Consider the following 72,089-nt stretch of genomic DNA (forward strand, 5'->3'; position numbering starts at 1 on the left):
TCAGAGTATTGTATTTTTCCCCCAAAGTTACATTGCAAAGTTAGCTCTGGTTAGAGAGGTTAGTTTTAGACGAATCCAAAGAACAAATACTAATTACATTTTATTTCATTTAATAAAAGATATTCTCCCAGGGTAGATACTTGGGCATCTACAGAAGTGAGCATTCACCCTTTGGTATGCTGTTTTGAGTATTGGGCTTTTGTTTATCATGTAATTTGTAAATAAATAGTTTTTTCCTTCGTTTTAAAGATTTGCCTCTTTGTGTTGTTAGCTTTTGAAAAATTAGGTTGATTTGTTTAATTTCTTTGTTATGTGGGAATAAAATATGTAAAACACCTTGGATGGAGTCTTGCATAGGATGTCCTCAGTAAATGTTAGCTATTTCTGTGAAGAACTTGACTTAGTTTGGAGATATTTAACCTGTTTCTGAGTTTAAGAAAGTAGGAGAATTTTGTAATCTTTATCTGAAAGTGAAGAGTCACTACTTTTAATATTTTAGAACAGATGGTTATCAGTTGGGGTTATTCTTGTCATAAAGTCAGTCCTAAAAGAGGCAAGACCCAGGATGGAGGGCATGTAGCTACGATTCTGTTAAAGAACCTAGTCTTTTCCTGTATTCATATCAGTGGGACAGATTTGTCTTTTCCTTACTCAGATATAAGACATAAATTGGAAGACATAAAATGGAGGGAAAAGGAATAATGAATTATGAAGAACGAAGGCAGCTCATTTATTCATGCCCCAGAAGATGCTCACCTAACACTCTTCTGTGCATGAAGACACGAATGCACATATCATTTTCTAAGATGTGAATACTTAGACATTTGCTAAGCTTGTTAACTGCAATAGGAAACACTTCTAAATCTGAAAAATAGTTGATGTTTATAATAATGATACAATTAAAGATGTTTAATATATTCTCTGAAATAACATTAAATACTATATTGAATATAATTTGTATTATTCTTATTTGAAAATTGTATGGGATAGACACTCGTTAGTCAGAACACCACACATCCAGATCATGCCTGATAATTTGAGAATCCATATATTATTCTCTAGACAATAGGTTTTTAGATTATAACGTATTTATCTTAAATATGCTAACAAATGCTACACAAACATTGAAAAGCATGTAAGTCGTGAACCCAGAATCACTGCAGTTGGGGCCTTTTATAGGTACACACTTTTATAGTAGTAGTCTTAGTGTAAAGAGGTTTTAAATTGATGTTCTATAACAAAACTGTAGTGAAGATTTAAGTAAAAAAGTTTTGTCTGAGAGAGCTAGAGTTCCTATGATTATAACTGACCACTATAGCCTCTTGAGTTTGAAAATTATGCTTTATGTAATGATGTTAAAAGTTTGTTTTACTGCCTTTCCCAGCAGTAAGAAAATTCTGTCTTTTTTTTCTTTTTTTTTTTTTCCCCCAGACTTTGTGAGTCCGTAGCCTTTCTAAATTGACTCTGGACCAGCCATCCTGGAGCTTTGATTCCATGACATACATGTATCTACATGAGTTGTGAGTTGACACAGGAACCATAGTTCCATAACTATCTTTGAATTAATTAGTATACTCAATGGGTTTTTTTCTGAGAGATTTATATTAAGCCAATGGTGTGAAACTGATGACATTTTAGGATTATGAAAGTAAGGGTTTCTTCTTTTTTAATCAATAATAAAGTACAGAAATTTGTGAGTGATTGACTCATTACCAAAGTAAATTAAAACGAAATATGTCACTTTAGTCACTTAACAATTAAATATGCTCTCTGGAAGGGGTAGCCCTGTGGCTGGTATGCCATGAATTGTGCCTTAATGCATGTTCTATATGAACTTGGTGTGTGTGCCACGGTGGAAGACAGGTTGAAAAATGTCGATCTACATCTTGTTTTGAGAAGGCAGAGGGTAGAGGTGGCCTCCTCTCGAGGTGCTTCTTTACACATCCATTAAGCAAGGACTCCTGATCGCTCCCTTCTCGGATCACCCCAACTCCCTGCAAAAGGGAGTCCAGGATAAAGAACTGGACATGCAAACCTTTCTCCCCTTTCTGGGGATTTGTAATGCTTGCAGAGAGCCTGTGTTTTATTCTCTTGCCAGACATGGCATAAGCTTTGCGGTGAAAGGCTCTGTGACTCTGCAGGGGGAGCCCTGGAGTTGTGCAGGACTGCCCATTCCTTGGTGAGCAGGTCTGTCTTATTCTGGGTTAGATATTAGGTGGCTCTTACTGGTGCAAACTAAATCTGATATACTGAATCTCCATTTGCCTGGCTTGGCCTCTCAAGTGGCTCAGAAGTCAGGAGGGGGACGGGGAATATTATTTCATGATTCCCTCAAACCTCAACAAAAATTTGTGAAAATTGTATTTCAAAGTAAGCATGAGATAAACACCAAATTGGGATTTTTTTTTTTTCTAATTTTACCTATTTTTCAAGTCATGGAAATTCTGTTGGAAATGGATAATGTCAATCACAAGACAATATGTAAACACTTGTTCAGGTTGTCCAAAGACCTATCCCCTGGGAGTTGTGAAAGACCACAGTATTGACTCTAGATTTACTTAGAAGGAGAAAATGATGAACAAATCATATTCTCTGCCCACCCTGTTAACTTTCTCAAGAGTATAATTTACGTACAGTAAAATGTACCCTATATTGTAAGTTTACAGTTTGAGGAGTTTTAACAAATGTGAAGAACCACACAGTCACTATTACCATCAAGATGTAGAATATTTCCATCACCCCAAAGTTCTCTAATGCCCATTTGCCGTGAGTTCTCCTCCACCCCAACAACCAGCACTGTTCAACCACTGATTCCTTTCTGTGACTATGAATTAGATTTGACTCTTCTAGCATTTCAAATCATACAATATTTACTCTGTGCCTGACACTTTTGCTCGGCATAATACTTCTGAAATCCATCCATGTCGAGATTCATCTGTGCTATTATGTATATCAGCAATGGGTTTTATTTTTATTGCTGAGTATTATTCTGCTATATGGTTAAACCACAATTTATAGCTATTCCTGTATGTTGATGGGCATCTAGGTTGTTGATGAACATCTAAGTTTTGATCTCTCACGAATAAAGCTGCTATGTATATATGTCGCAGGTTTGTGTGTGTGGCAGTGTGTTTTCATTTCTCTTGGTGAAATACCTGGAGGTAGGATGGTTGAGTCTTATGGTTAAGTGTAGGTCTAACTTTCGAGGAAACAAACTTTTCCAAAGTATTTGTGTCATTTTGCATTCTGACAAGCAGTGTATCAGTTGCTCCATATCCTTGTCAATGCTTGATGTTGTCATTGTTTTTCATTTTAACCACTTGGGTGGATGTGTAGTAGATCTCACTGTGGTTTTAATATGCATTTCCCTGATGATGTTAAACATTTTTTCATATGCTTATGTGACATTTGTCTATATTTGGGGAAGTGCCTATTCAAATCTTTGGCCGATTTTTTATTTGGGTTATCTAATTATTGAGCTGTAAGATTTTTTTCTATATTTTGGATAAAAACTCTTTACAAGATATTTGTATTGTGAATATTTTGTCCCCATCTATGGTTTGCCTTTTTTTTTTTTTTTAAGAGTTTATTTATTTATTTGATAGAGGGAACACAAGCAGGGGGATGGGGAGAGGGGGAAGCAGGCTCTTCCCACTGAGCAGGGAGCCCAACTCAGGGCTCCATCCCAGGATCCTGGGATCAGGACCTGAGCCAAAAGCAGACTCTTAACCGACTTAAGCCACCCAGGTGCCCCACCTTTTTATTTCCTTGATGATAACTTCAGAAGAGCAGAATTTTAAAATTTTGATGAAGTTCAATTTATATTTATTTATATTTATATTATATATAAAGTCCAATTTATATATTAAATATTTAAATATTATATGTGTGTACATATATATATATATATATATATATATATATATATATATATATAAATGGTTGTGTCTTTTGTGTGCTGAGAAATCTGTGCTTACTCCAAGATCAGAAAGATTTTCTGTGTTTTCTCTAGAAGTTTTAGACTTTTAGCTTTTATAATTAGGTCTGTGATCCATTTGAAGTTAATTTTTATGTGTTGTACAAGGTAAAGGTCAAGGCTCATTTAAAAAATTATTTATTTATAATCTCTACACCTAACATGGGGCTCAAGCTCCTGACTCCAAGATCAAGATTTGCATGCTTTACTGACTGATTCAGTCTGGTGCCCTGAGGTTAATTTTTTTTTTAAATGTCCAATTAATTATTCAAGTACTATTTATTGAAAAAACTTTCCTGTGGTATACCTTGAAATCTTGAAAATCAGTTTACTGTGTCTTTGCAGGCTTGAGTTGTATATTCTGCTACACTGATCTATGTGTTTATTCTTACACCAATTTCACACTGTCTTAGTTACTGTGGCTTAAAAATTGTAGTCTTAAAAATCAGTGTGGTTTTTCTAATTTTATCCCCCCACCAATTGTGGAGCTAATCTAGTTTCTTTGCTCTTTCTTTTTTTAAAAAATTTTATTTTGTTTGTTTTTTTGCCCTTTTAGAATTTTAGAATTTTGGAATCAACTTGTCTCTATCTGCAAGTCTGCTGGGATTTTGATTTCTACAAATCAGTTTGGGAAAAATTAACGACTATATCATATATTTGAATTCATGATCATGGTATAACTGTCATTGTTTTAGGTATTTCATTTCTCTTAGTGATGCTTCTTGGTTTTCTGTGAATAGGTCTTGCCCATATGTTTGTTGTTTATCCTTAAATATTCCATATTTTTTGATGCTTTTATAGGGAATGTTTTTAAAATTTTATTTTCCAATTTGATACTATTACATAGAAATACAATAAATTTTTTTTTGTATTGAGCTTGTAACCTACCACCTTGATACTTCATTTATTAGTTGAATTAGCTTTTTGTAGATTCCTTACAATATTCTATCTATAATAAGTCTTTGTGCATAAAGACAGTTTTTCTTCCTTTTCATACTGCATGCCTTTTATTTCCATCTCTTGCCTTATTGCGCAGGCTAGAACCTCCAGGACAATGTTAAATAGAAGCGGTGAGAATGGACGTTCTTGCCTCATAATCTTTTGGTCTTTCATCATTAAGTATGATGACACCTGTAGTTTTTTTTATCCATGTCCTTTATTAAATTGAGGAAGTCCCTGGGCAATTAAATTTTGTTAAATGTAAATAAAAATGTATTTTCTGCATCTCTCAGAAGATCTTATAATTTTTCTTTTATCCTATTAATATGATGAATTACGTTTATTTTTTAAATGCCAAATCAGCTGCATTCTTAGATAAACCCTAAAGATCCTTTTAGATCTTTTTAAATTAATTTCATAATATTTTATTAAGGATCTTTAAGTCTATGTTCATGAAGAATATCAGTCTGTAATTCTCTTGTAGTTGTCGAATCAGGATAATGCTGAGTTCATTTGTAAAAATATTGAGTATTTCTACCTACTCTTTTCTCAAAGAGTTTCTGTAGATTTGGTATTTCTTTCAATAATGCTTAATAGAGGTAACAAGTGAAGTCACCTAGGCCTAGTGTTTTCTTTTGGGGAGGGTTTTAAATTAATTATAAGTTCAGTTTTAAAATAGCCACATTGTAGGTCTTGTCAGTTATGTCACATTGAGTAATAGTATGGTTTGCTTAAATCAGGATTCAAAAAAAGTCCATTTCATCTGTTTATATGTCTCTTCATTTTTTATTTTTTAAAAAGATTTTATTTATTTATTTGAGAGAGAGAGAGAACACAGGAGCAGGGTGGGGGGTGAGGGGGTAGAGGGGTAGAGGGAGTGGGAGAAGTGGACTCCTCGATGATCGAGGAGCCTGACATGGGGCTGGATCCCAGGACCCTGAGTTCACAACCTGAGCTGAAGGCAGAAGCTTAACTGACAGCCACCCAGGCGCTCCATGAATTTGATTTCTTATAGATGGATATGATTTAGCTCTCTTACATTCCCCCCAATGTATTTATTCGCCACTTCTGCCTCCATTGCCAATAAAACTGATTATCATTTTGGCTTCAATCTATATTCATTATTTAATAAGATACATAATTATCACACATAGTTAATCTGACCTAGGTTATTATCAGTTTACCTTTTTTTGTACTTTGTTGCATACAGAATCGATAATTACTTTTGTTGTTTTTCTGTAATTTTCCATATGTATATTACTAGTTTTTCCCTTCACTGCCTAATAGAAATGTAATACGACTCTCAATATTGCCAGATGTTAACTAATCTGTTAAATTTTTTTTTTTTAAACCTTAGAGAGATCCTAGAGCCCCTCTCCTGCCTCAGTCTAGATGCACGCCCTCCTGGCCTGCTGCAGGGCTGTTGCCTTGAGCTCTTTCATCATTGTTCTCCAAATTCTCTTTGCTTCTCCCTTGCATGGAATCTTGTTTCACCCCTTCTCAAAAAAAAAAATATTGACCTAATTATTCAGATTTTGTGTGTGGACTTGCCAAGGCAAACGTTTTCTGGACATAGGAATGTTTGGCAGGCTCTTCTGTTGGCTCCCATGCTGTGGAATGCGGTGGGTGACCTAGAAAGGTAAAGATAGGGTAATGAATGAACGGTAGAGACATTGATTTTGATAGAGAATTAGAGGCCCAACCATCTTTCTTTCTTTTTTCCCAAAGTGCTTCCAGCCTGCAGCTAAAGCCCCAGGTATGCCCCAGGACAGCTCCATGCTAAACAGCAGGATGAAATGTGCTCTTTTGCTATGAGTCTCTTTCTCTCTAGTTCCATTTCTTGTGTATCTGGAGAGCCACCTTGGGATCATACTTGTGGCGTCTGAGACTCAGGTTTGGAGGTGCTGGGAAGGGCACGTGGTGGGGAAGGCAGTGGAAGAGAACACACTTTATGGTGTATTTTGTTCTGAAGCGATCACAAGGACAGGTTCACTGCTGTCTGGAAGGAAAGCATTGCTGCTAAAACTTTCATAAGTTGAAATGGTGTGAAGTGAAGAAGCAACGACCATTAATTTATATGGAAAAATTTTTGAGCTTTCTCAAACCCCCAAAATAACCTTAGACTTTTTTGATATCCTAGGACACGTTTTGCCAACAAATGCACAAAAGAGCTCCAGATGGAGCACAGACACTCACAGACACAGTTCAAGCCCTGGCAGCATGGTGCCAGGATGCTGAGCGCCAGCTTGGGGCAGGAAGTTGGGGGGCCTCTGTCGCCGCTCAGGGTTGCGCTGCCTCTGGAATGGCTCGATGCGAAACCAACGCTGAATGCTATTTTTGCTTTTCACCTTTTTTGGTAAAAGCAAAAGTCTTCTTTGGATTTCTTTGGGTTAGTGAAAGCATACTGATGTAGGTCTTTTGTAAGAGCGAAGTGGTGTAATGCAAACCTTGGGAAAGTGGGAAATGCCTGTAGTTTAGGAAAAATGACTGTCTCGTGTCATGTGGCTATTTCTGCATTAAGATTTAAGGCCAAAGGCATAACTAACAGTAAATACTACTGTACCTTGGTTTTCCCATGGGCCTTTGTGTTTGTGACCCCAATAAGAAACCATGGAGAGGGTCCTTTGGGAAAGGACTTTTGTATTCCATGGTCTTCTCATCAAAGTGCCGCTTAATAGCTGTACCAGTATCACCAACTTTCCTAACACACTTGGCGTGTTGGTTAGATTATCTTAAAGATAATGAGATGGAGTTAAGATGATATTTCTGTCCGCTATATCCTGTTGGGACCAGGAAGAGTTTAATACAAGCCAGTTAGACAATCAGAATTTTCTTGCATAGAAAGTTTGAAGCTCTAAATGTTCAGGAACAAGTTTCCCACAAGAAACTATCTTCATATCACATAGCTGTTAAGTTTTATAAATAAATGTGGAATGGATGATGGACAATGCTGAAGTTTTTCTTCCTTGGCTGTTCCTTTAATAAGCCAGACGTAATAATCAAAAGACATTGTCATAGACTGAATTGTATTTCCTTGAAATTCAGATGGTGAAGCCCTCTCCCTGATCCCATGTAGCTGTGTTTGGAGGTAGGGCCTTCAAGCAGATAATTAAGGTCAAACCCAGGTCAGAAGGGTGGGCCCTAATCCAGTATGAGTAGTGTCCTTATAAGAAAAGAGACATCAAGGAAGCAGGTGTCCAGAGAGAAGGCCATGTGACAGCATAGCAAGAAAATGGCCATCTCAAGGCGAAGAGAGAGGCCTTAAGATAAGCCAAGCCTGCTAGAACCTTGACCTTGGGCCTTCAGCCTCCAGACCGTGAGAAAATAAGTTTCTGCTTGAAGCCATGTGGTCTGTGGTATTTTGTTATGGTAGCCCTAGCAAACTAATATGGACATAGAAGCCAATTTAAAAATGTACAAAGGATTCAAATAGACATTTCTCTAGAGAAGATATAAAAAAGGCCAGTAAGCATGTGCAAATGTTCTCAACACCATTAGTCACTAGGGAAATGAAAATCAAAATCACATATCCATTAGGATGGCTAGAACCAAAAAAGACAATAAATACTAATGAGGAAAAAAATATATCGATGAGGATACGGAGAAATTGAGCCTCTTCTACATTGCTGGTGGGAATATAAAATGGTGCAAGCACTTGGGAAAACAGTTTGGCAGTTCCTCAAAAAACTAAACATATAGTTAACATATGACCCAGCAATTTTATTCCCAGCATATAGAGAATTGAAAACAAATGTTCACATAAAAACTTGTATACAAATGCTACTATCAGAAATACAGAAATATTTTTTTTAAAAAGGAAATACAGAAGTATTACACAGCCATAAAAGGGAAATGAAGTACTGATTTGTGCTGCAACATGGATGAACCTTGGAAATATGCTAAGTGAAAAAAGCCTGATATTGAAGGCCACATATTGTATGACTCCATTTATGTCCAGAATAGGAGAATCCATAGATAAAGTGGTTGACAGGTGCAAAGGGAGAGAGGAGAATGGGGGGTGCCTGCAGGTGGGCAGGTTTCTTTTAGGGATGGTAAGTATGTTCAGGGATCAGCAGTGATGGTTGTATTCTGTGAACATACTGAAATATGGGGCAAACTTTATGTGGATTTTATTTTAATTAAAAAAAGAATAAACCAGAATCCGTATTCTGGATGGTGAACCTCTGAAGTGAAGTATGAGTGAGATTATGCTTTGAGTATTAGTAATGCTAATTTGTGAATGAGGCTTTGTTTTTCCTCCATAAACACAGCTGATATATAGTATGGGTGGTATATTATATGTATTTCATTTATATACAAATCTAAAGATTGTCTCATTGTCCATATACATGGGAGAAGAATGAAAGCCTCTCTCACAGGTAAAGTATTCTCTGAAAACATTGTTTCTTAGGTTTCGGTTAGAATGGGGAAAGAGAACATCTCAGGCTTGGGCCAGAAGCTCCTTCTCTAAGCTTCCCTGACATCAGCTGAGAATCACTGTGCCTTCGGGTCTGTGAAGATGTGAGTCCCGACATCATCCAAAAATATCTTTAAAAACTTGCAAATGGCAAGTCACAGCCTCACTTCTGGGGATTACTCCGAGTGTGTCCTTATACTGGTACCATGTGTCAGCTAGGGGCTTTTCAGAAATGTGCACACCCCAGACCTACAGATACTGTTCTCACAAGCTCTCCAGAGGACTCTGATGCATGATCAAGTTTGAGAAGCACTGATTCGGAGAATTTACAAGTCAGGAGGGTCACAAGCTTATGCTGATTTTTTGGTAATAAATATTTGGGTTCTCCACACAGAGTTCTCCATAAGTTAGGCCTAATACCGTCTCCCCTATACTCTCTTCCGCCCCTTTAAGATTTTAAGCCCACCTTACACCGAGATCTTGGTTTCTAAATATCATTCTCCATTAAGTGGATCCAAGGCTTTGTACCATTGTAACTTTTTTCTAAATTTGACATTACTTCAAAATAAAACAATTAAAAAATTCCAATTTAAAAGGATGTAGACGATGACCTGAAACAAACAAAAATCACACAAGTTTTCCAAAACTGAGGATATGGAACTCAGACTGAGTGTATTTATTTATTATCATTCCAAAATAATTTCAGTTGGTACAACTGCTTCTTAAAACCGTATCACTACCAGGCTCAGAATTTAATTACAACCAAGCAATTCACAAAAACACTTTAAGCAACAAAACATGCTTAGTATTTCCTTGAGAAAGGTCCTTCAAATGTGTACAGCATTGCTGGGTGTGACACAGAACCGCTAGAAGGTTACCCTTATGTGTCCCAGTTCTGCCTCCTCATGTTGTTAAACTCTTAAAGCTTCCGGGATACTTCCACATCTCAAAATAAAAGCTTTCATGGGGCAGTCTGCCTTCCTCTTAAATTTTAAAGGATACTCTAGATCGTTCCTTAGGAAAGGAAAACTATGAACACTTTAAGAGGGAAAACAAGTTGCTTAGACTCCTTTTATATTTTTACATTTCAATTATGGGTTCTTTATTCAGACCTTTTAAAATCTGTTATATTTTTAAAAGTATCAGTGGGGACAAAAGTAGAAAATATTTACCAGCAGGTTAGCTTCTTCCGAACTCACAGTTTTCTGGATAAATACATGTAGCATCACTGAAAATTTTTCACTATGTATTATACATAGCTTGGAAAGGACTTTAATATTCTGGACTATAACATTCATGTCTTAAAATAGTATCTTGCTTTATTCCTTTTATAATACTAAACTCTTTCTTTTAAAAATTTATATCTTATTTTATAGCTATGAATCTCAGTGTATTTTCTACACCTTGGCCTGAATTTGTTTATGAAAAAAATCTAACATCTGCAACTTCAGCTGGTTATACTGGGAAGGGGGGGGAGGTTACCATAATTTTATTATACCTTGTATTAACAATAAACCTTCTCACAGAGAAGAAAATAGTTTAAATACCTTAGATCATATTTACAACAATAAAATTCACATTTCATGCTTTAGTGAGACACTTAAATCACAAGATAGTCCTTATAGTTTATTGGAATAGAGCCCTTCAGTACCTGGCCTTCTGCTGTATGCCAGATACAAAGCTCTGGATGTTACGAAAATAGCAAAACTTACGCCATCCTCCTATCAAGTAGAAAAACTGAGGGTAGATCTTCCCAGCCATCAAGTGGTGACAGAAATCCTATGTCATAGTGAAGTGAAAAGCAATGTGCTTCCAACCACAGGTCCCCTATGAATCAACTTGATTGTCTGGAAAGTGTTAAAGAGCCCAGATGTTCTTTAATACACTTCCTTCATGTGTCTATTGCACAGGATTTTATATGCTTCCAGAAATAGTGCTGTATTTCTTTCCTTAGCTACTATATACATTTTTCTGATAAGTTCAGAGTTTCATTGGGAAACGGGACTTGCAGAGAGTTCCCCTTGGGGGCAGGCCCAGACCTGCTGCTCCCATTAACCTCATCCACCAGTAATACACTCTCTGAATCCTGTCCCTGGGAGGAGTCCGAGGTCTCTGATATTCGCAAAGTCCTCAGGGAGGTGGTGTCTGCCTGGGCCAGGCCCACGCCAGTTACACCCGGAAGCAGATTCCTGCCTCCAAGACCATTATCACTGAGGTCCGGCATGTATAGGAGGGTCTGAGATGTGCTGCTGATCTCCTTCAGCTCTCGGGAGAGGAAGGAGCGGGAGTGGCCAGACATGGCGGAAGATGTCCTTCTGCTGTCTGAGCAGTGCTGTCCCGAATGATCTCTGCGGGACCCACCAATGCGGCAGAAGAGGCACTTGATCTTCTCTATTGCTTTGCTGAGCACAGTCTTCCGCAGAAGGATGTAGATCCAGGGGTCCAGGATGGGGTTCACAGCAGCAATTCGGATGGCCTGCAAGTCTGGGTTTTTGCTGATTTCTCGCACCAAACGTGGCTGATACAACTGGTTGATGAACACCCGTACCTGCATAAATGAGATGCTCGTGTTTAGGTGTTGTCACTAATCAGCTGGGGAAATATTTGCATCAGGGTCTAACGTAGTAATATCAGCTAGCAGCCCTCCTTTCTATTAATAAGTACCAAGAAAGAGCAGCTTACATGGTAAGCCTCAGAAAAACGGGTAATTGTGCAATCGCATTTGTTTTGAGTTAGTGTGACTTCAATATTTCTGTAACTATCTTATGAATATCTTCCCTTGATCAAAGAAGGTATACAAAAATGCAATGTATTTACAGGCAACACATGCGTAAAGTGTCCTCGAGAAACATTTTATTAAGTTCCTTTCTGTGAGTGCTTTTAAGTTTTTGCAATTCAGATGAAGTATCTTTTTCCCTCCATAGCCATTGATTTCCCTTATTCCAGTTGCCTTTTAATTTTTTTTATTTTATTAATTTTTTTAAAAAATATTTTATTGATTTGCCAGAGAGCGAGCGGTCACAAGGAGGGGGAGTGGCAGGCAGAGGGAGAAGCAGACTCCCTGCTGAGCAGGGAATCCAATGCAGGACTCCACTCCAGAACCCTGGGATCATGACCTGAGCTGAAGCCAGATGCTTAACTGACTGAGCCACTTAGACACCCCTCCTGTTGCCTTTTTATATATGTAAATGAAACTGAGTTTGTAAGTTAACTAACCATCCAATCATCACAGAAAAGTCCAGAGATTCCTTTATTATAGAGTCTAGTAAGAATACACTGGAAACTTTTAGACCACTATCTGAATCTCATATCATCCAGAATGACCAGAGAATAGTTTCTATTTTCTCTTTAGAGTCTGTTCATACTAATCCTCTGTATTACCAACTCTTCCTTCAAACGCCTTTTCCAATTTTTTCCCTCCCACTGCATTTCTCACCTGGATGATTGCCTCAGCCACCCAAGTGGCTTTCCCACCTCCAATTCCTCTCCTCTCCAATCCATCCTCCAAACTGCCACCAGAAGATTCTGTCTAGAAAGCAGATCTAACTGTGCTGCTCAATTGCAAAACCTTCAGTGGCTCCCTGCTGCTTGTAAACTATAGTTTTGTTCAGCAACTGCAACTCCGCGCATCCTTCCTGGACTCCTGTCGGAATCAGTCCCTTCTGGGGTTCCTGGGTGGCTCAGTAGGTTAAGTGACTGCCTTCAGCTCAGGTCATGATCTCCCCCAGTCCTGGGATCAAGCCCCACATTAGGCAGCCTCTCCCTCTGCCTGCCGCTCCCCCTGCTTGTGCTCCCTCTCTCAATAAAGACAATCTTAAAAAACAAAACAAAACAAAACAAAGAATCCGTCCCTCCTTTGTGTCTGTATAGCATCTGAGGCAGTAAACAGCCTTCCAGACCAGTCAGGAAGACAACTGGTTCTACCACAATTTGAACTGTTTTACGGCAAAATGCACGTCTGCAGCCTGCCATAGGACGGGTAGGCACGAATGACGGGAGCATAAGGAGACCCTGGCAACCTGTTTGCTATTTTGGAGTCTTATTTTTGACAGTTCACAAGTTTACTATAATCACTTACTCATATATTCTTTCATGCATTTAATCATTTAAGAGTAGGCAGCTCTAGTGTGTTAGGCGTTGTGATAAGTCTGGCCACAAAAAGTTGTATTAAATACCACAAACTTCTTGAAGGCAGAGAATAATCTACAAGGCAGAAGACAGGAAGGAAAACCAGCTGTGACTGCAGGGTGATTAAATGAAACGGGAGAAGAACATAGGGGAGCATGACTAATCCACATGGCGGCAGGAGGGTGTCCGAGGAGGCTCCTGCCAGAGGAGGGACCTTGCCTGGGGTTTTTGATGGATGAGGGGGAGTTTGCTAAATTTAGAAGGAAGGATATAGCATTTCAAATAGAGGTAATTCCATGTGTAAAGTCATAGAAGAATGAAATAATATGCCAGCTTCTGGGAACATCAAATGATTTAATTCTGAAAAGAGCATGAATTTATGTAAACTTAAGGATGACTACATTTTATTCTTTAGAGGAAAAAGCACTTGCTGAATGTACACTCTTAAATTTACTCTTAGAGTTTTGTTGTCTAAATCGTCCTTCTAATTCCACTAGGATCTTTTATGTAAAAATCTCACTTCACATAAAGAGTGGTTTTAAGATAACTGACCTCTGTCTTTAGCAATTGTTTAATAATTATTACTTGCCTTTAGTAATTATTTTAACTTAGGGAGAAGGAAGAGGGTAGTCCCAGGCAAGGATGCATAAAAACCATAAAAAAGGAGAAAGAACTCATGAAAGCAGAGCTAGAGCCATTTAACTAGGGGCAAATACCTCTAATGAGAGTTAAGGACAGTGCTGCTTTACCATACCATATAATAATTAATGTTCATGGTGCATTAATCACCATGAATGAAAGAGAAGGGATATTTTAGAAAGATTTATAACAGTGTAGATAAAATAAGTTCAAAATGCTGAAGGAAACAAGTGACATTAATCTGTGAAACTCAACTCATGAGAAACTTGTCTAGATGAAGCTAGATCAGTGAGGTGTAATCATATGTCAATTTCTTCCTTAGCGGGAATTCAGAACTTGATCAGTTACAGGTGCATAGTCCTTTTCTAAGAAATTAGTTTTTCATTTGCAGTTATTTTATTGTTATTCTTTCTTTTTCTTTTCTTTTCTTTTTTTTTTTTTTTTGATTGCAAAACCTGACCTAAACTTATTTTGGCAGTAAAAGCTGAACTGAACTAGACCATTGGGGTATTTATACTTTGTTTTGCCATGAGATATTGTCCCAACTACATATTATACAGTACATTACTAAACTGGTTTTCTAAAAGACAAGAAATTCTGAATTCTAAAACACATCTGGCCCTAAATATTTTAGATAAGGGATTATGGTCCTGTAAATTTCATAGAATAAAATAAAATGGCCAAATGGCTCTCAATAGCATAAAATTAATACCTTGGTCTTTGGAAGATAGCTAAATAAAAAGTGAACTAGAATAAACAGAAGTATATGATGTCGTAATAGACTTTCGGAAACCTGCTTGCACAAGCAATACAAGTCAAAGCAGGACTGATTGTCTATCTTTATAAAAAACTAGAGAAACGAAGCATTTTGGTTTCTTCTTACCATAAACTTTATTGAGGCAATGAGCTGCGTTTGGGCACTGAGAGATGCCTTTTCTCAGATGAAGTGTTACCAAGACCTGAAGGTTCTGAGGAACTTATCAAGCCACTCAGTCGATGGCTGATTCTGGTCTGGGCCCCAAGGTCTCCCAGTGAATTCCATGTTGCTTTTTCTGTTCTACAGGCTGGCTGGCTTTCTGTTTAAGAATTATTTCCTGACAATGGAATCATTGGTACAAAAAGCATGAGGTTTATATATTACTCACATCACCTACTGTGTTCCTAAGGGTCAAAGAAATAATGGACTTAAATTTGTTAGTATCAGACCTTCCCAGTGCACAGCCTTTAGGAAAAAACCCCGAGACGGGTCTGTGAGAACTTGAGACTTGCAGCCTCTAGGTGGCGCTATTGCTCCACCTGGGAGTTTTTGCACTACAGGTTCTCTCTAAATAGTTTTCACAGCCATCTCTAAGACCCTTTTCCAGAATAGAATCTTGGTTAACTCTGAACTTTACATTTCTGAGATTTTTAACATTGAAATCTTTTGTTGCTGGTTGCCTCTCCCACCAGTACCTCAAAGGAAACAGGGTGAGTATGGCAGGGAGAAAAATTTTTGAAAGGTTGAAATGGATATAAAAGGAATGAAATTTGTAGCTATTTACAGGAATGTATTAGGATTTGGCATTTTATTTTAAAATTTCTACGATGTTTTAGAAAAGCCAGAGAGTTGTAAAAAATTAATAATTGGGATTTTATAATCCAAGGTGATGAGAAACATCACAGCAATCTGTGTCTCCCTTCATCCACAGCTGTATTTTATTTTGACTAGTGTCCGAGGGAACGAAGGAAGCCCTACTTTAGTTCCAAGGAGGGGGGGGGGTGCGGCGGTTGTGCAAGCTTACGATATAATATAAGCCACTGAGCCTGGTTATTTCATTTCATTTTAGGAAAGGAGAGCCCACAGGATAGCAATAAAGACCAGGATGAAAAGTAACATTTCAGGTTCAGATCAAAACATTCTCAAAAGGTGGTCAAATCATTTGAAAAAAAGAAAAAAAAAATCAAGACAAACCAGTTTTCCTTTGTAGCACGTTCTCATTGGAGATTGACTTGAGGTGGAGAAAAAGACAAACATGAACAAAAGCTCCATGTTCTCCACAATGTTTGAAAAAGTCTAGCCATCTCTGTCTCGCTTTAAAGGCTACTCTCCCCAAAGCAGGGGAAACTCCAGATTAAGATGGGAATATCCACAGCAGTAGTTCAAAGTTATGTGGGTAGGTGAAAGTGCTTTTCTGGAATTCCTGTCAAAATAAACAGTTTTCAGTGTTGGAAGAGTGTGCTCCTGATAAAACAGAACCTCTGCGTGGGGTGGGGGTAGAGACACCTTAAAACAGTTCACTGGATACAAACAACATGTATACGCTCTTGCAGTTTTAAAAGTGAATCTCTTTTTTAGGAGCCGCAGATTTGTGCATGTGCTTTATCTTTAATATTGGCAGACACTACGATATTCTGAAGCGCTTGAAGATGACCAGAAATTAGGACTCAGTAGCATTGGAACGTAACTTGGAGAAAACATGATAAACCCAAAACAAGGTGGGAGGACAGGAGAGCTGTAGGGAGGCTGTGTGTTGCAGAGGTACAGGCACACGCTGTGACTCAAACTAACCTCTGTTCAAATCCTGGCCCCGTTCCTTCTAATGAACATGCAGGTGATGGCAGGGCTTCGCACAATGCCTGGCACATAACGTACATGTCTGGTGTCCTTGCTTTCTTGGGAGCCCATGCATGTAAGTTTGGCTACTGTGGAATACAGGAATAATTTCAAAACCACAGTTTAGAAGTAACTTTGGGGTATAGTTAAAGGATTTGGTATCAAAAACATGTCCTTCCTATGTAAGAAAAACCTGTTAGCAGGGAATGTCTAATTGAAGAATGTTGAAATTTTGATGAGACTGATTTAGTCATTGACTGTCAAAGTACAAATGCTTTCTAACAAATGACAAGATCCTAGAGTGGGGTTTGTGTGTGCTATGTGTTCTGTTCCAAGAACATAAATGGAATTATCTGTGTGTGCTCAGTTATCTAACTGCCCTGTGAAGAAGCCAAAATTGACACAGCTGTTACTAGAAATTCTTACCACTTTTTTTTTTTAATGACAAAATATATTTAAGTAAAGGATAGTGGAAAGAATTCTTGCCTGTGTGGCAGTGTAAGGAAGCTCCGTTCCCCTTCCCTCTGGGTCACTAAGAAGCCATTTATTGTAGGCAAATTATTTAATTTCTACAGTCAGTCTCTACATTGAAAATACATTTCTGAAGTCACTTTTTTTGTTGTTGTTTGTTCGTTTTGTTTTTTTCTATTCAAGCTTTCAGTATTCTAATGGGAGATTACAAGAATCACTTTGTGTCTTGGGGGGGAAAATCTTAGCAGATATTCATAAAACTGAGCCTTGACAGGTCAGCAAAATGTGGTAAAAATCCAGGAGACTGGGACCCCCCTGCCCCCCACAGCTCCTCAGCAAGTTGCAGAAGGATAGAAATTCTTCAGTGCCCTTGAGAAAACTGAGGAGCAGAGTGCAAATACTGGCTAGCCTTGCTTTCTGCACTATTTGGACGAGATGCTGGATGTGGGAATCCCTTCTTTCCATGTGCTACTCTGCAGTGTCCAGGCTTCTACCACCAACTTGGTCTGCAATTCCAGGGTTATGACTAAAAGACTGCTTTCAGGAACGGCTGTGTTTTTAACTTAGCCAAATTTATTTGAAAAATAATCAAATGGTTCAGGTTCTGCTGTAAGAGTACTCGAATTCATGGTATTCCCCTTACCCCTTTAACTGTGATTCGTACTCATCCGAAATCCCATCAGCTGTCCTGGGACTCCGGTTTGCTTTGCTTTCAGTAAAGTCTATCTATTCCCACCCGTTTCCTCTGCTCTAATAAATCTTTCTTGATCGAATGCTGGTGAAGGCTTTATAGAGACAACGGGCGTATAGGAAACAACCAAATTAACACTCACAAGAAGCTATTTTCCTAAAGATCAATGTTTTCCTTGTCCAAAGCAGAAGACGAGTCAAACTGGCCATTCTACCCCTAAAAGAGATGAATCCTTGTTACTTAGAGTAAGAAGAAAGAAAATAAGAGAAGGAAGTAAGTGGTAAATACGGCCTCGGCCTGCCTGTGCAAGGGGGGATATGCTTTTCAAATCCTACGGCATTAACTGTTTAGTGCTGAGGCAAAATATCTGATTTTAATTGTTATCTCAACATTAGTGACTGCAAAATTGGGCACCAGAAGTTGATCTAGCTACAGTATTTAAAACTGGGACCTTAGGAGGCTGTTGTCTTATTTGCATATTTTGGAAGAAGTCAGTCCCTTTCATTTATCTTAAGTGTAGACTCTTTTTAATTTCTTCAGTTTTTTTTTTGTGTTTAAAAAAAAAACAGAGACTGGTTTTAAATGGAAGAATAGGCCAAATGAGAAGAACCACTTTCCCACCAAATCTTGTCATGTAACGTTCCTTGTTGAATGTACTTATAACACCTTCTCTGTTCATTTATTATGACTCATTTTAGAAAATTTCTCAAGTTTAGCACAGTTTCTTTTATCTACGATTAAGCTCCCAATCTTTCTCAAATTTACATTCCAAGCTCTGTTTACAAGACATGTGTTTTGGATAACAAATTAAAATTTACTTTTTCCTATGTAACTCAGTATCAGGTGCCCTCTAAGAGCCACTGTAATTTTTTTCCCCTTGTGTCCAAAAGACAAAATTTGGCTGCTTATTAAACCTCAAAAACTGTGTCAAGCTTTCTGAAACTCCAAGTAAGATCTGTTTGCTCTCTTAGCCTTTCCAAAGCATTTTAACTGTTTTTGAAGGGTTTGGTTTTCCTCAAATAGGATTAGCAACCAACTTGCTTTGATAAAGGTAAAAAGGGTGCTTCATTACTTTCCTTGGAACTGAAGATAGGTCCGATGGCTTTAAAAGTCAGAGTTCAGAAACTTTAAACTTCAATTGCGATCTGAATATGAGACACATGAAAATACAAGAAAGCTGTAAAAGTAAGCCAAGGAAGACTATAGTTATGGGTAAATTCCCCTTTTAACTCTTTCAGTAACAGGCGAACTGTGGGTGGGTGGGTGGTATAATGACTTCCATGCTTATCATTAATTTACAGCTAAACTGATTCTGAAATTAGACTTTGGTAGCCAGAACTAAAGGCTAAACCCTTAAGTTACTGTTCCTTGATTCCTTATTACTTAGAAAGGCATGTGAGTACTTCACTGTATGATCACTTCTTAGCTGAGCCAGTTTCAATTTACAGAGTAAAATTACATAGTATCTCCTGAACTACTGACTTTATATAATAGTGGGTAGTATGTGTTAGTTAAAATGTGGCTAATTTGCAGTCTACAAGTATAGCTCCTATAGTTTCTTGCCTCTAGCTTCTCAAATAACATCAAAGGCTTTGTGATAAATGGCCCCCATACCACAGGGGCAGGTCCACTTCAGCCCATAAAATGAATGAAGTTTTTTATTTTTCTTTGGATGTTTTAAGAAAACAATTCACCTGTTCCTGTGCAGTCATCAACAGCTTCATATGCTTACCTTCATATTTTAGAAGTATGTGCAACATGTTGCTAAACTAGCTCTGTTTCCTCAGTTAAAGTGGATAGTCTTCTGTATATAACAGCCCCTCACTTTGTCACTTATTGTACTGTAAAACATAAGGCAGCAGCCAGAGAAAGGAGCCCTAGCGGGAGCAGGGTTGTTTCTTCCAAAATCTCACTGTATTCTCAGTTGCCATTACAGACAGTAAAATATATTTATGTGGCTCAAGTGTGACTTAACTTGGTAAATTATACTGAGCCCTGGAATGGTTTAAAAGCCCTTCTGGCCAATCATATATATTTCTGTTTTTTACAAATTGTCAAGAAGCTACTGTGTGCTGGCTCTCAGCCACATCTAAGTTCCTTTTGTTTGCACTCACTTTTATCAGAGATATAATATTTTTATATGAAAGATCCCTGGACTGTATTAAGAGAAAGAAAGGAAGAATAGCTCATTAAATTTATTTTCTCTTGTTCCCAATCAGCAGAAGAAAGAAAAGTCCTCTCTTTTTGAGTTGGTAGTTTAGAATTTTTAGACATGGAGTGTTTTGAGAGATGGAAAACCCAGAACTTGTTGCTTTCAAGAGAAACTCTAGGAAGGTGTTATGCACATGAGCCTATCAGTTTCTGGTGCATTCTGGTTTAATGACAGGCTGAGAAGAGAACTTAGGTGCATTTTCAACCTTTCTGTTAATAACATTTTGAAAGCTAACCCAAAGGCAATTTTAAAGAAGGCGGTGTCCCAAAAGTGAAGTGTGCCAAAACTCAAATGCACACACTGTACGAAGGCCAAACTTAGAAATGTTCTAGGAGTGAGACATGATGTAATATTATGTGAACAGGGTTTGGAGTCAGGTGGGTCTGAGGTTCATCACAAGCTGCAAGGTTTTGGCTTGGCAATAATTAGATCACCACCTCTAAAGCTTCCTTTCTTTAGGATGGCACTGTACCTCTCACAGTTACTGAGAAGGCAAATTCAATAACCCCTGTACATCAGCCTGCCCTTCACAGGCTTGAGAATCCTGGCTTTCCTGGTCCCAAGAAAGAATGAAGGAACCTGACTCTGGGACATGCCCTAGTAGGAACTGGGACCCACACGTGCAATGCACTGCATGGTAAAGGCAGGAAGTCCAGCCTGACGGTAGTTCTGCTAGATTATTTTAAGCAAGTCACGCCCTGTATCATGTGAGGGCGTCAGACTAGACCAAAACACATCCAGTCTCTCTAGCTCTAAACTTCTACATAATCTATCAAAACAAACAAACAAACAAACCAAAAGAAAAAACTTAATGCATAAATCAAAGCACCAAAACCCCACTGCCCTAAGGAATGGTGTATAACAAAGAGATCACCACCCCCGAGGTTTCGGGCTTCTACGGTTCACGGTGGAGGACCTAAGTCACACTACAGAGGTTTCCCCTCCACATCTGACAGTGTCAGGTGTTCCCGGAAGGCTCAAGGCCAATGTCAGGCAGCGAAGGGTAGGGGCTGTCCCGGGAGAGAGAGGAAACCAGGCTTTCGGAGAAAGAAACGGGGGGGCCTAGGAGAGAAGCACCTGCTACATCTCACTGGGGATGCGGTCGAAGAGGAGGTTGGGCCTGCGCTGTGAGAAGTCCAGCGTCGAACCTCCAGACCCGACCTGGAGGGCAAATTCACTGTCAAGGCACAAAGAGGGAAAAGAGGAAGCGGCAGAGGAGGGAAGCGGCAGACAGGGGAGGAAGGTGGATGCGGGGCAAGGACCTCTGAGGGCCCCATTCCCAGCCACTCACCACGAGCGGGATGGAGCAGATGAGCACCACCAAGGAGGTGGCGATGAGTAAGATGACCATCTGGATCTCCGCGCCCGCTATGCCGCGGAAACTCCGGCGGCGGCGAAAGTCGCCGAGGCGCGGCAGGGCGGGGGAGGCGGCGGCCGCGCTGCTCCGGCAGGGGGCCCAGGGCACCGCAAGCGGGCCCGCCGCGTGGTGCTGCTCGGTGCCCAGCGACGTGCGGCGCATGAACTGGCGGTGCATGCGGAGCAGCGCACCGCACACCAGCACGTTGCAGAGCACGGTGGCGAGGATGAGGAAGGAGCTGAAGCCGGCGTACATGTAGGAGAAGGCGGCGTGCGCCGTCACGTTGGTGGTCCAGTCAATGAAGCACCAGGTGTCTGGGTACTGCAGCCGCGAGCTGCCCAGGCCCATGTTGGGCAGCGCGCAGAAGAGCACGTTGGACGCATAGACCGCGACGAGCGTGAGGCCGGCCAGCCGCTTGTCCACGTAGTGGCTGTAGAAGTAGGCGTGGTTGATGGCCAGGTAGCGCTCGATACTCATGGCACAGATGATGCTGAGGCCGGACAGGCTGAAGAAGAGCAGGATGAAGGTGCTGTACTCGCAGAGCGCTTCGCCTCCGGGCCACTGGCCCTTCATGTACGTGGCGATGGTCACCGGACTCACCAGCAACGTGCCCAGCAGGTCGGTGACGGCCAGCCCGCATACCAGCGTATAGAAGGTCGTCTCCTTCTGCTCCTTGCGCGACTTGCACAGCACCACGATCGCCACCAGGTTGCCCACCACCCCGAAGATGAACATCACCGCCGGGATGGTCACTGGGCTGTTCGGACGGTCGGGGGTAGAGGAGGCGGACGCATTGACCCCAGGCGTGGACATGGTGTGGCCCTCGGTACTCCGACTTGGAGTTCGAGGCTGGGTCTGGGGATGGTAGGAGAGACAAAGGCGCGGTGAGCAGAAATTACCCCTTGCCGGGTGTCAGACCAGGGCCCAAGAAACACTATGCTGATGAGACAGGACGAAAGACTGGACCCTGCACGGTGGACTGTAGCCACTTACCAACTTCGGCCACCGAAATCTCCAGGCTCCGGATACGTCCTGCCAGAAGCACCACTCTACTGCCATTAATATTTGTCGGTTGATACTGCCAATCTCTCCTCCTCCCCCAGCCCAACTCTCTCCACCGCCAAGATGAACAAGACCTATCTCTAGGGATAAGTGAGTGGTTCGCGCTTATTCCCGACAGATTCTGAGTCAATAAAATCCTCACTGAAAACAAGTTACGGAAGGCAATTTGGAAAGCGCACTAGCTCCTCCCGGGCCCCGCTGGAGGAGCGCCCGCCCACCGCTCCCGGCCTAGTGCCCCCAAACCCTAGTCCGTCTCACCTGTGGTAGCCGCGGCGGTGGCAGCGGCGTAGGACCCCAGGGTCAAGGCTCAGATATCCACCACACGCCTCTAACCTGCCCTCAGTCTCGCCTGCTCAGTGTGGAGCTTGCCAAGCCTTTGTCTTTGAGAAGAGCCTGGTCTCGGTGGCTGCCAATTTTCCGGAACTGGGGTCAGAATGGCAAGCTTTCAAAAACTTGGGAGAACCAGAAGGGTCGCGGGATGGGTCAACGCAATCTGATCTTGGATTTCTTTCTTTCTTTCTTCTTTCTTCCGTACCTTCAAAGACGGGACCAAACTTCGAGGAGCCCGCCGGTCGGGTCCCCGGGCTGACAGCGCGCAGGTGTGGGGCCGCGCGCGCAGGTGGCACGGAGCCTCGGTCCCGGATTTGGACCACCCTCCTCCTCAGCCCTGGGCAGCACGGGCGGCTATCGGGGCTGGCGGCTGCCACTGAGGCTGCTTCCGACGCCCCGGAGGTGGCTTGACGTCCACTTGGCCTGAGGCTCTGACCTGGGATCTTTCATCTTCTTCCTCTTGGCTGCCGGGTTTCGAGCTCCGCTCTCGCCCTTCCAGCCTCTGTACAAACTTTTCTTCTGCTCCAAGTTTCCCTGGCGGAGGCGGGGACACACAGAGCGCGGCCCGGGCGCCCATTGGCCGGCCGGGGGGGGCGGGGCGTGTTCTCCGTCGCCTGCGCGGCGAGGCAGCGCGCGGGGCTGGGAGGCGGGGCTCCGAGCCGCGCGCAAGGGCCGGCTCCCCGCGGCTTGCTCCGCCTCCTCCGGGCCGGGGTCGCGAAGACAGGGGCGCGCGTCTCAGGCTAGTGTGCAGAGTGCCGCCGGGGGGCGGGGGCCCTGGGAATCCCTGGTGCTCTCCCGGAACCCTCTGAGCTACTCAAGACTCGGCTCCCAGAGGGGGCTAACTCTGAAACCAGCATCTCTTCTCCCCCACTGCCTCCCTCTCCGAGTCAGCTATTTCTCGCACCTCTGCACGTGGACCTCCACACCTGGGTGCTGGGAAGGGAGGTCGACTGCTTTAGAACTCCACCTTAGAGCGGCCCAGCTGTGTGCGCGCGCGCGCGCGGCTCCGGGGAAGGTAGGGTGGAGAGGAGCGGTGCGTGCGCGCGCGTGGCCCGGGGTTCTAAGTCGGGAAAGAGCGCGCACGGGACCGGGAGCGTGGATGGGCGGTCGCGTACCAGGCTTGGGCGGGGGAAACAACGGAGAATCTCTCCTCCAAAAGTAATTACAGTCGGTCCAGGAAAATAGTTGGTTGGCAGTGCCCAGGCTGTGCGCATCGCTCCGTCGGGCATCCCGGGGTTTAAAAAAAAAAAGCGCAAGAGAGACGGGACCGCCGCCTCTCCCGAAACTGGTGGCGGAGTCCTGCGGCTGTGGAGACAGGTGACCCGCAGGTACCACGTGGGACAGTTAGGGTGGGAGGCCGGTGTAACCGCGGAGATCTTTCTCCTCCTCCCGGGAACTACTCCTCCCAGTAAGAACCGCCGTCTGAGCTTCGAACCTTGGCCCTGTTGTATTCACGTTGGGTACTTTCACCACGAAGCCTTTGAACCGCAGGCAGATGGGTGCGATGGGGATTTGAAAGTTTTTCCAGGGAAGGAATTTAACAGTCATTGTCTCCATGATTAACTCTTGGAACCGCCCAATAGCTCTACCTTTTTTCTTTAAATAACAGTTTTACTTACTTGGTGGTGGGAACAGTGTTTTTGTAACAAACTCATTATCCACTTCTTTGTACTCTGGTTCCTAAAATCAAGACTGAAAACAGAAAAGAAACGATTGCAAAACTCCATGGTGTAATTATAACTGCTTCTCCGTTTTTTGTTTTTTTTTTTTTTTTGAACAAAATTAAGAGATTCTGTGGGCCTTTTAAATTCCTAGAAAAATCTGTTTCTAAATGCCGGATACATGCATTTTAACATACTGCATTTCCTCATAGATTAAGCAAATAACTCGATTCTTTTATGTGATAAGCAGGTATTCATTCCTTAAATGTTGTTTCATAAATAAACAGACCCTCTAAGAATTGACCTGGTTCTCCTTTCACTGTCAAATGGCACAGTAAAAAAAAAAAAAAAAAAAAAGAGCAATGGGAGAACCAGAAAGGGCATTCCAGACTTCACCTCATTACAGGACATGAAATACCTGGACTTACTCTTAAAGATACCACATGGATATATTAATATAACATTGTTCTATTGTTTATGCTATTTCCTCATGAATATTGGGGATTTGGAAGGAATCTATAAAAATAATTGCTGGCAGTTGGTCAGTTGCTCAGTCTTCTCTCAATCACCATAATAACCATTTCTGTTTGTCTATGTTTTCTGTGAGCAGTAAACTCTAAGGATGTGTCAGCCCTGAAAACAAGGTAACACTAGAAAAAGGAACCCGCACATTCTACCCCCATTCTTCCCTAATCTGTTGCATCACTATCACCCTGTCAGGTGGCTATCGGTAAATATAGGAAAGAGAGGTGGGAAGTTCTACTTATACTCATGCTAATAAAAATATTTTTTCCATTTTTCTTTCCATTTGAAGTTCCTCAAGTGGAAAACAGGATTGGTACTTGTTAATTTTTTAAAAATCTTATTTATTTATTTATTTATTTATTTATTTACGTATTTACTTGTCAGAGGGAGAGAGAGAGAGAGAGAGAGCACAAGCAGGGGAGCAGCTGGCAGAAGGAGAGGCACACTCCCTGCTGAGCAAGGAGCTAGATGCAGGACTCCATCCCAGGACTGTGGGATCGTGACCTGAGCTGAAGGCAGGTGTTTAACCGACTGAACCACCCAGGCATCCTGACACTCGTTAAATTTTTAAGGTTAAAGAGTATATTAAATGTAATAATAGAGGCACACTGCTGAAATGATTAGTGAGGTTACAAGTTTTAACATGTCATTGATAAGCTGGGCTTGTTATCAATGGAACCATCTTTTTCATACTGTTCTTTTAAATTTTCTTTCCACAGTAGTTCTAGGAAGATGGAAATAAATGAGAAACCAGGATACCAGATGAAAAAAAATTAATGAAGTTTACCTGTATCCTCTTTTGCTGTGTGATTCTTAAAGCTTAAGTTTAGCCTTCAGAAGTTGAATTTGAAGGTTAGGGAAACAACTATTTTATTTTCTTAATTTGGAAAACTGGAACACAGTGGTTCAGTTGCCCTCACATTCTTCCAGGAATCTATACTGCAAAAGGAAATGAAGAATTTTCATGACATTTAGACCATTTTTGTTCTAAAAATTATTTTCTATTCTCCCTTGCAGTTTTTACCTCAATCCTTATTTCTCTGCACTGGAAGACCCGGGTTCAATTCTTGAGAATTGTTTTAAATCCTTTTTGGAAGTTTAAACTAGTGTAAGAGCTGCCTAAGTGATCAGTCTGTTTTAGCTAAATATTTGCCTACTCTTTTGAGTAAACATCCCAAGGTGGGAACCTGTTTAAAAGCTAAGGCTGGGGGCGCCTGGGTGGCTCAGTGGGTTAAGGCCTCTGTCTTCTGCTTGGGTCATGGTCCCAGGGTCCTGGGATGGAGCCCCACATCGGGCTCTCCACTCAGTGGGGAGCCTGCTTCCTTCTCTCTCTCTGCCTGACTCTCTGCTTATTTGTGATCTCTGTCTGTCAAATGAATAAATAAATCTTAAAAAAAAAAAGTCTAAGGCTGCTTGGAGGCTACCAACCACATTTCCTTTGACTAATGTGAATCCTCCTGGAAACAAAGGGGTGGGTAAGGAAGAAGTAATTCCTGCGAAGAATCCCATTCCTGGAATGGGTAATTCCTGGTAATTCCAGCAGGATTAATCAGATCTGGCCTGGATCCCTTCCTAAACCTAATCTGGCCAGATCTTAAAGCACTAACATTCATGTAGCAAATCTGTGCAAATTGTGTTTGCTGTCCGTCTTCCCTGACAGGCCATGTGGATACTAAAAACAGTGAAAAAGGCATCTGTCTGGTGCAAATAACGCAGTGCTCTTGGATACAGTTGTCTTCCATGTGTTCCCCCCCCATTTGGTTCAGCGGATGACAAGTGTGACATTAACCTGAGCTTGGGCATGAGGAGAGGTCCACAGTTGTGGTTGTGGCCCTCCAAGGACTGCCCTCCCTTTTTAGTGGTATATTTCAAATGTGTGGTCCCCAATTATTACCACTTTCTGATGATGAATTTTAGGCTGAGTCTAGTGCCTGAAGTTCGCACGTGTCAGTACTGTGCTTAACTCCCCGGCATCTTCTTATGGAGATAAATTAACTGCAGTGGAGGCCAGTTGCCTCCAACTGACTCCTTTAGGTTGCTTCCTTCTCTAGCGGTTTTACTCCTCAAAGTGTTGGTTTTCTAGCCTTTTTATTGTCCCCCTCTTTGCTCTCAAGTATTTCTACAGCACTCCCATTGTGGATAGGCCAATGGGCAAAGAAAGGATTGATTACTTATTGTTGCCCATTTTTGAAGATCTAGGTGGAGAGGGAAAGCCTTACTAGTTCAGGAGTCTCTTCTGTTGGAAGGCGGACATTCTGATTATACTTGAGTTTCTTGTCACACACCCACCTGTCTCTCTGAGGCATCAGTCTAGGCCAGTTGGAAGGAGGAACCTGTGACTTGAGAGAACACTTGAATGTGTATTCTGCTTACTGAACCCCTGCAAAAGAAGTTCAGAGCTCTTAATTGGGGAGCAGAGGGCGAAATGAAGTAAGATTGCTATCTGTTGGAATTCAAGCCAAAAATTAGTCTCTGGCCTGGCCTACTTCTTGACCTCCCACTTAATAGGTGTAGATCACAAAGCATGCTAAAGTGCTGAGTTGAAACTCTGCTGTAGTTTAAGAAGGTCTGAAGATATGAAAGTCTGAGGCAGGTCACCTCCTTGAAAGCAAAGGAATTAGATGGGCAGCTAATTTTATTGGAAAACTTTATTTTATTTTATTTTATTCTTTAAGAGCTACAGTGTTTGGTTTAACAAGAAATGAGATTAGATTGTTCACATAGAAAAGCAATTTTAAATACGATTTTCTGATGCCAAGTTATTTTGAGTGTCTATTTTCCTGTAATAGATTATATATGATAAAGAGCTATAAAATTTACCTAAAGCATTTTTGCAGAGAGATTCATTCATGGACTCTAATAGAAGAACAACAAGTACATTTTGAGGTCATCTAATGTGAGGGCTGAGCATCAACTATGGATTTTTTTTCTCTCAATCGCGAATTAGTGTAAGGGGTCAATTGTTAAGAAATAAAAAAAAATGTTGAAATTTTAGTAGCTGAGGTACTTCTCAAAATTGTCTTCCTGTGTTAGTGATTTGTCTTCATCTCAATCATATTACATTAGTGCTGCAGTGTTTTTAAAAGAACACTGGCAGTGCATTGTCTAAAGTGCAAGTCACTCTAAACTGTGTTTAATTTTGACTTTTTAAAAAAATGATTTTATTTTTTAAGTAATTTCTATACCCTATGTGGGGCTTGAACTCAAAACCCCAAGATCAAGAGTTGCATGCTCTACAGACTGAGCCAGCCAGGTGCTCCTAATTTAAACTTTGTTAGCGGTTAGTTCTTACCTGAGTATTCTACCTATGGATTAAAATGATTGTTTGCAGCCAAACAAACTATAAAAAGAATTATTTAGTTTTGTCTTCCCTTTTCTGGCTTGTATCTCATCTTTCGTTTTGTGTCCCAAATTGAACACTTTAACCCCCCCCCCCAAAGACACAAAATGTATTTTCCTCTTAAGGAGGAACCTATATGCTAGATAAGGTTTTACCTGGACACCCATAATTTTGGAGACCTCGTTTGCAGACTCCTTTAGTTTCTTACATGCTGTATGGTCACCTGAACTTGAAGGCGTGGTGCTAAAAATGTCCACTTTATGAAGCGTCCATAAATCCTAGGTTGTCAGAGAAAGTCTGGGGATCTCTCTTTTTGGCTTAGGTGATGGACTGTTCAAATTTTAACCCCAAAGCAAGTCTTTTAGCCTTTGCCAAAGGTGAGTCTCAACAGAAGAAAGATTTAAAAATGTATTTCAAAAAAAATTCAGTTATTTGTATTTTTCATTGATTTTCCCTTGATGTTTTTAAGGGTTAGTTTATTTTCCTAGGACATAGAATATGTTTTTGCACTTTTTTTCCCTCCTGCGTTTTTCTTTCTTTCTTTTTTTAAGTTTTATTTAATCTCTACACTCAGTGTGGGGCTCGCACTCAAGACCCCAAGATCCAGAGTCAGCTTTTTCTCCAATTGAGCCAGCGAGGCACCCCCACAATCCCACTGTGTGTTTCTAAGATGAGATCTATACAAGACAGAGGGTTGCATCTGCTGTTTTACTGATTTGCACAAACACCGCTTGTAGGGAAAGTGGCCCAAGAGCTGTAGCTTTAGAAAAACTGTATTTGGGGCACCTGTGTGGCTCAGTGGGTTAAAGCCTCTGCCTTCGGCTCAGGTCATGATCCCAGAGTCCTGGGATCAAGCCCCGCATGGGGGGGGGGGCGGGGGGGGTCTCTGCTCAGTGGGGATCCTGCTTCCTCTCTCTCTGCCTGCCCCTCTGCCTACCTGTGATCTCTGTCTGTCAAATAAATAAATAAAATCTATATGTATAAAAAAAGCTGTATTTATCAGAAATTCCTATTTCAGGAATTTTTCAGTTTTTCCCAAGTAATCCCCTACACTACTGTGTGGTGGTTTGTGGAGCTCTTTTTTATTTTTAGAAATCTGAGGGAATCATTTCTCTTGCAGAGCGAGTATCAGCTCTATAATCCGTGAGCTAATGTGTTAATTGTAGTGGCATTTTAAACCTTGGGCAAATGCTAACATCTCATTTCCCCCTTCCATCCATAATAAAGATAAAAGCTTTCCTATAATTCAAATGAAGGCTCACTATTGAGAGCTTTCCTTTGCACACCCCTCCCTGCTCTGCAACAATGGGTCCCCATCACGCTTCCGAGAATAGCAGCACCTGTTGAGCCTTAAATCCACAAACCCTGTGATCTAGACATCCAGGATTCTAGACACTTTCTGAAAGAAGCCAAGCAGATCTTCCCTCTTTCTTTTTCTCTTTCTTCCTTTCCATTTCCCTATCAACAATATCAATAAGTAGCATTTATTAAGCATTTACTATGTACCACGCAGTATACACAGTGTTTTGGGTGAAATTTTTTTGCCGTATGTAAAAATTAGGATACTTCTTCTTCTTCTTCTTTTTAAGATTTTATTTTTAAGTAATCTGTACACCCAATGTGGAGCTCATACTCACAGCCCCGAGATCAAGTTGTATGCTCCACTGACTGAGCCAGCCAGGCGCCCCAATGTTTCAAGGTCACAGAGCTCATGAGTGCTGTGACAGAGAGTGCAAGTTATTGAGCTCTGAATTACAGAGTCTTCTTCCCCAATATCGAGCAGCGGCCCACTCCTAAACACCTCAGCCCCTCCCTGAAACAAACAACAAACAAGCAAACAAACAAATAAAAAGGCTACCACATTTTGATAAAGGATACAGGTAAAACTTCTCTGAACAATAATGGTATGTTCAGTCTAAACACTGGCCATGCCTGTGCCCCTAGGAAGCGGGTACAAAAAGCAGAAAGTAGAAAACTCAGGGTTTCTGATTTGAGTTTATAGCCGCTGAGTTTAATTTTCTATTGTATATGGAGTAGGTTACCACTTCTGCAACTAGCAAGGGGATCAATAACAATTTCTATGGCATTTAAGTGATCGAATATTTCCTTTTAAAGCTCTGGCTTCCTCTCTTCCCAGACAGTGCCCAAATCAACTTTCCTGCTTAGGTTGAACTTACAGTGGAGAGCGGTGTCCGTAAGCTGGAAGAGCATTGATTGAGTATAAAGTGTAAGCCATATGTTATACTCAGACCCCTATATTTATCTTAAATAAGCGTATGGTGAACCTCCAAGGGAGTCAACATTATTGCTCTTGCAGTTCTATCAGGATGTAAAGTCAGTAAGAAAATCTGCATTCATTTGGTCTCTTTTTTATAGGAGATGGTGTGGGAATGGGTATAACCAAGAAAGATTAGCATAAACTCAGGAATGGGGTTGGGGGGGAGAAATAGATCATCTATCCCTTTTTGTCTTTCTAGATTCATTACAGACATTGCTAATCAATAGCATCACTCTTTCCTTTAAGGGCCCACCACCAGTTTACTAGCAATGGCACAAGAAATGAAACTCATTTGCCATGCTCGATCTAGCATGCAATTTGTAGAGTTGGCTTTAAGAGACCCTAATAGATGGTGGTTTTGTAAACCTGTGATGATACATGTGTGTGGTCCTTTTTGCCTAGATTACGGAAGGGCTATGACGATCTTTTATCGGGATTTTTTGTTTTGGAGGGCAAACTTTGTATGAAGAGAATGTGAAATGGGTATAGAAGGAGAGAGATCATGATCATTAAATATGTAACTAGAAAAAAAACCTCACACAGGATAGAGGATCCTGCAAAACAATTTCACCTAATAGGTACTTCAAGAATATCTGGGATGTATCTAGTAGTGTAATAAATGACTTTATGCAAAATACCCACATTTGCAAGTCAGGGAGTAGCGGAACACAAACTGAAGAGGCAGAAAGAGATTTTGCTTGGGTCAAACTGGCATTTAAGTCTGAATGTTTTCAGCTCTAACTGGATAAATCTTCCAGGACCTCAAATAGAATTTTGGGAGCCAAGTAGGAAGTAAATAATGGGGAGGAGGGGAAAAAAAAGATGACTTAAAACCTGACTTGACTTTATTCAGTAGATATTATGATGTCTAAAAGTACACAAAAATGAGTATTTGGAAAACTGAATTGCTTAAAACCTGTAACAAAGAAGTTTGCTAAAATAATAGAGCCCTTTGGGGAATATTTCCCTAAAGAATCAAACATTTATTAATTATATCTATTTTCTCTTTTGCTGTTGTGTATTTTAACAGTTCTCACTTATATAAAGAATATATTTTTAATTTTATTTATACTAATCAAACTCTTGTTTATCTCCCTTATCAAAAGGGTAAAATGCTATTTGTTTCTTCATTATGATTGCAGTGCAGTGTACAATTTTAGAACCAGAGAGGAGAAAACACCATTTTTAGTCTCAGTTTTTACCTACCTTAAGTTCCACAGGATTAAGTTTATTCAGGCTGATTATGTTACAGTGCATCAGTGTTAAATGTGTCCACTTGCAAGAGCTGAATCATTTTCCTAAATTTTTGCTGACCTCCAGGGTTTGGTGAGGAACCTCAGAAAAATTCAGCTTTCTAGCTAATATTTCTGAGCAAGAGAACAGAACATATTCTATAGAATAAAAATTCACTTGAGGGCCACTTGGGTGGCTCAGTCAATTAAGCATCCAACTGTTGCTTTTGGCTAGGGCTCATCCGCTCAGCGGGGAGTCTGTTTGTTTCCTCTCGAGATGCCCCTCCCCCTGCTCCTGCATGCTTGTGTGCAGGGGCACTCTGTATTTCTCAAATAAATAAGTCTTAAAAAAATTCACCTGATAAGTTGATAACCTCTGTACGGTATGGAGAAAGAATATATTGAAACTTCGGTTAATGGGAAATTGTATTTAAGAGTAATAGACTCAAAATGGTCCGTGAGTTGGTGTATGGTTAGATAAAGAAACACTTTCTTAACACATCAGCATTCTTCTCTACTAACTTAATACTCAACTTCATTAACATGAATACTGAAGAAAGGGTATTAGCATTTTGTTTGCTTTGAGTCGTAGTTCTTAATTTTATTTCAAAGTGCAGTTGAAAGAAATACTCATGCACTTTGGCTTTAAAGCATTCATTAAAAACAAAAAGCAGAATCAAACCTATAAGTACAGAGAACAAATTGATGGTTTGTTCAGAGGGAAGGGTGGTAGGGGGATGGGCAAAACGAGTGAAGGGCAGTGGGAGATACAGGCTTCCAGTTACAGAATAAAAGATAAGGCAGAGGGAAGATAGTCAATGAAATTGCAGCAGCAGGTATGGTGACAGATGGCAGCTACACCTGTGAGCAGAGCGTAACGTGTAGAGAAGCTGAATCACTGTGTTGTCCGCCTGAAACTAACGTAACACTGTCAACTATACTCAGATAAAAAATACTTAAAAAAGCATTAGCTTAGTAACTGGGATATTTTCTCCCTGATAACACCAACACTTAAAGATAAGAATGCCTAAAGAAGACAAAATGTCAGTGTTTTTTAACACTGAAGGGGGGAGTGTGGGAAAAAGGAAAAGAGGTAGAAAGGAGGGGAAGGACCAAGGAGACCAAGGAGAGAGAAAAAGAAAGGGAAAAAAAAGAAGATGACTGGGTGGTAAGTCAGGTACACATTTTCTCAGAGTCACACCCATAGATCAAATCTGATGTTATGGGCATGTTGCTCTTGAAGTTCCATCTACAACCTCTGAAGGCAACAAATACAAACCTGAATGGAAAGCCTGTGTGTCACTAACTACTATTAATAATGTATAAGATTTGGATAACTTGTTAGAAGTTATCTATATTCTTTTAAAATGCCCATTATCATTGCAGGTGTTTCAGGACAAGCTGAGCTACCTTTCCTGAGAGATCAACTCTTTGAGAATGACAAGAGGAAATATTAATGTTTTCCTACCTCTTCGTTTTTACCACTATAAAAGTATTTTGATTATGCTAATAAGGGATAAGTATATATTATTATTTACAATATCTATTTGTATAATTTGTGGCCTCAAAAAGAAAAACTAACTTTTTGACAATTAATACAGCATAGAGCCTGTTTTCAATACCCATCCTGTCTAGAAGAAAGGCTTTCATGGTCAAATACATTTTGGAGATGCTGTACTCTATTCCCTTGTTGGAAAGTCTTGTTGTATATTGTTATAAAAGGTTCTGGGATGTCTGACAATTGAAAAAATTCAAAACTGTTTAATTTTGTTTTAGTCACCTTCCCCCGGGCTTATGTGATCATGCATTCTTTCATTAGTAACACCTGTTAACATGATACAATTTAGAATTCCTTGGAATTCACTCAGGGGATCTTTCCTAATATGCAAAGGATAATTTATTATTTGGGGGAGTGGTTGAGAGACAAACATTGTAATTGCAGTAGATACATTTTCCTTTTAAGGAAAAATTTTTCGTGTTAGGAAAATGCATAGGTCATTCATGATTTTATGGATACTGTTAGTTAGACTGACCCTAAGTAACATATGTGAAAAATGAGTAGATTTAAAGAAAATATATAGTGAATAATGTAGAAATAACATACAGATAGGGCAAAATCATGAGGGTGGTAGGTGGTGAGTATCTGAAGATTGGGGATTAAAAATAGGCTGCAGTAACTTGAATATATACATTCAGACTCATCATCAGGAAACACGGGGAAGAAGGATAGTAGCTCTCTGCTTCTGGCTTAAAATAATTTTATGACCTGGGAAGAGAAGCCTGTTCTGGATGAACCTCAGTTTCCTTATCTGTAAACAGGGAGAGCTGGATTGGAGAATATCTGTGGTTGACTTCAGCTCAACAACATTGATGTGAATGGTAAGTGACAGAGGCAGTCTGATCTGCTAAGTCCCCTCAGGCCCTCTGGAACTCAGGAAAGCTCGTTTATTTTTGGGTAGCAAGAGAATTATAATCCTGTAACTATCTGTACCAGGAAAACAGTGGCCAAATGTTGCACTGACCACACCTTGGTGAACGTTGGCTGGGCTGGCACGCTCTTGCTTTGGTTCCTGGGTGGCAGTAAAGCAGAACACTTCATTCTTTGACGTGCCTTTCTTTGGGATCTCTTTACATCCTTTCCTCAAAGTAGCTGAGCCAGGTTCCTGGATTTGAGCTCTTTGTGTGAATGGAGCTCCTGGCAGTTCTAGCTTCAGGGAATTTCTCTGACCTGTGGAGGAGACTGTCTGGAGGACAAGGCTTACTTTCTTTGGTTATAAGGCTGCACCTTTCCTCCCCTGCGGTTTTTTGTTATCTGGAGAATCAACATGTATATAAACGTAATATTTAATCTAACAGTCTGGTCTTGTTTTAAAATTTCCAAAATATGACTTTCTTTTGTTAGATTTATCCCTAGGGCTCCTTGGCTTTGTTTTGATTTTTTTGATTGTGTTTTTAATGATTCTTGATTTATGAATGGGATCCTGTGATCTATTACATTTCTAATGGCTGATTGTTAGGGCAATATAATAGCATGGTTATGTACAAATACAAACTCTCTTAGGCTCTGTCACTTACTAGCTGTGTGACTTTATGTAAGTTTCTTAACCTGTCTCTTCCTTTGGGTGTTTTAAGTCTTTAAAATCAGGATAAAAAAAAATAAATTAAATCAGGGTAATAATACTAATCTCCCTCAGAATTAAATAGTAAATACATTAAAAAGCACCTAGTACAGTACCTGGTAAATAGCCCTCAGAAACTGTTAGCTGTTATTATTACAGCTGAAGTCTAGGACAATTTTTTTTTTTTTTTTTTTTTTTTTTAAGAAAGAGCATGAGCTGAGGAAGGGGAGGGACACAGGGAGAGGGAGAGAGAATCCTAAGCAGGCTCCACCTCCCCTCCCACCCCTCACCCCCCCGTAGTGGGGCTCAACCTCATGACTGAGATCACAACCTGAGATGAAATCAAGACTCTTAACCGACTGAGCCATCCTGGTGCCCGTAGGACAATTTTTGGTCAGATTACTGAATAGTTACTCATGTCAGTTGATTGTCTTGGAAGTTCTAGGTATGTAATTACATCACATGAAAAGAATATCAGTTTGAATATATTTTCCTTCTCCGTTTTTCTAGAAGAATTCTTTACAGGGATCTTTAGCACAATGTCAAATAGTAGTTGAAATGATTTCTGTGTCTTTGTACTGATGATTCCAACTTTGTTTTGCAGAATCTATCTACTATAATTTATAATCAATTTTATGTCCCTTTTTTTAAAAAAGACTTTTTATTTATTTATTTGACAGAGAGAGGGGGGCGGCGGAGATCACAGGTAGGCAGAGAGGCAGGCAGAGGGAGAGGGGGAAGCAGGCTCCCTGCCAAGCAGAGAGCCTGATGCAGGGCTGGATCCCAGAACCCTGAGACCATGACCTGAGCCAAAAGCAGAGGCTTAACCCATTGAGCCACCCAAGCTCCCCTTTGTCCTTTTATTAACTTACCATTATGACATGAGCATTTTTCATGTTAATAAACTTTTGGTAAACATTATTTGTTCTAGATTATATAAAAAATTACATACTACAAGATATAGCACATAAAAATATACTAAAATATAAAATTATATTTAGTTTAAATAATGATGATAATAATAGGAACATCTGTGTATATGCCAAGCTTAAATAGAATATTAGGAAGCCCTTAGGAGCTCTTTATGCTTTTCCTCATTTGCATCAAGAATTTTTATCCATCATTTCCTTACTTTCCTTTTTAATTTTACCACCAATATATAAATATTGCCAAGTAGATGTATTATAGTTTATTTAATAGTTCCCCTATTGTGATTATTTATATGGGTTTATATTTTGGATGTTGGGAGTTGAGATTTCTCATATTGAAGATTCTTTCCTTGGGATAGATTCTAAGACATGGAATTACTAGGTCAATGGGTGTATGATTATTTAAAAACCTTTGGCCAAATATTGATTGTCAAATTGCTTTCCAAAAGGCCTACATCTATTTATATCCCCCCAAAACAGTATATAAGAATGACCATTAAAGTTCAACAGCCATCAACACTGAAGGTTAATAACTCGAAAGGCAAAAAATAATCATGCTTTTATAAAACTCCTAAAAAGGTTTTATTTTTTAAAAGGTTGATTAATTTTTTTTGAAGGATACTCTGTATATAGAAATGATCACATCTCACAATTGTTTAGCTTGATGAATTTTCACAAAGAGAACACAACTTTGTAACTAACACCTAAATCAAGAAATATATGGATGCCCAGGTATCTTTGTGCTCACTTCCAGTTTAAATTTAAAGACCTTTTTGTGTGCTAGAACCTTTGAAGAGAGAAAATTGACCTTTTTCTGACCGATTTAGTTATAAGAGCCAGCACTAAGTTTTTGAATTATGAAGGAGGGAAGATTTATAAAGGTCTATATGTGTTTAACGCTGTTACTGTCCTTATAAAGTAAAACAGTGAATTTGTAATTCGGACCAAATATCTCTCTTTTGAAGTGGCTTGATGTCATTTGGCTATCAAACCAGATAACTTTGCAATTACTCAATTATGCAAGCCCTCATAGTGTAGCCTGTAATGCAGATATTTAAGTTATAGTGTCCATAAAGATGGATTAGACACAGATTCCTGGGGCCCAGCTAAGACTCACTGAATCAGCATTTGCATTTTTATGAGCACGTGGCTGGTGCTGATGCATACAGTGGCCCTTGGACCACATTTCAGTAATATTTCTCTAGAGGGTAAATGCCACTTTTGAAGAAAGACATTCTGCAAATGTTGGTAATTGAAGCAGTTACCTAAGGCAACCCTTCTATATTGCATGACCTTGGTTTTTGTTTGTTTGTTTTTTTTTTAAGATTTTATTTATTTATTTGACAGACAGAAATCACAAGTAGGCAGAGAGGCAGGCAGAGAGAGGGGGTGAAGCAGACTCCCTGCTGAGCAGAGAGCCCAATGCGGGGCTCCAACCCAGGACCCTGAGATCATGACCTGAGCCGAAAGGCAGAGGCTTTAACCCACTGAGCCACCCAGGCGCCCCATGACCTTGGTTTTTAAAACATGTAATAATATAGGGGTGCCTGGGTGGCTCTGTCGGTTAAGTGTCTGACTTTGGCTCTGGTCATGGTCTTGGAGTCCTGAGATCAAGCCCCTCGTCGGGCTTCCCGCTTAGTGTGGAGTCTGCTTGTCTTTCTTCCTCTGCCCTTCCCTCTGCTTGTACACACTCTTTCTCTTCCAAATAGAGAAACTACATTTTCTGAAAAATGGAATGTTTTTCAGAAAAACAAAAACATGTAGTAAAATATATTTTTCATCCTTCTGTCCTTTCTAGGCTTTCCTTCTGTGGACCTAGACACGGGGTGTTTAACATAGGGGTGGTGCAGTTTGTGTAACCGGAACAGGAAACATCTAGCTGGAGACACACCCCTTGATTGCAAAATCTCTGGAACTGACCTGGTAGAATGGATCTAGCTTTTCAAAGGATCACCTTTAGCTTATTTATCTTGGCAATCTTATGGGTACATGATCTGTGTTATTGTGGTCGCTAGGTGAAACAGTGTAACTTCAGGTTTTACCTGACTGTACATATAGCAATAAAATGGAAACAAACAAATGATTTGCTGGCTCCCAAATGTCTTCTATTTAACCTAAGTTTACCTCTTTGGTGCTGCAGCTTTGCAAGTGGATCATTTTATAAAAATGTTGATAATTCAAATTTTTAGTCAAAAGAAAAGTTTAGAAAATTATCCCTCTGTTTCTTCTCTCTAGACATTGAAGAACACTAAAGTTCATATGTTTTTGCAGAGTCATTTTAGGAAAAGCAGAGTGCTGGGGCGCTTGGATGTCAGTTGGTTGGGCATCCAACTCTTGGTTTCAGCTCAGGTCATCATCTCAGGGTTCTGGGATCAAGACCAAGTGAGGCTCTGTGTTTGGTGTGAAGTTGGCTTGTCCTTCTCCCTCTGCTTCTCCGCCTCCCCCTGCTCATATCCTCTCTCTCCATCTATCTCTAAAGTGAATAAATAAAATCTTGAAAAAAAGAGAAAGCAGAGTGCTTACTAAGTAGTCAGATACTAGGTAATAATTCATAGAAAAATTTTATGGGGTTTGGCTTTTGCTTTCAATTATTATTTTTATTTTTAAAGATTTTACTTATTTATTCATGAGAAACAGGGATGAGTTGGGGCAGAGGGAGAAGCAGAAGTCCTAATGTGGGACTCCATCCCAGGACCCTGGGATCATGACCCAAGCTGAAGGCAGAAGCCCAACTGACTGAGCCACCCAGGCTTCCTGCTTTCAATGACATTAATTAGAGATATTGCTTGTTCTGCTAGACTTGGTAGATTAAAGTCATTTTGATTCTGATCCCTCAATATTGCTTGAATCCAATCTCTCACCTCCACCATTGCCCTGGGTTGACGCACCCGTTTCTCCTTTGTGGTCTGCAGCCAGGGGCTACTAACTGGTTCCCCTTATATTCTTGCCCCCTTCCAGTCAGTTTTCCACCTTACTATCAGAGTGGACTTTTTTAATAAAATAAATTGGATCATGTCATTCTTCTACTTAAAATCCTTCAGAGGATTTCCTCCAGTGCAAAGTCCTTATCATGGCCCACAAATTCTTTTACCATCTGCTTCTGGGCTCCCTTTTCCAATTCAACTCAGTACCATCTCTCTCTTGCTCATTACACTCAAGATGTTCTTTTTTTTTTTTTTAAATTATTAACATATAATGTATTATTTGCCCCAGGTATATTAATATATAATATATTATTTGCCACAGGTACCCTGTGAATCATTAGGCTTACACATTTCACAGCACTCACCATAGCACGTACCCTCCCCAATGTCCATAACCCAACCACCCTCTCCCTATCCACCAGCAACCCTCAGTTTGTTTTGTGAGATTCAAGGTGTTTTTTAACTCATGCAGGCCCTTTCTTATCTCAAGGCCCTCATGCAGGCTGTTCCCTCTGCCTGGAAGTCTCTTCCTATAGTTTTCGTCTGGCTAACTCCTGCCTGTTTTCCATCTATGTTCAAATGCCACATCCTTAGTGAGATCCTCCAAGTCTAAATTATGTTTCTCTAGTGTTTCTCATCATGTATTCTTTTTCTCTCAGTAACTTTTCACAATTTGTAAATATAAACATATGTGTTTGTTTTTCTCACTAGTATGTTTTGAGGGAAAAATTTAAGGCTATGTTGTTCCTCATTGTATCCCCAGTGCCAAGCACAGCGCCTGATCCTGAAAATATACAAGTAAAGATTTGTTGTTACCCAATGTGTAAGTTATCTCCTGCTGTGTAACAAAAGAAGGCACAAATTTAAACGTTTACTTAAAACAACAAAGAGTTCCTATGTTTTGTTGAGCCAGGAATTTAAAAATTTAACTAATTTTTCTATTTTTCTGTGGACTATTAAGGCTATTGGCAGAAGGCCTCCATTACATGCCTCATAGTGAGTCTATAGAGCTGTTGGAGTGTTCCTCGGACATGGCAGCTGGCTTCTTCTAAAGCGATGACCCAAAAAACAAAGAGAACTTTGGCAGTCACATATGGTCAGTTTCACTACATCCTACTTGTTAAAAGAAAGTTGCCAAGTAAAGGTCATACGTAAGGGGAAAGGAAATTGGCTCCATCTTTTGAAGGGAGAGGTGTTAGAGAACAGGAGGGCATTTTTGGAAGAACGGGGGTGGGGGCCCTTTTGGAAACCACCAGTTTTTCCTCTCGCCACAAATTACTTATACTGCCTCCATATGCAAAATATACCAAACTCCTCCTACTATCCCCTAAGAATTGTATCCATTTAAATTATGAGCTTGAAATGCAGGATGTTAGCTTCAACATCAGGTCCAAGTGTGGAGAGACAAGTTCCTGGGTGTAGACCCTTAAGTATAGCTCCTTTAATACCATTCCTCTTGATCTTAAGGCTTAAGAACTGAAGAGATAAGTTATCTACTCCACCCACAGCCAATGTGGTACGATGGTGGGATAGGCCTAGCATAACCACTGTAGACAGTTCTGTCAAAAAGGGGGCAAACGGCTTGTGCACTGCAGTCCATGGTCTATGGCAATTGTGAAATCCATCTGCGCACAGGTGAACAGTTCTTAATTAGGAATCAAGGCTTGGAAATAATGCTGTAAGGCTCTTTGTTCTTATTTTTAAGTTCTGAGCCTCCTCCCCTCTTCCCCGCCCCCAACCCTGATGAAAGGTATGTGTTAGCAGTTGAGCAGTTTTTTGAAGCTAACTTCCTCCTTGTAGAAGTTTGGGGGTGTAAAGTCCTCTTGTCACTTGTATTCATTCTATCTCCATCTAAGCTGGTCGTGTCTATGGTAATGTGATGTATGTAAAAATGTAAGTGTTTAAAGACACAAATAATATGGAGGAAGAGATTAATTCTGCTATGGGCAGGGAGGACTGGGAAGGCTCCAAGACAGATGATGTTTAAGCAGCATTTTCAAGAATGAGTAGAAATCCATTAGGAAAAAAAAAAAAAGAAAAGAAATCCATTAGGAAGACCACACAGAGAGGAACAACCTGAACACAGGGAAGAACATGTAGAGGAGAACCACTGGACTGAAATTGTTATGTATGTACATGGACTTATGTGGAACATGTTATTGATAGTACATATGGTATGCAAGACTTGTATTATATTCTGTAACTCATTATTTCTCAAAATGTGGTCTACCAGCCTCTCACATCCAAATCATTTGGGCACTTATTAAAAATGCAGGTTCCTGAATCCTACTCTGGACTTAGTGGAGTCATATCATACTCTTGACCCTCTTGAGGAGGAACTCAAGGACTCTTGAGTTTTAAGGTTAGATGCCCTAAGGGTGTTAGAAGGTTCTCAGTAGGTTCTAAACATGATTTGAAATGTAGATAATATTGCTCTGGAAGTTGTGCAGAGGGTGGTAAGATGGTCAGAAAGGGAGAAAAGTGTGCAAGCTTTTGCTGATGGTTCTGTAAGAGAAAATGGAAGGCCGATGGAGATGAAAAAAGGAAAATTTACGAGTTATAAAGATAATGAAGATAACACAGACAAAGGAAATTGATACAATGAGGTTTTTACGTATACATGTATAGATATATAAAACTTACAGTGCATTACATGTGTGAAGTTCTGTGGGAACTCAGGAGGCAGAAAATAACACTTGTAGTTAGAAATGAGATGGAGAACAGTGGGAGTAATATTTGAACTGGGACTTCACGTATGAATAGGAGTTTACAAAACAAATAAGGGAAGTTACACGTAGAAAAGAGCATGCATAAAGCTAAGTGAGGATCTGATATGCTTTGGAATAATAAGACGTTGGGTTACATTTGAATATAGTTGCTTAAGAGAGAGTGGTAGGATATGAGGCAGAAAGGAGAAGTTAAGATCTCATCAGAGAGTAGCTAGCTACTCACCAGCTCGTTTCTTCCTCTTCCTGAGCACACAAATTTCCTTCTTGCAGTTAGGTGAGGTCATGTGATAGAGTTCTCACGGTTACAATGTGTGTGGAAGTGATTTACACCATTCTGGGTCTGGCCCTTAAAAGTCTCCTATGAGCTGAGCTAGTCTCCATCGCTGTAGACATTTGTGGCAACCTCAGAAGCCACTTGCAGGAGATAACAAAGCCACAAGATGGAGAACACCTGGGTTCTTGAATCACCTTTTGGAGCATAGGTGGCTGCAGATAAGAAACACCCATTTTGGATTCAGTATAAGTAAGAAAAGTAAGAAACAGACTCCTTGGGTTTGAGCAATGGCATATGCTTGCTATGCATAAGAGTTTGGACATTATCTCATAGGTGAAGAGTCATTTCCAAGAGGGAGTGATGTGATCTGGTTTGTCTTTAGGGGAAAATCACTTTCAATATTTAGTAATGAGAAGCCTTGGGGTAACGTGAGGGTCTTCCACAAACGTTCAATAGCTGTCTAGTGAATGGGGGAATGAGTTTCTCTAGGGCTGGGTTGTAGACCAAACACTACATGCATAAGTGAAAGTTATAGGGGGAAAAGTTGACTAGTGTGAGGTTTCCTCAGTGAGCTACTTCTTCTTCTGAAGAGAGGGCCAGAGGGAGCTGGGGGAATTCTGTTCAAGTTTTTGGTGGGGGACTGAAATAGAATACCTTTAAGATGTTTTCAGTTTGGGGAGTCCATGACCCAAAGTGATTATTTCGGTCTGAATTAACAGACATGTGCATGTGTGTCCCACGTGAGCCATGCAATTAGTCTCTTCTCTGTTTGTACCATTACACATACATTTATATTATCTAGGCATTGAATTTGAATTCTGTGTTTCACTTTATGTATAAAGCCATAGTCACCCTTTCCATATATATAAGCTTGAACCTGCAAACACAGTTTAGCAGCTATGAAATTTGCATTAACTCCCCATCTGTTTATTAATATTACTTTCTATTTCCTCAGTGTCATTTCCAGCAAGTGTTAAATAGGCTGAGCTATCACCCAATTATGAGAATGAATGCGGAGGCTTCAAACACACACACATGCACACACAGATAATTCTCATGAAAAATAACCTATAAATTATTTCTTTTTAGGAGATCCTGGGTGGCTCAGTTGATTAGGTGTCCAAGTTTTGATTTCAGCTCAGGTCATGATCTCAGGGTCGTGGGATTGAGCCCCATGTTGGGCTCCACACTCAATGGGGAGTCTGCTTCCTCCTTCTCCCTCTGCCCCTCCCCTTCTTACACATATGCACACAAACTTGTTCTCTTTTAAATAAATAAATGGATCTTTTTAAAAATATATTTCTTTTAAAAAAGATACAGAACTTTTCTTCTTCCTGAGACCTGTCTTGATTTCTTTTAGTTCCTGGTACTATGTTAATTTACATAACCGCATAAAATATTGTCAGAGATCATGAAAGAAACAGACAAGATTGTAACATAGCAGTCTTTTGATTCCAAATTATATAGCTCTTGAACATGAAAAAGGTGATTGACGTGGTGTATCTATGACTTCCTACATATTTCCTGGGATCTGGCTGGCCATCTTGGCTTTAAGAAGACTGAACTTGGTAATGTATGGTTGGGAATCGTTGGGAAAGTTTATTAGCTCTGTTTTAATTAAACTGGTGCAGTGCAGTAGGAGCAAGGATATCACTGCCCCTTTGTTACTCTTGGCGATCCTCCAATTTCTCTTTTGTGATAAATTACCCACCCTTTGGCCTCTGATCATCCACCAGGGAAACAGGTTATTGCTTTGTGGAGCAGAGGGGGAAGTATATTATCGTTTAATTTTCAACGACAAGGGTTGACATGTTGTGTTAGGAACAAATAAATCTTAACAGTTACTAATCTCATGTTTAAGCAATTCCAGGATTCTTTTATTAGGACTTTATGGAAGGCTTTCTATAAAGGTTGTCATTCTTCTCTGGGTGGTAGGTACCCGGTTATGAAGCCATGACTGGGTCGTGTCTCTAGAAATGAAGGAGGTATCTTTTCTGGCAGGAATGAGACCTTTCCCAGAGAAGTCTATAGAGTAGGCTGTAGAGTATTGCAAACGTGTTTTTAAAAAGGTTGTTTCAGGGGCACCTGGGTGGCTCAGTGGGTTAAGCGTCTGCCTTCGGCTCAGGTCATGATCTCGGGGTCCTGGGATCAAGCCCTGCATCGGGCTCTTTGCTTGGTGGGGAGCCTGCTTCCCCCTCTCTCACTCTGCCTGGTCTCTGCCTACTTGTGATCTCTCTCTCTGTCGAATAAATAAATAAAATCTTAAAAAAAAATAAAAAATAAAAAGGTTGTTCCACTGGGGCGCGTGGGTGGTGCAGCAGTTAGATATCTGACTCTTGCTTTCAGCTTGGGTCGTGATCTCAGGGTCGTGGTATTGAGCCCTGAGTCAGGCTCCCTGCTCAGTGTGGATTCTGCTTGGGATTCTCCCTCCTTCTGCCCCTCGTGCCCCCCCTCCACCCCACTCTTTCTCTCAAATAAATAAATCTTAAAAAAATATAGGTCTCCCCATTTAAAGCAAGAGTTTTACATACCAAATAATCAACGGCAAGTATTTCTTTGGAGAAGGATTTGGTGGCTAGTCAGCAAATAGGGGTAGGTTCCATTTTTAACTTTATATACACTCATATTGTTTGATTTTTAAAAGCATAATCGATGTTGGGATGTCTGGGTGGCACAGTCAGTTAAGGGGCTGCCTTTGGCTCAGGTCATGATCCCAGGGTTCTGGGATCGAGCCCCATGTGGAAGCCTGCTTCTCCCTCTGCTTACCCCTCTCCCTGCTTTTGCTCTCTCTTTCTCTGTCAAATAAATAGATAAAATCTTTAAAAAACAAAAACATAATTGAGGTAAATTGCATTTGTAAGAACGATCAGGACAAAAACTAGTAGCTCTCAAATGCATTTAATTTTGGAGAGAGACTCTGACTACTGTATCGTCCTTGCTAAAAATAAAACAACTTGTCAGCATGTCTGCATGTGCCTCAGAAATGATCCTCTCACCAGAGCTATACCTTATATTTTAAAATTAGGCACGGCTGAATGAAGAACAGGAGAGGGAATTTGACATGGAGGAGAAGGCAGACTTGAGGTAATAGGGACACACCAGAATTCTTGAAGCACCATTCTAAGGAACTGGCTTGATGGGAGGAAAGTAAAGCCCTTCCGTGGGTGTGTCAGTCTGCTAGGTTGCCCTACATAACACCACAGACTTGGGAGGGCTTAAACAGCAGAAATTATTTTCTCCCACTTCTGAGGCTGGAAGCTTAAGATAAAGATGCTGGCAAGTTCAGTTCCTGGTTGAGGGCCCTCTTCCTGGCTTGCAGATGGCCTCCTTCTCGCTGTGTCCACACATGGTCTTTCCTCTGTGTGCACACATCCTGGTATGTCCTAATTTCCTTTTATAAAAAAAACCAAGCAGATTAGATGAGACATACCTCAGAGGCCTCCTTTCAGCTTGATTATCTCTCTGAAGGCCTTATCTCCAAATACAGTCACACTCTGAGGTTTAGATTTTAATACGTGAATGGGGGGAACATACAATTCAGTCTGTAACAATGGATATGTTTTCCATCCACGGTTTTTTATTCTTTTTATTTTTCTATTTATTTTTATGTATTTTTTGTATATATATATATGTTTTGTATATTTATTTATTTATTTTTTTTATTCTTATGGATTTCAGTGAGAATGAGTTGGGAATGAAAATGACTATAAATATGCAGACTCGGGGCGCCTGGGTGGCTCAGTGGGTTAAGCCTCTGCCTTCGGCTCAGGTCATGATCTCAGGGTCCTGGGATCGAGCCCCACATCGGGCTGTCTGCTCGGCGGGGAGCCTGCTTCCCCTCTCTCTCTGCCTGCCTCTCTGCCTACTTGTGATCTCTCTCTCTCTGTGTCAAATAAATAAATAAATAAATAATCTTAAAAAAAAAAATTCAGACTCAAAGTAACCACAGTTTACTGAAGAATAAGAGATGATCACTAGACCATTGTGCAAAATGAAATTAAAACAATACCGAACTGAAACTTAAGCAAAGATATGCTACACAGTTAATGCATGAAGAATAACCAAGAAATTGTACATTTATAGAGGAAGGTGGCAGTTCTGTTGTTTGTGTGGTTTATGTTGAAATCTCGCTACTATTAGAGTCAAGGGATGTATGCTACCTTATTATATTTTAAAGAAAAGCAGACATGGCAAGAAAGTGTAAACATTAAACGCACTGAAGCCTTTATAGAATGTTATTCAGTAACAAAGGAAATATTTACCTGGTATCCAATTTAAAATCCTTTTAAAAGCATAATCAAGGTGTTTTAATCAGAGTATGTATTTAGTAAAATGTTTGATATTCCAAGATTTGAAACGTAATAGCACAATTATAATAGAAAATATAACACATCTCACAATTTTCTAATTTTGAGTTATTCCAAGAGGTTTTTTTACTTCCTTAGTGTTTAGAATGCTCAATGCTCAAGTTATTTCTAGAAGAATTCTTTTTAGACTTACTGCCAGCCTCTCAATTTGACATATACCAGACGTTGCCTGTGTTGTTGTTGTTGTTTGTTTGTTTGTTTTGCCATGTTCAAATATTGTCCCCACCAATAAGGCAGTGAGCATCTTGGGAAGGGCCAAGACCAATTCATGGTTATTGCTCTAGACCCCGGCACATAGTTGGTAGCTAGTAAAATATTTATTAAGGCCAAGTAGTATAGAAAATTTCTCATACATTTGATTATTTTGTAAAACTGTGGAAATGTAAACTATGAGAACAAATGTCAGATGATTGCATGGGTGAGGTTTTAGCTCTTGGGTTAGTTGCTCATATAATTATCTCAGACCCCCAAATACTTTAATTTGAAATGCTTAGAAAATGGTTAAAATGCCTTAAAGATTATTTGCTTATCAGAGAGAGAACGCACACATGAGAGAGAGAGAGAGCACAGGCAGAGGGAGAAGCAGGCTCCCCTCTGAGCAGGGAGCCCGATATGGAACTGGATTCCAGAGCCCTGAGATCATGACCCAAGCTGAAGGCAGCCGCTTAACTGACTGAGCCACCCGTGCATCCCTAAAATGTTGTTTCAGTTTCTTTTTTCAAATTACCTGTGGTAGGTATGCATAGTGGTAAAAATGTGAACTGCTGTGGTCGTCATCCTAGCCTTGCCATTAACTCACTGTGTGACTATGGGCCAGTTCTCTGTATCTGTGCCTGAGTTTCCCTTATAAAATGGGATCATATTAATACCTCCCTCTAAGGGTTTTTCCTCAGGATTTAATGAGTTGGTCAGTTAAAAGCTCTCCGAAGGGTCTGGTGCATCATAAGTGCTCCAAGTGTTTGCTTTTTAAGATATCTTTATCAGTTCATCGAAATAGGTGTAGACCCCTGACTCCCAACCCAGCTACTTTCCTCGGTCTCCTACACTTGTGATGTTATTCAACTAAACAAACAAAGCAAAATCATTTCGCTGGCAAAGTAAGTTTTAACCTGTGAAATTAAGACATACTGCCCAGGCCAAATTTCAGACCGTTTATCAGCGGAGCAACAATGGCGTAAGCCTTCAGAAGCAGTGGCCCCCTTGGATCTTTTCCCGTGAGTGCTGTGCCCTGAGTGAATGGTCAAGACATGAGCTGATTAAAGTGAAGTCCAGACGGGATTGATCATAGTTACCTACAAAGGAATCAGTCCAGAAATTGATTAGAGCATGGAATGACCTTTCCTCAGAACTCTGCCGGTGTGGCTTCACGGTGGTGAGTTACTTAGCAGGAAGGATCAAGGACACAGGACATTGGACACCAAGAGCACTCACTTCGCAGCCTTTGAGGGCCCACAGGTCAGTGCCCAGCAACTGGAAAGTGAGTGCTTACAAGTAGAATCCCAGTGGAATCACAGGGAAGCTGTGGGCATTTTGGTTCATAGGAACTGGGAGATATGTGTTGTCTATGGGAGGTTACCTCCTCTAACACCTAGGATACCTTTGGTTACAGTCCTGAAGTTAACCATTGAGATGTTATTAGAGGTCCTATCACTACCCGACTTTATGGCTTTGGGCTTGTCTCTTAACTTCTTTGGACCTCACTTCCCTCATGCGTGAGGGGATAGGGCAAGGTGTTCTTCAAATTTCCATCCAAATTTAGTGGTTTATGATGATTCAAGTAGAAGTACAGTCAATAAAAATCTATTTCACTAGCTCACTATACCTCTTCATAAAAGCAAAGTCAGAGTTTCTGCAATAATACTGTCAATTCCTATATTTGAAAAAACCTGTGATTATGAGAACAGGAAATGAACTGATTCAGACTTCAAATTAAATTAGTTAATATTATTCTTCTTATTTTTTAAGTATTTGACTTTTAGGAGAAAGAAGCAAATCTAAAGAAAATAGTTTATTATAAAAACCAGATATTCCCAGGGGTGCCTGGGTAGCTCAGTCGGTTAAGCATCTGCCTTGGGCTCAGGTTGTGATCCTGGGATGGAGCCCTTCTTTGGGCTCCATGCTCAGAGGAAAGTCTGCTTCTCCCTTGCCTTCTGCCCCTCCCCCCACTTGTGTGTTCTCTCTCTCAAATAAATAAATAAGATCTTAAAAAAAAACCCCAACAAACCAAGTATCCTCAAATCAATTGTCAAGACCTAGCACAATTCAGTTTTATCTCCTGATCTTTACATCTTTAATATGCTGTTGCTATAATTGATGCTCAGTAATATGTCCCTAAAATATCAAAGACAGATTAATTACTTTAACTAGGCTATACTTAGAAGTAATATGTCTCAATATATTTTATGTCCTTGCCGCTACATTTTAGAAAGCTTTTTGATCACCACTACAAATCAAATGGGTGTCTTGTACAACTTTAATGGGAAAATTCAACTTACCAGACAAGAGTTGGAGGAGTAGGATTGCACTGTACTTTCACTACTAATCCATGTGCATTTAAACAAGTCGCTTCATTTTGTGATCCTCCCTTTTCTCAGACAAACACAGGGTAAGAGAAGAGACAATGTCTAGGATGCTTCTTTATTTCTAAAATGCTGTGTGAAGGCAAGTTCTCCACTCCTTTCTCCTATTTAAAAGCTCCTTCCACCCATTTTATTCTGATTCTCCCAAAAAAACTCCCTGCACATACCCCCCCCCCCGCCATACTCATACCAGTAGATACTGTATGCTTTCACTGACAGTAATTGGCAAAGGAAATGTTTGACTGTTTTTTTCCTTTGCTGCTTGCAGAGACTTGTCAAGGTGTGGGTGGTTTCTTGGGTGGTTTCATCACCAGTATAAGTCCTAGGCAGAGATTAGCAGATAAGAGGTGCAGATGACTGAAACCTGAGTTCGTTGTTAGTTGCTGAACACAAAGCAAAAATGTTTCCTAAATCTAATTAGCCAAATACGTAGCAAATATGTGACAGATGAGGTCTAAGTGATAGCCCTTGGTTTTGAGAAATGTATACTTAAAAAAAAAAAAAAAGATTTATTTATTTGAGAGAGAGCATGAGCAGCATGGGAGGGGTGAGGGCAGAGCCAGAGGAAGAAGCAGATTTCCCAGTGAGCAGAGAGCCCAATGTGGGGCTCAATCCCAGGACCTGGGGATCATGACCTGAGCCAAAGGCAGACCCTTCACCGACTGAGCACCCAGGCACCCCAAGAAATGTATACTTTTAACAAAACAAGTTGGTGCTGATATATCTGAGCTCTTCAGATAATTCTTAAAAACTAAACTGTATGAAAACTAACTGTATTTGTATTAAAGTTTCAGAAAGGAAAGATTTGGGTTTGGAGTTGTCAGCAGAGTCTGAGGGGGCAGATATGACCTGCAGAGCATCTTTAAGGAAGAATAATATGTATGATTCTTTAATACATTAATTCATCCAGCAAGTATTTATTTAGTGGCTACGATGCTTTGGACTTCTTTAAATGTTGGAAATACAGCAATGAACAAAATGGGAAGAAATTCTTGCACACAGCTTGCATTCTAATGGAGGGATTTTAGAAAAATAGAGTAAAATATATATTGTATCAAATGATAAGTACTTTGGAATTAAAAGAATATTCAAGAAATTAAAAATAGAGCTTCCCTATGACCCTGCAATTGCACTACTGGGTATTTATCCCAAAGATACAGATGTAGTGAAAAGAAGGGCCATCTGTACCCCAATGTTTATAGCAGCAATGGTCACGGTCACCAAACTGTGGAAAGAACCAAGATGCCCTTCAACGCACGAATGGATAAGGAAGATATGGTCCATGTACACTATGGAGTATTATGCCTCCATCAGAAAGGATGAATACCCAACTTTTGTAGCAACATGGACGGGACTGGAAGAGATTATGCTGAGTGAAATAAGTCAAGCAGAGAGAGTCAATTATCATATGGTTTCACTTATTTGTGGAACATAACAAATAGCATGGAGGACATGGGGAGTTAGGAGAAGGGAGTTGGGGGAAATTGGAAGGGGAGGTGAACAATGAGAGACTATGGACTCTGCAAAACAATCTGAGGGTTTTGAAGGGGCGGGGGGTGGGAGGTTGGGGGAACCAGGTGGTGGGTATTAGAGAGGGCACGGATTGCATGGAGCACTGGGTGTGGTGCAAAAACGATGAATACTGTTATGCTGAAAAGAAATAAAAAATTAAAAAAAAAAGAATAGGCTAATGTAGGTTTAGAGAATGCTCTAAGAAGTGATATAATCAGATTGTATCAAGCTAACCCTCTCATCTTAAAAATGAGGAAACTGACGCTCAGGGAGGTGGAGTGATGTAGCTAAGGTCACCCAGGTTATTAGCAAGAGAGGAATAAAAATCCAGTCTTACCACCTCCTAGTCTAGTGTTCTTCCCCATATGTGCACACCTCCTAGATGGTCAAGTCACAGCTACAAAGGGTGCGAGGGACAGGCATTTTGCATTGGGGGACAAGTGGAAGATACAAGTAGATAGGAAGGCTAGTGCCAAGTCTGCAAAGCCAAAGAGAGAAGTTTAGATTAGGTGTGCTGATGAGAAAGACATGAATAAAATGATCCCTAGAACATTTTGAAAGTATTTAGGTGATGTCTAATTCGTCAGATTACAAAATGCTTCTCTTTTGTGATTGCCTTCCTGTTCCTTTCTTTTCCTCTCCCTTAGCTCCCTAAGAAATCAGTCCTTTGTCCATTGCTGTTTATCATCAGGTAGAACACTGCTATATCAAAGATACTCTGCTATGGTTTGTCTTGAAACTAGAAATAAGGCATTTTGGATAAACAGAAATACTTTATTTCAGCTCCACATCTAGGGATTCAGCTGTTGCTGAAAGGAATGTTGAGTGAGAACTAAATCTAGACGTGAGATGTGGATAAAATGAACAAGTTGAATCAAATGGAGAGATGCTGTTACTCATACTTTCTTCATAAATTAGGAGTTAAATACTTAAGTTCCTTCGGGAGTCAGTGCATAAATTATAAACCAGATCATACATTTCCTTAAGTGCAGCATTCACTGTTGCTGATTCATTTTCATTTTAAGTTTCCAACAATTAAGAGGGAGGGAGGGGCAGAAAGAGAGAGAGAAAAAGAGAGAGAAACCACCAACAAAATGCACAAAGAAGGATTTATCTGCAGGTACAAAGATGCCATAATAGCAAAGCAGGTGCAGAAATAGCCTTAGTTTTTACTTTTCTTTGAGAAAGAACAGGAGCTTCAGGGAGGAGGAAAATATATGCCTTAAAGTAGTTACCACAAGTTCAGTAAGCAGAGATTATCAATAGGGCAAATCTTATCTTACTTAGTAGCTGCTGATAACATGTTAGATATGAGTGCTTACTTTGGCCCAAATCTAATGTATGTCTTGTTTTGGACATGAAGGGTATCCTGGAAAGGCCTCTCAGATGCTTGTGTATAAGGTTATAGCCTGGGAGCCTTTATTATGTGGGGGTCATGGAATACATTCAAGGACCTAGCCGTGCATCTTGAGGCCCAAGTAAATATTTAGGAAATCGTCTAAGTCCATGACCCTCTCATTTCAAACATGTGTTTAATGAAGTACAAAAGCTACTTGGATTTTTTTTTTTTTTTTTTGACTTATGGTTGGGATGGGGGTGGGGATGTTAGTTCTAACACTCACTTGTGGGTCATTCACTGCCTATTGCAATTTTCCCACCCAAAGAGCAGAATCACTTCTGTAAGTAATACAGAGTTACTCAACAAGAGGGTCTCTCCTATGCATTCACTTTATTTCAGGCTTCTGTCTACCTTGGGGTTAATGACCTATGAAACGAAGGGGTCTCTAAGTAGTGAGAAAAATACCCGTTACTGAGTGTGAGTCCGCTGTTGGGGGTCAGAAGAGGTGTGACCCTCAGGCCTTCTTCCGGAACACACAGACTACACATAGGATCCCAGGTGGAATGTCTGAAAAGCTGAAGCGCTAGATTATGCATCTCAAGCACAGTCGGTCCTTAAAAGTTGTGGAATAAATGAACGGAAAGGGAGAAGAGTGCCAGAGAGGACTTCAAACTGTGAGAGTCAGCAAAATAACGCCAGGACAAGAAATGGGGAAGGCAGGAGGGAAGAGCTGCCTTTGGCAGAAAGACAGGTTCCATTTGGGATACATCTGTGGGGAGACGAATCATGCCAGCAGCTGCTATGTCGTGCCTACCCTGTCTAGGCAGGAGCCCTTGTGTGCTTCTGGAGCCCCTCCTGCACTCAGGGTCTCCAGTCATGGCCACTCCTTCTAGCTCTCCAGTTTTCCCATAAGCCCTTCTCAGCCTTGCTTGGGATCTTGTTCCTGCTCTTTCCCTGACCCCATTTAACTCAGACTCAGAGTTTCTGTAAGGAAGCCTTTTTTTTTTTTTTTTCTTTTGCCATGCCATTACCCAAATTAACTTCCCTATTACAGTCCTCAGTGTCCTTTCTCTAGACGGCTCTTTCATGACACGCATCCCTTTTGTACTTTTGCAATGATTTGTTCAAGAGCTCGCTCCCCCACTAGATGATAACCACCATAGAGGCAGGAACCTTACCTGTTTTGCTTATCGTTGGGCTCCCAGGGTCTAGCACTGGGCTTCTCACATAGTAGGTGCTTGAATAATTGAATGAATATATGTCAAGTATATATATACACATACATACGTATGCTTAACATATATTCATTCAATGAATGTATGTTAAGGGTGCCAAGAGTGCAAGTCACGTTGACTCCATAAAACATATGTATGTGTATATATATGATTACATATATATGACCTTGACATATAACTTATGTTAGTTTCAGGTGCACAACATAAGGATCCGACAGTTATACACACCGTGAAATGATCACCACAATAAGTCTCTTTGTCAACTGTTTTACATGCAGTTTTATCTCACTGAATCCTCACAACAGCCCTATGAGGTAGATAATGTTATTAATGACATTTTACAAAGAAGTCACGATAACTTACCCAAAGTTATACAGCATGTGCATAGCAGGATGGACCTTGAATTCTGGCTTCTCTGGTGCCAGAGCTGTACTTTTTAATCTCTGGGTTATTCTGCCTCTGCCAGAATGTTAAATACATAGGCGCTTGGGAGTGCAAGCACGACTGTAAGAAGTCAGAAAGGGACACGGAGGGAAGAGTAAGGAGTGTTAGGAAATGGCAGTTATTTAAGTAGGAAGGGATCTTCAATTTCACTGAGCCCAAATCCTTGACTGCATGGTGAAGAAGAGAACAGTCTAGGAGTTTAAATTTCTGTGCCAAGGCCACACCACTGGCTGTTCTTTGGAATGTGTTAGATCCCAGGCTCCCAGCCTCCAATTCTGTGCCCCTTTCCATAGGCAGGGCAGATGGGGCCAATGAGGATGCAAGTCACATTGACTCCAAGCCCCAAGTTGAAGACAGAGGGGGAAAAAATAGGAAGGCACTGAAGTAAGTATTGTGGTGAATGAGGTGCTTTATGGGACCTTGTATGGCTCTGATTACACTCTAACCATCCTTTGTTGTAGCAACAGAATTGGCTTGCCTTTGATGTCTGTGCCTCAGGTTCCTTTTATTCGGTCCTCTTACTTTTCCAGCATGATTGGGGAAGGGAGATAATAGCCATGCCTTTGCCTCATGAAAGAATATGGAGTTTCTCTAACACTCTGGGGTTGTCCCTACCCCACTTCCCACTGCCCTGCCAGTCTTGCCAGTGAAGAGAGTAAAATCTAGAGAGGTTAACTGATTTTTCACTTGTGGGTAAGAAAGTGGGGTAGACAAGAAGTAACAAGGAAAGAGGAAAAAGGGGAGGTAAGTTAATTTGTTACCAGATTAAATTTGGGTTATATGTCCTGTCTTATACATGTCCAGGGTGCTATAAACCTGTCAATTTGACATAGATTTGTAAATTTCTTGTCCTCAAGAATACTTGGGTGGGCACCTAGCTTCAAACTTCCCCTCGGGTCAGACTGATGCCTCCAGAACTCGTTCATCTAATTTGAACCTCTAGGATGGGGCCAGAGTTAGCTTCACCTTGGGAAGAAGGGAGGTGCTGCTTCCTTTTCTAGGACCTTCTCCATAGGGTGTCTGGTATGTTGTTGGGGCTACCACAGAGCTGCCCACATCCCTGCCAGGCCCAGGACAGAGGGGGATTAGAGATCAGAAGGCCTTCGCTTGGTGCCCTGATCTGAACTTTATTTATATCAATACAAATGATGCAGACTGCTTTTGTTTTATTTCTTTTCAAGACTCTTCTCTATGTTCAAAGCTTGGCCACTCATGTAAGCATTTCCCTGATGTAAAGATGATCCACTGTCTTCTCCATGTTGTTACCTCCCTGTTCACTTTTGCAGGGTTGTTGTGTGAAAGCCAGTGGCAAGAGGCAGATAGATGCTCCTGTGCTATTATTACTATTATCATTATGATGCATGTTTGATGAAAGCTGAAATCTAGGTTGGGATAATTTCCCTGAAGTTATGACTAGTGAAAAATTCCCTTTCGGTCTGGCCTTTGTAACGTTGTTCTAACAATGCCAGGAATGTATCTGGCATCTGTTTTTATAGAACTCAAAGAGATTAACAGATGTGATCCAATTATCCTCCTAAATCCCTGGATGTAGCAGGTAGCAAAGCATATTCAACCAACAGAAACAGTTGGATCACCAGGATTGAGGTGAAAGGTTCTTTTCAAATTATATCTTTATTTGTGCTGGAAACATGAGACTTTTTGCCTTTCAGCAGGGACTTGTCTTCATAGAGCAAGATATGTTGCGGTTTAGCTCAGTATCCCAAAGACAAACTTCTCCACTAAGGGACTGTACTTCTCCATACTATAATGAAAGTGCAGTTCTCAAGGTCTACACTTACTCTTATTATTGGTTTTTTGTTTTTGTTTTTGTTTTTTGTTTGTTTTTGTAGAACGAGCATTTGAGTGGTGAGGGACAGAGGAAGAGGGGGTGGGGAGAGTCTTAAGCAGGCTCCAGTCTTAGCTTAGAGCCTGACAGGGGGCATGATCTCAAAACCCTGAGATCATGACCTGAACTAAAATCAAGAGTTGGACACTCAACTGACTGAGTGACCCAGACGCCCCTACCCTTATCCTGCTTGCTTATAGAATCAAATCAAATCAAATCAGAACATGAGCCAGAATGTTCTAGAGTTCCTTACCTTAAAAGCAACTGAAAAACAGGATGAGACTTACGATTAGGGCTGGTATATGATTTATCTTGCCAAACATGGCACTCTTGCCCCACAACAGGCTTAACGGCCCCGGGTAAACCAGGGTCCTGTATTTACTCAACTAACAATGATGGTGGCAGTGGAGTGTAATTTCTCAGAGTTGAGTGCTTGGCACATTTCACTCCTCAAGCTAATATGTAATAAAGTCCTATTGTAGGTGCTATGGGAGAAATAGATACACATCTCTTACCCTCAACGAGTTTACAGTGTTGAGAAAGAGATGGCTGTTATTGAGTCAAAACAATACTGAAACAATACTGGTATGTTCTTACTTATTTTAGCCTCTGTTCTCATGATGTTAATCTTATATATTATCTGTACTTCTTTATCTGAAAGGAAATGCTGTAATATCTTTGTTAACATCATTTTAGTGAGATACATTTTACAGAAATTCAGTTCTCTTTATGAAATGTTTTTCTTTCCTAGTTGACTTTAGAGATTTTTTTTTTCAAATATATTCATATGGGCCAGAACAATACTAGGTATGACAAATATTTTAACAATTAAATAAGGAATTACTTTTTTTTTTTAACAGAATTGTATTCACTTATGGAAACAAACATACATACAATTGTGTAGTGTTTTCAAGTTTACAAATTAACATAAATGGTCATTCAAATATGCACCAGGGCTGGGGTCTTCTCTGTCTTGTTCACAAGGAAAACTCTAGTACCTAGAGCGATAACGTCTGGTACATTGGGGCTACTTAACAAATACTTGAAATGAGTAAATTTCCTATAATATTTGTATTAATTTTGTCCAGGGGGTCATATATTCAAATAAAACCTTACTTAAATTTAGCAAAGAAAACTGATTATAGCAGAATTTTTGCGGCTAAAACAGGGGTGTGGTTGTGAAGTCCATCCTCCCATCTTTCACAACCCCTGTTCTTTGGAGCAGATATGAAGACTCCTCGTCAAAGATAGGAAACCATGGTGAATACAGCATTAGATCGCGTAAAGGCAGAGAGCTCATTTTGTTCACAAATGAAGAAAATGAGGCTCAGTGAGTTTAAATAAAATGCCAAAGGCTATTTGTTGTGTGATGGGACTGGGTTAGGCACTCGGACCTCTTGGCTCCAGGGCAGAGATTTTCCTATTACAGACAGAGCTAGATTAAAGGGAGTGAGAAGTGGGTTAGCCCGGCAGCCCCAGAGGAAGCCATTTTGCCTGGGAGCTGGACATTACTGAAAACGTAACGGAAGGTAACAGGAAAGAAAAAATTAGCAGAACTCTACCCTGAAAGACTACTGACTTTGTTGGAAGAAGTATTGTGGTCAGTCATGGGCGTGAGACGCTGAGTTCCCCTCATCTTTGTGTGTTTGGGAAACGCAGATAGTCCTGAAATTGCTTTCAAGGAAGGTTGGATGGATTGGGGTTTGTGTCATTGGTTTGAGTTTGCGGATTTGGGGCTAGACTTGCTGATGGAAGAACTGAAGAGAGTGCTTTCCTTCAAATAAACGTCGAATATTTGTTTAAAGAATCTCAGTGTGACAGGGTGCTAAATGATTGCCTCTTCAGGATTCAAAAGTCTGGATCCAGTCCAGATGATCAAACTCTGACTTTCTCTTTCGCAAGTCGGGAATCGAGACCCTTCCCCTTTGGAAAAATAAATATGTTAGATTTATCACAACAGAAATATGTTGTGATATTGTAATCATATAGATAAACAGATTGCAAGGTTTTTTCTAATATTGTCCTCACTGAAAGAAGGTAAGACTATACCAACCTGGTAATAACTTTTAGGAAATTAAACTGCAGTTTGGGACCACTTAAAAAAGTTTAAAATTGGCTTCAGTCTACCAAAAAATCAATTAATCAATATCCTGAATGTTTCTTATGCTCTTATGGTAATATTTTCCAAACATTTTTGATTATAGCATACTATAAGAAATATATTTGATATCACAGTATACACATAAATTAATATAATTGAAAAAACCCCAAAGTATTATGAAATGGTTCTTACCTTTACTACGTATTGCACTTTTATGTTTTTTATTCTGTTTTGTTTAAAAAGTGCTGGTCATGACCCTCTGAAGTGATATCATGACGTAATGATTCATTACACAAAATGTAAAAATCAATGCTGTAAACAATATGAGAGGAATTGAAGGTAAAGGGAGAGAGACCTGTAGTCTACCTGGGGAGAGAAAACTAACTTACAAACCATTGAGCATATTTTTTTCTTTATTAAGTTTTTTATTTAAAAAAATTTTTTTCAAGATTTTATTTATTTACCTGAAAGAGAGAGCCCACAAGCAGAGGGAGGAGCAGAGGGACAAGCAGACTCCCCACTGAGTACAGAGCCCAATGCAGGGCCCCATCCTAGGACTCTGAGATCATGACCTGAGATGAAGTCAGATGCCTAACAGACTGAGCCACCCAGGCACTCCTATTAAGTTTTGTTTTGTTTTAAATTCTGATATAGTTAATATACAGCATTATATAAGTCTCAGGTACAGAGATTCAACAATTCTATACATTACGCAGTGCTCACCATGACAAATGTGCTCTTAATCCCCTTCACCTATTTCCCCCATCCCCCACTCACCTCCCTCTGGTAACCATCTCTTTGTTCTCAGTAGATAAGAGTCTGTTTCTTGGTTTCTCTCTGTTTCTTAAATTCCACAAATGATAAAATCATATGGTATTTGTCTTTCTCTGACTGACCTATTTTGCTTAGCATTTATACTCTCTAGCTCTATTCATGCTTTTGCAAATGGCAAGATTTCATTTTTTTTATGGCTGAATAATGTTCCTATCTATCTATCTATCTATCTATCTATATCACATCACACCTTCTTTATCCATTCACGTATCAGTGGACACTAGGACTGCTTCCATAGTTTGGCTCTTGTAAGTAGTGCTTCAATAAACATTAAGGGTGCATATATTACTTCAAATTAATGTTTTTGTATTCTTTGGGTAAATACCCAATAGTGCAATTACTGGGTCATAAAAAATTAATTTTTTGAGGAGCCTCTATACTGTTTTCCACAGTGGCTCAACTAGTTTGCATTCCCACCAACAATGCATGAAGTTTCCTTTTTCTCTACATCCTTGCCAACACTTGTTTCTTGTGTTTTTGATTTTAGCAATTTTGATAGGTGTGAGGTGATATTTCATTGTAGCTTTGATTTGCATTTCCCTGATGATGAGTGATGTTGATCATGTTTTTATGTCTGTTGCCCATCTGGATGTCTTCTTTGAAGAATGTCTGCTCGTATCTTCTGCCTTTTTTCTTTTCTTTTTCTTTTTTTTTAGAGGGAGAGAAGCAGAGGGAGAGGGAGAGAGAAAATCTTAAGCAGGCTCCACACCCAGTGCAGAACCTGAATTGGGTCTTGACCTCAACCCTGAGATCATGACCTGAGCCAAAATCAAGAGTTGGATGCTGCCAGTGCCTGGGTGGCTCAGTAGGTTAAAGCCTCTGCCTTCGGCTCAGGTCATGATCTCAGGGTCCTGGGATCAAGCCCCTCATCAGGATCTCTGCTCAGCAGGGAGCCTGCTTCCCTCTCTCTCTCTGCCTGCCTTTCTGCCTGCCTCTCTGCCTACTTGTGATCTCTTTGTCAAACAAATAAATAAAATCTCTAAAAAAAAAATAAAGGAGGCTACAAAGTAAAATTTAGAAGTAATAAAAATGCATTGTGTCAGTGTTTAACAGAGAGTGTTTTTTTCTTTCTTAGTTATCATTAAATGTCAGTGGCATTTTACACTCATGATCAGTTATAAGCAAATGCTAATTAAAACCACAACATTATACCACGACATATCTATCAGAATCGCTAAAATTGAAGAGACTGAAGAAACCAGTTGCTGGTAAGTGCGTGGCACAACAGGAACCTTCCTGCATTGCTGGAAGGAATGCAAATTATACAACTATTTTGGAAAACAGCTTGTTACTAAAAACACACCTAGTGTATGTCCCAGCAATTCCACTTCTGGGTATTAAACAAAGAGAAATGAAAACACATCCTCACAAAGACGTGTAAGCAAATGTTCGTAGTAGCCTCCAGTGGGAAACAACCCAAATGTCTATGAACTGTGACTAGATAAATAAATTGTGGCATACCTGTATAATGAATTATTTTATTCAGCAATAAAAATGAATAAACTGTGGATACATACAGCATCATGGTTGAATCTCAAGGTGAAAAAAAAGTCCAGTGCAGAAATCTTCATATTGTATCATGTCAATTATACAAAATTCTAGAAAAGGCAAAAACCCTGTCACCATATGGATAGAAAGCAGAGCAGTAGTTGCCCAGGACCAGGCACTAGGGTGAAGAGACTCTATACAAAAGCATGGGAGAAAACAGCCTGAAGCAGTGGAAGTGTTGTCATGACGTTGGTGGTGGTCACACAACTAAATGTATTGGTCAAAGCTCATTGAATTCTATGCTTAAAAGTGTTATTTTTTTTGTATGTAAATTATACATTACGGAAGCTGACCCAAAAAAGGCAAATAGAAAATTGACGGTATGTTAGATTTTGAATGCATGCAATATGGATTTTTCTCTATTTTTAAAACTATTTAAAATTGTATTTAAAATACAGAGAATAGGGACACCTGGGTGGCTCAATGGGTTAAAGCCTCTGCCTTCAGCTCAGGTCATGATCCCAGGGTCCTGGGATCGAGCCCCGCATCAGGCTCTCTGCTCAGCGGGGAGCCTCCTTCCTCTCTCTCTGCCTGCCTCTCTGCCTACTTGTGATCTCTCTCTCTGTCAAATAAATAAATAAAATCTTTAAAAAAATAAAATAAAATAAAATACAGAGAATAATAAGAGCAGAAGGAGGGAGCAACTACCTGCATTTCACAGCACAAAACAACCATTTAATGGAGAGGCAATGTGGGGGGTTCGGAGGGTAGGAAAAGAATAGATGAAACAAGTTGGGATCGGGAGGGAGACAAACCATAAGAGACTCTTAATCTTACAAAACAAACTGAGGTTTGCTGGGGGGAGGGGGGAGGGAGAGGGTGGTGGGGTTATGGACATTGGGGAGGGTATGTGCTATGGTGAGTGTTGTGAAGTGTGTAAACCTGGTGATTCACAGACCTGTACCCCTGGGGCTAATAATACATTATATGTTAATAAAAAATAAAAAAAATTGTAAAACAAAGAAACAAACCATTTAAAAATTTTAAAGTGTTAGGTTTTTTTCCTATTACTCTTTTTTCCCCATGTATGGTTGTCTCATAAAGGACATTCCTAACTTCCTTCCTTGTGGAGTTGATGGTAGATACTGTATAAATCAAATGAGAGGTTTCATGGTGTTCCTGGTTGTTGATATTATTATTTATGCTGATGTATCCCAAAAAAGTTCATGTTTGGGTTCTTGTAACATCTCTGTGCAACAGGAATCAAAGACCTAGAAATGTTTACAGTAATTATTTTAATCCATGTGTCCCAAAGACGTTAAATTTGATCACTGAGAAAGAACTCTAGTACAGAACTAAACTTTATTATTTAGAGGAAATGTTAGAACCAGGGCCTGAAGATAGGAATCATTAGATAATTAGTTATATATAATAGTTTGTAAGAGTGGACCTTATTGATAGTGGCTTTGTGGAACCTTTTGGTTTGATTTTATTGTTGGCTTAGAAAATTTATATAACTGATAATATAGGCTTTCCTCAGCAATAAAGGGATTTGCAGTCACATAAATCGAATCATTCTCCATGTGTCTTCCTGTTCATACTTACCTTATAAAGTTGATAAGGGCAGAAGGCTTTAGCATATTTGCATATTGCTTTGTGGTTATAAGCTGAGGCTTAGCAAGGGTTGGGGTGAGGAAGTTTTAAGGGGGAAGGTCTAGATCCCAACCCTTGGAATACAGAGCTATTCTGACACTGAATTTTTGATGCACCTTGATTTGTATAATAAATTGTGGTTCACAGATTTCCTTGTAGCTGTGAATGGAGTGAAAGGGAGGCCTCCTTGGGATCCAGTGACCTGTCCTAACACCCAGGTGGAGGCCTATGTTCCTGAGGACAGAGTAGGGGTCAGGGAAAGTGGGTTCCAGATACGATCCTCTTCTGATACTGACAGAGGCCAGTAGCTTCTCAATGCGGAGATATTTATTCTAAGGCTACAGACTTCTGAACTTAGTTTCTGATCCCAGGGTCTCTATGTTTTCTGGTGAGAACTTAGTGTAAGTTTCTTGCTTGAGTGTCTACTGTATACTCGGGGCTTTTCATAGCTCATCTCATTTAACCTTTACAACTACCACAAGAGACAAGTCTTTTTCTCATTTCCATTTCAGAGGTAAGGAACCCAAGGCCTTAAGAAAGTTGAGGATCTTGCCCAAAGCCACACAGCTTGTCAGTGAAAACTTGGAATCCCTTTGCGATCATATGGGGAATTTGTTTCTGTTCCATTTGAGAAAAGGAGCCAATACTTTCCAACTTGCATAAGAGAAAGAAAAGCTGATTTCATCACCTATGCTCCCATGTAAATTTATTTTTTCAGCCTCATTTCCCTCAGAATTTTAAAGACTTCAGTCCTCTCTCTTCTGTTCTTCTGGTGTAAGAGCTTAGACAAGTCACCCTTTCCTCTTTTTCTATAAGAAAGAAAAAAGTTACCCAAAGAAACTTTAAGCCAGTTACTTTACTTCCCTAGCCCTTAGTTTGTCTATCTGTAAAGTGGGGACAACAACAATACTGATCCCATCAGGCTGAAGTGGAAGTTGGTTGGAAATAGTGTGGGCAAAACAATGAATAAAGTCAGGATTCCAGATTGTTGTTCTTACTGCTGCTGTGTTTAGAGAATTCTTTCGCACGCGAAGGGAAGTGGGGACAGAAGTTTGTATGTAGAAATGTTTTTCCCTTCTTGTACCTAACCTTGATGAACAGAGAACTTCAGGGCTGTTGTTCTTATCTGAAAAATTCTTCTAACTTCCTTGCTTTCTGTTTTGAGAGTAGGGAAATAAATTTAGAGAAAATTGATTAGCTGTGAAGATTATTGACTGGAGATGCTAGAGGAACTATGTTCAGTTTTTTCTCAGTCTGGTTTGGTTAAACAGTGAAAGGAAAGCGTTTTGCTGTCTTTTAGTGCTGGAATAGAAACTATAACCAGGGTTTTGAAATATGAAAGGTGTTAATATTTGTATGTATCTAAGCTAAAGTAATTTTTATGTGTTGCATAATTACTAAATGCCCATTTGCCTCCCCCCCCCCCCGCTTTTGGTTTGTTTTAGAATACGAAGGAAAGGGTGTGTATTTGAGATATAGATCTTCCCATTGGTGCATTTGTAATTAAAAGACCTGTATTAATGGCACAACTTCCATTTAGAATTTTTTTAATTCAACAAGCATTTATTGCAAAGTATCGAATTGCAGGGAAGGGCAGATGACTAAAGACGCCATCTCTGCAAAGTAGTAATTTAAGGAAGGAAAAGAGGGCAAGGAAGAACATCACATGTGCACAGCTGATTGGGAAAGGCAGATCTGCCCCTGTGCCAGGCAAAGAGCTTTGCCTGTTACGGGCTGCTGATGACAGGAGCTCTGCTCTGCCTCTTCGGGGATGAAGGGTGTGTGACCCCTGCAACCCACATGTGAGATGCTTTCCGGCCTGGCCTCCCTTCCAAAAATAATTTCCTTTCAATGGACCAGACTTAGTCAGAAGACTTCAGCTCTCTTGATAGTGTTTTTATCCAGCTGGGGTCTGGTGGTTTTACGGCAGCAACTTGTTTTATGGCTTGAGTTCTGCCCTTGATTATGTAATCTTTGACTATTTTATCATCCTTCACTTCCCTTTTTCTTTCACTTTGAGATGCAGAGCAAGTCACAGAGTGTACAGTGATGAGAACTGTAGTGAGTGAGTATGGAAGAAATGGAATTTGTAGCTACTGTAAAAGGTGACAGGCTGTGTCCCCAAGAAGGAAGATTTCTGTGTCTCCTCCAGGCAGCCCTGCCCAAGGAAGGCCTCCAGCTTTTTCAAAGTAGCCTGGCTGATGGACAAGCTCCAGTCTTACATCTGATAAGTTAGAAAGACCCTTCCACCTTTGAAAAGTATCCTTTCAGGTAATTCAGGAGATCCAGAGAGTAAGCTTCCTTGTGAGAGGGCAGGAACCTAGTCCTAAAGATAGCTCACAGAAATTTCTAGATAATGCTATTTTCTTACTTCTAGAGCAATTCAGAGACTGTTGTAAGAGCTTTGTCGAGTATCCCCAGTGCACAGTCCAAGCCAAGTGAAAGCTCCCAATTAGAACATTGAAGCTTTGATGCCAATTAAAAATAAATGATACTGTTTATGATAGAGTTGTACAGGGATGGGGGAAGGAGAAATAGACCAGAAAGAGGGACATTAAAAGCTTGATATTTAAAAATATGAGCAAACTTCATTAATAAATGAATGAATATTTCAGAGAGTATAGTTGCTGAGCTCAAGCCTGAAATTCTAACAGGCAATATAGGGTTTTCAAGTGATAAGTGCATTAATAAAAAAGGGAGGTGGAAAGGGAAATAGATAAAGGTTATGATTTTTGAGGTTACAAAGTTGAGGTGATTTAAGGACAGAAGAACAATTCAGCTGTGTTTCCAGTTGGCAATATATTGCAAATTGTTGTTCAGGTAAATCAGCTTTCGTTATGCCCAAACACAGAGCTTCTCAAAAAATCAGAAAGCAATTAATGTGTTTAAGTTTATATTTGTATTGATGAATGCCGATAGGTTGGTTTTCCGTTTTCCTTCTTGAGAAGGCTTAATTTTTCTTTTGGTAGTTGAGGACCTCTACTTATCCTTGAGTAGAGAGATGCTACCTAAAGTGTCCTCAATTTTACATTTTAAACAAGTTTATTGTTTTGAGTGGCTAGTTCTCTTGCAGTTCCCAGTATAAAGTCATCCAAAGCAACCTTGTAATGTCAATCACAACTTCTTTTTTAAAAAGATTTTATTTATTAGAGAGAGAGTGCTCACAAGCTGGGAGGAGGGGCAGAGGGAGAAGGAGAAGCAGATTCTCTGTGGAGCAAGGAGCCTGATGTAGGGCTCAATCCAAGGACCCCGAGATCATGACCTAAGCTGAAAGCAGCAGTTTAACTGACTGAGCCACCCGGGTGCTCCTTAGTCATAGTTTTTAACACACGGGTATGAGAAACCCTCTTCTACTCATTAATTTCTTACTTCTCCTGACATTCTGTTTTTAAAGATTTTATTTATTTATTTGACAGAGATCACAAGTAGGCAGAGAGGCAGGCAAAGAGAGAGGAGGAAGCAGGCTTCCTGCTGAGCAGAGAGCCCGATGCCGGGCTCGATCCCAGGACCCTGGGATCATGACCTGAGCTGAAGGCAGAGGCTTTAACCCACTGAGCACCCAGGCACCCCAACTTCTCCTGACATTCTGTTGTAGATCCTACATAGCACCAAGTGGAGTGGAGGTACTTCTTTTCAGACAAGCTCTGAAAGAATGAAAGGAAAAATTCTCCTTAAATGTGAACAGAGAAACAATGCCTGGTGAACAATTTCCCCTAAATTACTAAAGCAATTATATTTCCTGTTTCAAAACAAAGCGCACCAGGGCATGTTTTTCTATTACATTTCTAATAAAATCTTATGTGGGAAGAGACAAAGCAATAGAAATTATTTTCCAGAAACACCAGATGTTGACCCACCTGTCTGGTTACTGTTAAGAGGTCTAATCTTGTAGTTAGGTAAATACCTTAATTAAATCACATGCCATTCCTGCATCGTTAGAATAAGTCCAGAGCTGAAGTTCTGTTCAGGAATGGGAGTGTGTTGGTTTATCTTCCATAGACTATTTGTATACTGCTCCTACACAGGTAGACATCCACCAAGAGCTGCTGTCATTTGTGCAAAGCCAGATTCCAGGTTTGCTACTCATCAACACTGACTCACCTTGGGCCTCCATTCCCTAATTTGGGATAATCGCGTCCACTTAATAAACTGGTTCCGCCTATGAAATGACACACGCATATGAAGCGGCTGGCACCTAGGGAGCGCTCAGTGATGTTAGCTGCTGTCTCTCTCCTTCCTTCTGTTACAGTATTGACACAATCTCCCTTAAACATTATTATCGTCTTATTTATTAGCTGAAGGGCCTACAGTAATGATTCATTCTTGTATTCAACGTTCATTCAGAAATTTTAGTTTCATATTGTGTTATGCAAAAATGGATAAAGAGATGATCTCTGCTTCCAAGAAGTTCCTAGTCCAATGAGCCAAACTGATAATGGAATTTAATGCCATCTTTTAACTAAGTTGCAAATATCTGTTCCCATTTCAAGTACATCATCTTTCCTTATTGAGTTATAGGGTCCCTATACTCAAAGATAATCGACATTGGCTGAACACCAGAACCACATGGGCATTTTCTTAAAAATACTAATGCCTGGGCCTTGCCTGGATCAGTGACGTTAGAACCCTGGGTATGGGTGTGTCTAAAAGGTTTCCAGGTGCAACTGGAGATAGAAATTACTGGGTTAGAGCCAAGCCAAACTTGACCTCCAGGCCTTATTCCACTTGTCACTCTTTTGTTCCCCTTCCATTTGAGTGCGCCATTCCTTTTTCTTTTCTCTGTCACTGTCCCGCGTGACCTTCAGAAGGCAGCTTCAAATACGCTGTTCCGTGATTCACACCTAGATTATGGTCCCTGTTCTGTGTGGTGCGCTCCTTACTTCTATGCTCCATTTTTCCATTTGGACATATCGACAAATGAAATTTATAAAAATTTTCTTTGCCTTTTGCTTTTGTGTGTTTTATTTCCCTAATCAGTGTGGTGGCTACTTGTGGAAGAGGTCCATGGTCTATTTTTTTGGACAGCATTTCACAAGTATTTTTACACTGCTTGAGGCTGCTGTGGGCACTCCACAAATCGTCTCTGCCAACTGACTCACTTCTGCTAAGCTGACTTCTTCCTCCAGCCTCCTCTGATGTTAGCAGCTGTGGAATCTCAACATGAATTATTGAACTCTTAACTTGATTTCCAACTCCAAATTTTAATCTTTTTCATCAGTCAGTTCTTTGGAATTTAGTCTTCCTTCCTTCCCACTAGTCCAACTGAAATATATAAAAATTTCTTATCTTTAGGCAGTTTTGGAGAAGGTAACTACATTAATTAAATCCAAATATAATAAAATTTGTAGCTCTGAACCATACTCTGCTAAGCATCTTGAAGACAGGGACCATGACATATTTCTCTTTGTGTCCCAGACACATGGACAAGTACCTGGCATACAATAGGTTTTCAGTCAAGCTTGTTGAACTAATTACTTTAGTCCTTGGTCAAATTCAACTTTATTAACAGAGACATTCTGAATTCATCCGTCTTGCAGATTATTTGAGAAATTGGATGCATTTCTTTAAAGGTTTTTTTCTTTTCTTTTCTTTTTTTTTTTTAATTTGACAGAGATCACAAGTAGGCAGAGAGGCAGACAGAGAGGGAGAGAGGAGGAAGCAGGCTCCCCGTTGAGCAGAGAGCCCGATGTGGGGCTCGATCCCAGGACCCTGGGATCATGACGTGGGCCGAAGGCAGAGGCTTTAACTCACTGAGCCACCCAGGTGCCCCTTGGATGCATTTCTAATAGCAATTTTTCTCTGCATTTATCTTCTTATTACTCATAAGTTCTGGGAATCTGACTTTCTTGTTTTATATACTGTGCCTCCCTTAGCTTTTTAGTTGACTTACATTCTTCTGAATTTTGTGTTGGCTCATGTTGGTCATTGATCTGTCTGGCTGTCTGTGGATCTATGAGTATCTAACACCATACCTAAACAGGGCCATTCTGAGTTATTGCACTTAAAGCACTTAATTTATTTCCTGAAGCTTATTAAAGAAAACATGGAAAACATGGAAAAAATAAAATGTCAATGAGTTATTCACTCAGAGACCATCACTGGGGAATTGGTGAAATTTCTTGTATCTGTACATTTTTAAAGCAGAGTTGTGATCTAAAATTCAACCGTTCACTCAGTTGTATAATTCGGATTATTTCTTAACATTTTAAATTAAATATTTTTCAAGGGTTTATAAACCTTTTGTTTTATTTAAAAATCTATTGTATACTAATATATAGGTGTATAATAATTTTAATAAATCATTGTCTTGTTGAACTTTTGGATTGTATTCTGGTTTTTTATTATGGTTAATAATCCTGTGATGATCATCTTCATGCATAAAGAATTTTCTATGAATAGCATTATGTTCTAGAAGCTATGGCCAGGAGGATGTGTATTTTCAATTTCTTGATACATGTGAATAGTTTATATGTCTCTAGGAATGCATCCATTTCTTCCAGATTGTCAAATTTGCTGGCATATAGTTGCTCATAATATGTTCTTATAATCGTTTGTATTTCTTTGTTGTTGGTTGTGATCTCTCCTCTTTCATTCATGATTTTATTTATTTGGGTTCTTTCTCTTTTCTTTTTGATAAGTCTGGCCATGTGTTTATCAATCTTATTAATTCTTTCAAAGAACCAACTCCTAGTTTCGTTGATTTGTTCTACTTTTTTTTTTTTTTTTTTTGGTTTCTATTTCATTGATTTCTGCTCTGATCTTTATTATTTCTCTTCTGCTGGGTTTAGGCTTTCTTTGCTGTTCTTTCTCCAGCTCCTTTAGGTGTAGGGTTAGGTTGTGTATTTGAGACCTTTCTTGTTTCTTAAGAAAGGCTTGTATTACTACCTACTTTCCTCTCAGGACCGCCTTTGCTGTGTCCCATGGATTTTGAACCGTTGTGTTTTCATTATCATTTGTTCCCATGAATTTTTTAAATTCTTCTTTAATTTCCTGGTTGACTCATTCATTTTTTAGTAGGATGCTCTTTAGCCTCCATGTATTTGAGTTCTTTCAAACTTTCCTCCTGTGATTGAGTTCTAGCTTCAGAGCATTGTGGTCTGAAAATATGCGGGAAATGATCCCAATCTTTTGGTACTGGTTGAGACCTGATTTGTGACCCAGGATGTGATCTATTCTGGAGAATGTTCCATGTTCCATGTACGCTAGAGAAGAATGTGTATTCTCTTGTTTTGGGATGGAATGTTCTGAAGATATTTGTGATGTATATCTGGTCCAGTGTGTCATTTAAGGCCTTTGTTTCCTTGTTGATCTTTTGCTTGGATGATCTGTCCATTTCAGTGACGGGGGTGTTAAGTCCCCTACTATTATTGTATTATTGTTTATGTGTTTCTTTGATTTTGTTATTAATTGGTTTATAAAATTGGCTGCTCCTATGTTAGGGGCATAGATATTTAAAATTGTTAGATCTTCTTGTTGGACAGACCCTTTGAGTATGATATAGTGTCCTTCCTCATCTCTTATTATAGTCTTTGGCTTAAAATATAATTGATCTGATATAAGGATTGCCACCGCAGCTTTCTTTTGATGTCCATTATCATGGTAAATTGTTTTCCACCCCCTCACTTTAAATCTGGAGGTGTCTTTGGGTCTAAAATGAGTTTCTTATAGACAGCATATTGATGGGTTTTGTTTTTTTTTTAATCCATTCTGATACCTTTTGTCTTTTGATTGGGGCATTTAGCCCATTTACATTCGGGTAACTATTGAAAGGTATGAATTTAGTGCCATTGTATTGCCTATAAGGTGATTGTTACTGTATATTGTCTCTGTTCCTTTCTGGTCTACCACTTTTAGACTCCTCTTTGCTTAGAGGACCCCTTTCAATATTTCCTATAGAGCTGGTTTGGTGTTTACAAATTCTTTTAGTTCTTGTTTGTCCTGGAAGCTTTTTATCTCCCCTTCTATTTTCGATGATAGTCTAGCCGGATATAGTATTCTTGGCTGCATGTTTTTCTCATTTAGTGCTCTGAATATATCATGCCAGTTCTCTCTGGCCTGCCAGGTCTCTGTGGATAAGTCTGCTGCCAATCTAATATATTTACCATTGTATGTTACAGACTTCTTGTCCCGAGCTGCTTTCAGGATTTTCTCTTTGTCACTAAGAGTTATAAGTTTTACTATTACATGATGGGGTGTGAACCTATTTTTTTTTTTTTTTTTATTTTGAGGGGGGTTCTCTGTGCCTCCTGGATTTTGATGCTTGTTCCCTTTGCCATATTAGGGAAATTCTCTACTATAATTTACTCCAATATATCTTCTGCCCCCTCTCTTTCTTCTTCTTCTGGAATCCCAATTATTCTAATATTGTTTTGTCTTATGGTATCGCTTGTCTCTCGAATTCTTCCCTGTGGTCCAGTAGTTGTTTGTCTCTCTTTTGTTCAGCTTCTTTATTCTCTGCCATTGGTCTTCTATATCACTAATTCTCTCTTCTGCCTCATTTATCCTAGCAGTAAGAGCCTCCATTTTTTTATTGCACCTCAGTAAAATAGCTTTTTTGATTTCAGCTTGGTTAGATTTTAGTTCTTTTATTTCTCCAGACAGGGCTTTTATTTCTCCAGACAGGTTTCTCTAATATCTTCCATGTCTTTTTTGAGCCCAGCTAGCACCTTGAGCATTTTCATTCTGAACGCTGGATCTGACATATTACCAATGTCTGTATTGATTAGGTCCCTAGCCTTTGGTACTGCCTCTTGTTCTTTTTTGTTGTTGTTGTTGTGAGTTTTTCTGCCTTGTCATTTTATCCAGATAAGAATATATGAACGAGAGAATAAAATACTAGAAAGGTGTCAAAGACCTCAGAAAAAAGTACGCTAACCAAATCAGAAGAGACCCCAAATGGGGGGGGGAAGAAAGGAGGCAAAAAGAAATTTTTAAAAAATTGAAAAAATATATATATTAGTGTGGTGAATAGAACAGAGCCACCCACTTGATTTTAGGTGTATTTTGATCTCTTAGAAGAAACCACCTCCCAAAATTTTAAAGAAAGAAAAACTTATACATATACTAAAATAAGGGTAAAGACTGTGAAGGGATGAAATATGATTGTAAAGATGAAAATTTTAAAAATTCTAAAAAAGGAATTGATAAGATAAGTTGGTTGGAAAAAGAAAGAAAAAAAAAAGTGGAGAGAATTTGCTCAGGCTGGAGACTAGAACAAAGCCCTGTGCTAGATTTCTGGTATATTTTGATCTATTAGAAGAAATTGTATCCCAACATTTTTTAGGGAAAAAAACCCTATATGTATACAAAAAATAAAGTTAGATACAATGAAGGATAAAATATGACTATAATTATGAAGGTTTAAAAAGTTTTTTTTTAGAAAGGTATTGTTGAGATAAGCTAGTTACAAAAGGTTAAAAGAGGAAAGAGGAAAAGTTAAAAAAATTAGAATAAGAAAAAAATAAAATTAAAAAAATTTAATTAACTTTGCAAGACTAAAGATTTATGGGGAGAAAGCCATGAATTCCATGCTTTGTTTTCCCCTCCTCTGGAATTCCTCTGTTCTCCGTGATCAGTGAGCTTGGTCTTGGCTGGATGTTCTTGCTGATCTTCTGGGGAAGGGGCCTGTTGCAGTGATTCTCAAATGTCTTTTTCGCAGGCAGAATTGCACCGCCCTTGCTAGGGGCCGGGCTAAGTAATCTGCTCAGGTTCGCTTTCAGGAGCTTTTGTTCCCTGAACACTTTTTGTACTGCTCTGGAGGACAGGAATGAAAATGGCGGCCTCCGGGGTCCCACTCCTCAGTGTGCCCTCGGAGAAAAGTGGTCAATCACTCCCATCTCCCTGGTCTCTGGCTGCTCTCCCAGCTCACCCAGCCTGTGACCGAGCATTTCTCTCTCTCTGACACATAGCCCTGTTTGGAGTCTCCAAACCCAGGAGATTCCTGCCATGCTGCTCTTCCAGTGAAGGAAGGTGGGTCTTCCAGATCTTCCACTTGTGGGATCCCTGCTCAAAGAGCAGTGGTCCAACTGTGCCATGGATCACAGTTTAAGGTAACTCCAAGCCGAGGGCTCACTCCTCAGCTCCGACTCTGTAGTCAGCTCCCCTGCTCTGATACCTGCGAGCTCTGCTACACTTGGACACCCCCGATCCTTCTGTGACCCCGCGGGACCTGAGACAACACTGTCCCCGTGAGGGTTCCACCCCTGCTTCGCCTCTGGAGTGATGTCCCTCAGTGGAGCAGACTTCTAAAAGTTCTGATTTTGTGCTCCGTTGCTCCACCGCTTGCCGGGAGCCAGCCTCTCCCCCTGCATTCTATGTTCCCATTGCTTCAGATTCACTTCTCCACATGTCCTACCTTTCAGAAAGTGGTGAATTTTCTGTTTCTAGAATTGCTGCTCTTCTTCTCTTCGATCTCCTGTTGGGTTTGTAGGTGTTCACAGTGGTTTGATAACTAGCTGAACTCCTGTGACCTAATGTCATCTCAGTCTGCTACTCCTTCGCCATCTTGACTCTCCCTTGATACATATGAATAAACTGCTTCCCAAAAGATTGTAATCTCCCACAGCCCTGACAATAGTGCATCAGTATTTCCCCTTTTAATGAACTCTTGTCAGACTTGAGGACTTATTTATTTTAAGGGGTTGGGGGTTTCCCAAGCAGTCTCCACACTAACATGGAGCCTGATGTGGGACTTGATCTCACCACCCCAAGATCATGACCTGGGCTAAAGTCAAGAGCCCATACACTTAACTGACTGAGCCACCCAGGCACCCCTGAGGACTTATTTTTAATATCAAAAACATAAGTTTTATTCTATTTAAGAATCCTCTTACAGAGTCCCACGGTGCACATGTCTTTATGATTTT

The 72,089-nt window shown here is 40.1% G+C and overlaps 2 protein-coding genes across 2 annotated transcripts in view; one reads left to right on the top strand and one right to left on the bottom strand.

The window, feature by feature from the left end:
• LOC111141019 (tetratricopeptide repeat domain 33) overlaps positions 1-909 on the top strand; it is a 33,680-nt gene extending 32,771 nt beyond the window's left edge. Inside the window, exon 5 of the mRNA XM_022493340.1 lies at positions 1-909. This exon is cut by the window's left edge and continues 1,949 nt beyond it. The gene's annotated coding sequence lies outside the window, so the exon portion shown is untranslated.
• Positions 910-9,979: 9,070 nt separating this feature from the next.
• On the bottom strand, positions 9,980-23,235 carry LOC111140991 (prostaglandin E receptor 4). The gene is made up of 3 exons (XM_022493290.1): positions 22,744-23,235; positions 21,358-22,278; positions 9,980-11,880 (listed from the first exon to the last, which is right to left on the bottom strand). The coding sequence occupies exons 2-3, from the start codon at positions 22,234-22,236 to the stop codon at positions 11,290-11,292; spliced, it is 1,470 nt and encodes a 489-aa protein (XP_022348998.1). The 5' UTR covers positions 22,237-22,278; positions 22,744-23,235; the 3' UTR covers positions 9,980-11,289.
• Between the last annotated feature and the right edge of the window lie 48,854 nt (positions 23,236-72,089).

Source organism: Enhydra lutris, unplaced genomic scaffold, assembly GCF_002288905.1.
Source record: "Enhydra lutris kenyoni isolate GAN:26980312 unplaced genomic scaffold, ASM228890v2 scaffoldscaffold5, whole genome shotgun sequence".
Taxonomy (NCBI): Eukaryota; Metazoa; Chordata; class Mammalia; order Carnivora; family Mustelidae; genus Enhydra; species Enhydra lutris.

Coding starts and splice junctions, on each gene's coding strand:
- LOC111140991 (XM_022493290.1), bottom strand. CDS start 22,236: ATGTCCACGCCTGGGGTCAATGCGTCCGCCTCCTCTACCCCCGACCGT. Junction 11,881..21,357: donor TCTGCTCCATCCCGCTCGTG/GTGAGTGGCTGG, acceptor TCATTTATGCAG/GTACGGGTGTTCATCAACCA.